Source organism: Schistocerca serialis, chromosome 3, assembly GCF_023864345.2.
Source record: "Schistocerca serialis cubense isolate TAMUIC-IGC-003099 chromosome 3, iqSchSeri2.2, whole genome shotgun sequence".
Lineage (NCBI taxonomy): Eukaryota > Metazoa > Arthropoda > Insecta > Orthoptera > Acrididae > Schistocerca > Schistocerca serialis.
In genome coordinates this window covers 621289775-621361863 of record NC_064640.1, presented here as the reverse complement: position 1 = coordinate 621361863, position 72089 = coordinate 621289775, and positions in this window count along the sequence as shown.

The window sequence follows — 72089 nt, the reverse complement described above, 5'->3', positions numbered from 1 at the left end:
GATGCCAAAATAGAATAGATGTCAAAAGGAATGCTGAAAATGTAGACTTGGACACTGATTGCCGCACTTGACTCGTAGCCTGCTCTCGGGGTCAGACTCAGTCAGTCGCTCAGCGACTTTGCCCAACGCAGGCACTACCCTTGTGTTTCTGCGTCTCTGATGACGTCCTTGTTGCCTTTTTAGGAAGTGTATCTGATTCGTGTTTCTAAAACTAAGAAGCAGATGATGGTCGAAAAAAAAGCCTAGGACGACAGTTACTACCTCTATTTCACGAAATTTCTTCTCCACTGGCGTTCGTGGCAGCAAGTAGCGAGCACTGAACAACAAACAACATTGCGAAAAGTTCCGCCTACAGTCCGTCAACGTACAATGGCACGTTTGTTACCGAATGGGTGACCTAGTGGCAGGCGCCAGCGCCTGTAACTTCGATAATCTGTAGCACCGTTAGACGACGTTACCGGGCAAGGGTTCCTATGGTCACTTTGTTCCTCAAGACACCCTCTACAACCCATCGAAGCTTGTCGCAACAGTTTTGGAACACCCTGTATAGACCATAATGCTTAATCTGTCAGTCCCTAGCACAGTGTATATGTACTCTAAGATTCACCATATCCAATCTGTAGCAGTTATTGATTAATAGCCAGAAATACTGTATATTGTGTTTACTTGAAAATGTTATAAATTGCACGAAAGATATCTAAATTCCCAATCTAACACTAGTGAAATCAGATTCGTAATTTAAGTTATTAATGGAGGTGCATTTTACAGTGTTACCAAGTCAGAAACTCATAAAAAGGCAGAAAATGCCATCTGCTAGTTTCTACAAATGCATGCTCACGTACGACTGTGGACTGTGATACCCTGTCGGACATCCCCAGACAAGAGGTGTAGCGAGCTTGCTGAAGCGTCTTTGCATTAGGAATGTCTGCTGCATACACCAATTGCTTTAGGCAACCCCACGTATAATAATACAAAGGACTGAGGCACGGGGAAAGCTCAGGCCATAGAATTAGTCCTCCTCAATCTCCAGTCTGTCATAGCAGGTATAACTAGTGCATCTCGAACTATGTGAATAGAATGTGCTGAAGGTCCGTCATGCCTAGACTACAAGCTTCCTCTTATTAACAGGGGAATATCCTATAGGATGACTGGCCGAGTGTTCTGAATAATGTTTTTGTAAGGTATGCTGAGAAAACATACGAGTATATAGGACTACAATTTCAGCTCACATAGCGTTAAACCACTTCTGGTGTCTTATCTGAATTGTACCAGGACGATTTTCATCTGGTATTCGAATATATACCAAACTGAATTTTAATTATTGGTTATGAAATAAATTTGTATCGTGTTACCTTGAAACTTACGTAAACTTCCATTAACAACTCAAAAACAAAGGATTGTAGGACATGTGTTTGTTTTGACCGTCTTTCTTGTTTCGGTGTGAGTAATGCTCCCACAAAGTTTGTAAATGTTTTCTGATACATCCCATGTATAGTTGAATGTGTGATGTTAAAGTTCATACGGTTTATACGATGGAATAGTGGAGTGCTATTGGCAAGCGGGGTGCACTCAGCCCTTGTGAGGCAAACTGAGGGGCTACTTGATTGAGAAGTAGGGGCTACGGTCTCGTAACTTACATGCAGGCGGGAGAGAAGTGTACTGATCTCATGCCCCTCCATATCCGTATCCAGTGACGTCTGTGGGCTGAGGATGACACGGCGGACGGTCGGTACAGTTGCGCCTTCATGGTCTGTTCTGGCGGAGTTTAGTTTAGTTTTTTGTATAAAATAGTGCACGGTGTCTCATCGAGTTGGAGCATATGAGGCTATTCATAAGTTATCGGTCCGTCGAATGAGAACGTCTAGGTCGGCGGCGCCTCGGTGCTGTTCGAGTTGATTAGACGATTTTCCGGTCTCTACTCTCTGTCATTGACACAGTTACAAAAACATGAGGTCAAACTCCGAGCAGTCACTTACATTGGTCACATAAACTTAATATACAGAACAAAATCCTCGCGATGGTAAGTTGGTTGAACAACCCTTTGTTGGCCTCCCCAGCTAATAACGTCATAAGGCTTTACTTAGTTGCTTGCATCAGGACTTGTTAGCATGAAACTGCCTACAACATTCTCACCATAGCTGTCGGTGTCGAGTATGTGTCAACTACTGAACAGAACTCTTCTAAGATGCAAGTTGATTTCGTTTTCGTAGAAAATTACCTGTTAGAAACTGTTATCTACTCATTTTGTGATAGAACCTCAAAGGCTGAGGTCGCAGTGATCCTGCAACGTGCTAGCATGTAACAGTTCTCGTGGTTACGATCATTTTCTTCTGAAAACGTAGTAACGTGCGACGCATAAGGCCTTCTGCGTTTAGTGAGAAATAACTCTGCTCGTCTCTCTTCAGCCACCAAACGCTTCTTGTGCTCCTATAGAACGGCAAGTCACGACTACACGTTTGGCCTATGATTGTGCATCACGTGCACGGCTGTTATCAATAAAATTGCAAGAACGACCTGACGTGATTTCATAACAAATCCGCTCAATAGTTAGTTACTGTAAAGAAATTTCTCGCAATTGTGAGGTGTTCTTGAGTACTTGTCAATAACATCGGCTTCGGTTCTGGACAAAGGCTGCCTCCCAAAGTGGGTATCGATGCGACGAGATTAATTACCCTCTCGTGTAATGCTCTCATCACGATACACTCTCGAAGGTTAATTGCATTTTTCATTTCGTAACTTTAATTCGACCGTTATGTACCATTTTATTTGACTGTCAGAAATCACAATTCTTGGTGTTACTTTAAGGGAAAAAACTGTGCTGCCGGTTCCTTCCTAGTTTCTAAGACAGCTCTTCATCCTCTGCGTTAGCTGATAGCAGTTTCTGTAAATGAAAGCACACTCCACTGCGAGCTGTAAGATTCGTTTTGGAAACAATCCCCTAGGCGATGGCTAAACCATTTCTCCGCAGTATCCTTTCCTTCCAGGACTATTAGTTCATTAAAGTCTTCAGGGGAGCTTCTGTGAAGTTAAGAAGGTAGGAGAGCAGTACTGGCAAAAGCAGAACAGTGAAGGAGAGATAGCTGAAAATGTCTGGAATAAGAAACAAAGGCATTTGCTGAGCTAGCATAGAAGAATTAAAGTACATTAAACGGATTCTGACGAAATAAAGAGAAAGATAGCTCAGTCGATAAGAGCATTGCCGGCGAAAGGTAAGATTTTGAGTTTGGGTCCACAACCTGCCCACCGTTTTACTCTGTTCTGTACACGTCTGATAATCTGCACCTTTCTCGTGCATTTGGTCGTGGTTTAACTCTCAAAACAGTTGTTGTTCAGCGGCAGTTGTCGTGGCTGAGACTGAATATCATCGCCTTAGTTTATCCGTGATAAAACGATCTTTTGTCTTATTCTCGTAATTTAGAATTGTGTTCTGTTGCATCTTACCTGTGAAGTACGATAGCGAGAAACATGCTTGTCGAACTTTAAAAACCAACACAGTTGTAGAAGAATCTAATATCTGTGTTCGTTCCTTGTCCAGGTCTGCAGGACACAAGAACAGAGTGATCCGAAGCAGTGAGTTGTTTTAAAGAGCCACATTATCACTCGAAATAATAACCTTAGCATCGTCAAAATTAGAGTAATAATAATAATGAGCTAACATATTATACTCTCTGTTGAGGATTCACTGCAACAGCATTTTTGCGACGAGTAAATATTGTACATCGGATCTTTTTTTTTTTTTTTTTTTACAACAAATAAAAATTTTTCTTTATTAAGTAACAAATTGGTGAGGAGCTTCAATAAGTAACGCAACTCATTTTTCCCTCGGCTAATTTCGCTTGAAAAATTGTGGAATTAGTTGTGGGACATGAAGAATATTCCCGCAGCCTTCAAAATGGCGTCTGCAACGGAGATGCGTTCCAAGCAGACAGCTGTCACTCAATTTCTTTTGACGGAAAACCAGAACATCGCAGATTTTCGTAGGCACTTGCAGTATGCCTGCGGAGACCTGAAAGTGAACAAAAGCACTTAGAGACGTTGGACGAGGTGTCTGTCATCATCACAACATAGTCGAGCAAAACTGACCAACCTCAGGCGTGCCGGCCGGCCGCACACAGCTGTGAAATTGTAGAACCGACTTCAGCATTTCGTCGCCACAAAGATGCAAACGAAATTCTCCTTCTCAATGACAGGACAAACTGTCACACAAGTCTGAGCACCCAAGAGGAGACCTCTAAACTTAATTAGACAGTTCTTTGTCATCCGCCCTACAGCACTAATTTCGCACAATCAGAGTTCCATCTGTTTGGCCCAATGAAGGATGTAATCGCGGGAAGCAGTACGTGGTTCAAATGGCTCTGAGCACTATGGGACTTAACTTCTGAGGTAATTGGCCCCGTAGAACTTAGAACTACTTAAACCGAACTAACCTAAGGACATCACACACATCCATGCCCGAGGCAGGATTCGAACCTGCGACCGTAGCGGTCTCGCGGTTCCAGACTGCAGCGCCTAGAACCGCACGGCCACTTCGGCCGCCCAAGTACGTGGATGATGGAGATGTTACTGATACAGCAAGATGTTGGCTCCGACGTCGACGAGAAGAGTGGACCACGCGGGCATACAGGGTTTCCCAGTAAGGTGGCGTAAGCTCGTCACACAGAATGGAGATTATGCTGGAAAATAGGGTTTTGCAGCCACAAGAGTGGGGAACAAGATGTTGTATAGGAATCCCGAAAAAACCAACCTGCTTTCAGAAAAAAAATGTATTGCTTTAATTATCGAGCCCCCCCCCCCCCCCCCCGCCCGTATATTTTATATTGACTCAAAGTCTTTTGTTTTGAAGTGTTTAAATTTTTTTTATGCTTCATTTCGTTCAGTCACTTTTGTCCTTAGGAATCGTTTTTTTAAAGCATTTTGTATCTCTCTGGTTGTGCGATTTCTCTTGCGATTTTATGGAAATCGTATAGGAAAATACGAATCTAAAGGGATAGTAAACGTCAATAAACCCCAAATACAACACACGTGGAGTATAGAAATACTGAAAATGTCTCCCAAGGTATGATTTAACTACTAAATCATATTGAAAAACGTAATAAAAATATGCATCTTCATGTTTTCGCTGCGCAAAGACTGTTCCATAAAATTTCGGGCGTGCAGCCGCATAACCTCAGCCTCTTCTTCTAATAATTTGGCTGAATACTGTCCAGCCATATTCAGAGTGAGCCGATATGACTATCGCTCCAGCACTTGCTCCCCCCTTTTACACCCGCGGACCGAACCACAGCGTATGCGGCCAAAGATACACAAGGCGCCAGAGACGTCGATAGGCGGCAAAGAGGTGTAACATATGCATGGAAATTAAATCTATGGCTACGCAGTCGATCCACACGGTGATATCGATGTGTCACGATGTGTCGCGACGTCTTTGAGATTTAATTACAGAAACTGCCGGATTCCATGATTTGTCCAAGGTGTAGCCGCTAGCTCTGTTAATTAAATTCGTCGCCAACCAAATTTCAATTGCTTCTTTCACTACTGAGTCCCATAAAGATGAAGTCGAAGCTAAAATTTCGTATTATCGTAAACTATAGTGTCAAGTGTCAATACAGTGCTCCGCCACCGCAGATCTATTAGGCTGTAAGAGACAGGTGTACCTGCGGAGATCTGTGCATCTCTCCTGGACTGTGCGTGTCGTCTGTCCGATGTATGAACGGCAGCACTCACAGGGGATCTTGTAAACCCTAGGCTTCCGAAGCGCCAAATCATCTTTGATTGTAAAAACGCTTAGCGTCGTTAGTAAGGTCTCCTGTGGGAAAATGCGCTCATCATATGCTTAACTCTGTGGATTTCACTGAAAAATTGAAATCACTCAAACTGAACAATTCTGATATGTTAGTTAGTTTCGATGTAGTGTCCTTGTTCACAAAGGTTCCTCTTTCGGAATCATTGTCTCTCATTGGAAAGACTTTAGACAAAAAGATTTCAGCTTTATTTGAACATGTTGTGATCTCGGCATATTTTTTATTCAGTAACGAATTTTATGAACAGCCGGCCGTAGTGGCCGAGCGGTTCTAGGCGCTACAGTCTGGAACCGCGCGACTGCTACGGTCGCCGAATCCTGCCTCGGGCATGGATGTGTGTGATGTCCTTAGGTTAGTTAGGTTTAAGTAGTTCTAAGTTCTAGGGGACTGATGACCTCAGAAGTTAAGTCCCATAGTGCTCAGAGCTATTTGAACCATTTTTTATGAACAGACTGACGGTGTCGGCACGGGTAGTCCTTTGTCGCCCTTGGTGGCCAACATTTTATGGAGAACTTCGAGGAGAAAGCGCTGGAATCTGCTAGCTTGAAACCCACAGTGTTTTGGAGGTATGTTGATGACACGTTCGTAGTATGACCCCATGGTGAAGACAAGCTAAAAGAATTTTTAAATCATCTGAATTCGAGCCACAGACAAATTCATTTCACGATGAAAATCGAAAAAGATGGATGCCTTCCATTTTTGGATGTGTTGGTACGGGGCAAAGATGATGGCACTTTGGGAGATGCAGTGTATCGAAAACCAATCCATACAGATTTACATTTACCTTCAAATAGCTGCCATCATCCTTCGCAGACGATGAGTGTATTCACTCTAGTAAATTCTAGTAAACAGAGCACACGTCAATGCTGACGAGAGCAGTCTGGACGACGAGCTTCTACACCTGAGAAGAATTTTTGAAGCCGACGGATACTCTCCACAGCAGGTACGTAAGGCACTACAAATGAAATGACCATTGGGTACAAGAAAAGCGGAAAAAGACACGGAAAGTTTTAAATCCATGCTTTCCTGCCATATGTGGGAAGCCGTTCGTCAAAACTAGGACGGATCCTCCGTAATCATAAAGTGAAAGTGATTTTTCGCCCTCCACCCAAGACTGCAGCACTCGTGGGTTCAGTTGAAGATGATCTGGTGCTTCGGAAGCTTTGGGTTTGTACGATCCCCTGTGAGTCCAGCAGACGACAAGTACAGTCAGGAGAGATGTACAGAGCTCCGCAGGTACACCCGTCTCTGTATTGACACTGGCCACTCTATGGTGTAAGATAATGTCGAAATTTTAGCGTCAACTTCATCTTTCTGGGACTCAGTAGTGAAAGAAGCAATTGAAATTCGATTGGTGACGAATTTAATTAATAGAGATAGCGGCTACAGCTTGGACAAATCATGGAATCCTGCAATTTCTGTAATTAAATCTCAAAGACGTCGCGACGCTGCCGCTCTCAGCGACACATGGATATCACCGTGTGGATCGACTGCACAGCCGTAGATTTAATTTCCATGCGTATGTTACACCTCTTTGCCGTCCGCCCTTGGTATCTGAGTGGTCAGTGCGACGAAATGTCATACCTAAAGGCCCGGGTTTGATGCCCGGCTGGGTCGGAGATTTTCCGCGCTCAGGGACTGACTCGGTGTTGTGTTGTCCTTATCATCATCCTTTCATCCCATCGATACACAAGTCGCCGAAGTGGCGTCAACTCGAAAGACTTGCACCAGGCGAACGGTCTACCCGACGGGAGGCCCTAGCCACGTGGCATTTCCATTTCCATTACCTCTTTGCCGCCTATCAACATCTCTGGCGCCTTGTGTATCTTTGGCCGCATACGCAGTGGTACGATCCTCGGGTTTCAAAGGACGGAGCAAGTTCTGGAGTGTTAGTCACCTCGGCTCACTCTGAAGATGGCTGGACAGTATTCAGCCGAAATATTAGAAGAAGAAGCTGAATTTATGCGGCTGCTCGTCCGAAATTTTATGGAATAAGGAAAATACATTTACAGAACTAACTGGGAGAACAAAATATACATAAGCTGGGTCTGTGTGATCAAAAGTATCCGGACACCTGTCTGAAAACGACATACAAGTTCGTGGCGCCCTCCATCGGAAATACTGGAATTCAATATGGTGTTGGCTCACCCTTAGCCTTGTTAACAGCTTCCACTCTCGCAGGCATACGTTCAATCAGGTGCTGGAAGGTTTCTTTCGGAATAGCACTGAGTGCTACACTGAGGAGAGGTATCGATGTCTGTCGGTGAGGCCTGGCACGAAGTCGGTGTTCCAAAACATCCCAATGGTGGTCAGGACTCTGTGCAGGCCAGTTCATTACAGGGATGTTATTGTCGTGTAACCACCCCGTCCCAGGCGGTGCACTATGAACAGGTGCTCGATCGTGTTGAAACATGCAGTCGCCATCCCAACACTGCTTTTCAACAGTGGGAAGCAAGAAGGTACTTAAAACAGCAATGTAGGCCTGTGTTGTGGCAGTGCCACGCAAAACAACAAGAGGTGCAAGCCCCATCCATGAAAAACACGACCACACCGTAACACCACAGCCTCCGAATTTTACTGTTGGCACTGCACACGCTGGCAGATAACGTTCACCGCGCATTCGCCATACCCACACCCTGCCATCGGATCGCCACGTCGTGTACCGTGATTCGTCACTCGACACAACGTTTTTCCTTTGTTCAATCGTCCAGTGTTTACGCTCCTTACACCAAGCAAGGCATCGTTTGTCATTTACCCGCGTGATGTGTGGCTTATGAGCAGCCAGTCGAACATGAAATCCAAGTTTTCTCACCTCCCGCCTAACTGTCATAGTACTTGCAGTGGGTCCTGATGCAGTTTGGAATTCCTGTGTGATGGTCTGGATAGATGTCTGCTTACCCATTACGACCCTCTTCAACTGTCGGCGGCCTCTGTCAGTCAACAGCCGAGGTCGGCCTGTATGCTTTTGTGCTGTACGTGTCCGTTCACTTTTCCACTTGTGGAAATGTCGCGTACACGCGTATGACACACGTGACACCCAATCACCTGACCACGTTCGAAGTCCGTGAGTTCCGCAGAGCGCCCCATTCTGCTCTCTCACGATGTCTAATGACTACTGAGGTCGCTGATGCGGAGTGACTGGCAGTAGGTGGCAGAGCAATGCACCGAATATGAAAAACGTATGGTTTTAACGGTGTCCGGATACCTTTGATCACATAGTGTAGACACACTGGAATGATTATTGAATGAATCAAATGTGGTAATGTGTGAGTTTGTTTATGAAATGCAAAGATAATCTCCGTGTATGGAGAATCAGTGCAGATTTTTTCTGACACTGGTGACTTTCAATCATAGTCCACTTAGTACGTAGTCAGAGAAAAATGGCGGTATGTAGCCTCCGGTACGCTCCCTAATTGCCATTTTCTAACAAGAGTTGCACGACGGGGCAGTATAATTGTTACATTATGTCCCTCAGATACTTATCCCCTAAAATTTATACAAAAGATTTTTGTGGTACCAAGGCTGTCATTCTTCTAAATATGACTAGTTATGCCGCCCCAGGATCTGGATTACATTTTATTAGGTACAGTATTGACCACTACGGTCCTAACAGCACGTCCCTTAAGCCTTTAAGTGACAAAATGCTTTATCTTGCGTAACAATGAAATATATGTCAGTAGGTGCTCTTTGGAAATAGTAGTCAACAATACTGATGTGGCCGAGCGGTTCTAGGCGCTACAGTCTGAAACCGCGCGACCGCTACGATCGCAGGTTCGAATCCCGCCTCGGGCATGGATGCGTGTGGCGTCCTTAGGTTAGTTAGGTTTACGTAGTTCTAAGTTCTAGGGGACTGATGACTTCAGAAGTTAAGTCCCATTCATTGTCTAATTCTGACAGTAAACACATGCCCTCAGGATTCCATGATTTGTCCAAGCTGAAGCCGCTATCTCTGTTAATTAAATTCGTAAAAGACAGAAATTCACAACCAACTTTATACCGTTGCATATAAATCCACATTTGCAGCCATTTCAATATAAGAGTCAGTTTTACGACTTTCCAGGACTGCTTCTTCAAGCACAGGCAAACAATCCTACCATACCTACAGCATCTGTACTAAATGTTTCATCAAATGATTCAGTTGACGCTGTGTTACCCAGACACCGTCATTTACCGTAGTAGTGTTGGAAAGTGTACAATTGTCGCTGCATCACTTCCATCAAAGTCTCCTCCAGATTCTGAATCTTCTGCGTACTCTTCTGTACTTAGGATCTCTGTAACCATAAAAACCAATCAAAAACGTGTGAATAAATTGTTTTCGTCATGTTGTATGTTTTCACAAATCATCCTACGTGAGCACTGTCAAAGGAAATAATTTATATTATCTCAGTGGACAACATTTCGAGGTAGTTTGTAAAACAGTGTTATCTGCAATGTTCATTCTTCATCAGAAGCAACATTTCAAACCATATAATCGGCAAAATTGTATGTAACTAGGAACTGAATTCACGACAATCTGTTTGCTTAATGTACGGCGAGGAAAAAAACTAGCTGTAATATGCTTATAAACAACTCCCGTATTGATTTCATACTTTATAATGTAGGAAATGTTAATGTGAATTGAACATACAATCCGTTACATGAGAAGAGTAAATCCTTAGGTGACAAATGCCAACCGAACCCAAAACCAGCTCTCAAGAAGCGTGCATCAAAGACCATATCATTACTCAATTGTTCACTGATATCTCAAGCCTACCAACTTATATACATAAAAATAGCATTCATACTCATCATAGAAACTATTGTGAATATATAAACATCAACACAATCATTTGCTTGTAATAAATAAAGTAATAAACAGCTTTTAAGACCTTTGGTATATATAATTACCAGTGTCACTTAAAGGGATCATTCCTTCGCTGTTTGTTGTCACGCCTGCTTGATAAGAACGCCACTTGCTCGAGTATTGGTCTTCTATGAGATTTCCATTACAGATGGACTTTACCTTTTTCCAAAACCCTGAAAACAAATCTAAATCTTCCATTCATCGTACATACTACGGATTTCATTCTTTTCTCCCACATTATATCGCTCCGTAGTTTAATCTTAGACGTTGAAACGATCCAGCGATTTCCGGCAGTTTACCACTTCGTTTGTAACACCATCGTGTTCGTTATTTTTTTCTATGTGCTTTATCTCGAACTTACATAAAGCGAAAGCTTGTTGCCATTCAATACTCTATATGGAAATAGTGTCGTGTTAGTTCTGTATGTCTCACGATCTTGTAGTGACGATACTTCCCTGTAAAGAACAACAACGTAAGCAAACAAACTCAGAGTTCTGCTAACACCTTCTGATAAATCGTTTACAAATACTGAAAACATTTGCCGTTTGTTACTTTTTTTCTAGGATCCTAATATATATTGATTTTATTTTTCTTAAATATTCGCTGATGTAAAGAACTTCCCTTTATTATTCACATTGTAATTATGAAAAGTTGATGTCATTGCACATGAGTGATTATCACATTGCTAGCAATGTTTATAAGTAAAGTTTAAGAGAGAAATTTTCACACATAGGAGTTTACAGAATCATTTAACGTTATTCATTCCACAGTCACAAAAACTGTCCAAAATCACAAGGAAAAAATAAACTAGGAACGCACGTAAAAGATAAGAACCGATCCAATGTCTTTCTATCAACACAACTCAAAGAACTTGACACCATTTCCACACTCTCAGATGCAGAACTAGTGTAAAAGTGAGAGTACCGCCTTTGTCACTAAGACAGGTAGTATAAATGGATGTCGAAGTGTTCTGGAAGAGCCCAGAAAGTTCTATAGATCAAATTACTGTCTAGGTAACTTCCGCTTTTTATCATTAACATAGTTTCAAATTAATAACTATAATTCATAAATGTAAATTATTTTAGATAATTGTGAAAATGACAAACATTGAGAGGGATTTCAAAATAAATTATTGACTTTAGGTTTCATTAAAAATTTGATCTGATATCGATTCTTAAATCTACAAAAATTTAAACAGTAACAAGTATCTTGAACAAAATCAAAATGGATTTGCAAAATAATAATAATAAGTAACAATATTGTTTCACACATTTTTACTATTACTTATTGGAATACTGATTTTATTGGTATAATATCGTAGTATAAGTAATTATCGACGAACACTGACGGAAAAAAATCGCAACACTAAACAATAGTTAATGTAGAGTAATGAAATTTTGGGAATACATTTGTCTAGGCAACATATTTACGTGATGGACATTGCAAGATCACAGGTTACTGTGAAATTCTTTTACATTAATAAGCGGTGTAAAGGCCATAATATTAAATGCAGTCATGCAAACATGCATGCATTATGCTGGCGCCAATTTGTGGGATGGAGTTCCATGTCTTTTGCACTTGGTCGGTCAATACATGGACAGTTAATGCTGGTTGTGGATGACGCTGGAGTTGTCGACCGATGATGTTCCATATGTGTTCGATTGGAGACAGATTTTTTGATCGTGCAGGCCAAGGCTACATGTCGGCACTCAGTAGAGCATGTTGTGTTACAACAGCGGTATGTGGGCGAGAGTTATCCTGCTGGAAAAAAAACCCCGCTGGAATTCTGTTCATGAATGGCAGCACAACGGGTTGAATCACCAGATCGATGTACAGATATGCAGTCAGGGTGCGTGGGATACCCACGAGAGTGCTCCTGCTGTCACACAAAAGCACCACAGACCATAACTCCAGGAGTAGGCCCAGTGTGTCTAGCATGCAGACAGGTTGGTTGCAGGCCCTAAACTGGCCTGCTTCTGATCAACAGACAGCCATTACTGGCACCGAAGCAGAGTCAAATCCCATCACAAAACACAACAGACCTTCACCCTTCCGTCCAGTGGTCTTCGCTTGACACCAGTGAAGTCGCAAAGCAAGGGAGTCTAGTTCGGAGCTGTCCTCGAAGTGCCGATTCGTAACAGTGCGTTGTGTCACTGTAAGTGCGTGGTTAGACACTGGACTCGCATTCGGGAGGACGACGGTTCAATCCCGCGTCCGGCCATCCTGATTTAGGTTTTTCGTGATTTCCCTAAATCACTCCAGGCAAATGCCACAATGATTCCTCTGAAAGGACACGGCCGACTTCCTTCCCTAATCCGATGAGACCGATGACCACGCTGTCTGGTCTCCTTCCCCAATACAACCAACCAACCACTGTAAGTGCCAACTGCTGCTCAGATTGCTGCTGCAGGTGCAGTACGATGCGACAAAGCCATATACGGAACACGATATTCTTCCTCTCGATAGTGCCACGTGGCCGTCCGGAGCCCGTTATTCTTGCGACCGTACATTCTCGTGACCGCCGTTCCTAGACGTCATGTAAAGTGACTACATTTCTGCAGAGTCTTTCTGCAGTATAGCAGAAGAAACATCCAGCTTTTCGTAGCCCAATTGCACGACTTCGTTCAAACTCAGTGGGATTTTGATAATGGCGTCTTTGTCGCCTTAAACACACTCTTGACTGACATCAACTCACCACGTCCAATCTCAAAGCTAACTAACGTTCATGACAATTACAGCGTGTATTTAAAGCGCTACTAGCGCCACTCTTACGCGAATGGTGCAAAATCTGAATGGACATCATCTTTCAAATATAGAAACACGCCTACCAACTTTCGTTTATGTGTATGCAGATCGTGGTCGTGCGGTAGCGTTCTCGCTTTCCGCGCCCGGGTTCCCGGGTTCGATTCCCGACGGGATCAGCGATTTTCTCTGCCTCGTGATGACTGGGTGTTATGTGAAGTCCTTAGGTTAGTTAGGTTTCAGTAGTTCTAAGTTCTAGGGGACTGATGACCATAGATGTTAAGTCCCATAGTGCTCAGAGCCATTTGAACCATTTCGTTTATGTCGGACAACTCCTAGATTTTTTTCCGTTAGTGTAGAAACGGAAAAGTATAAAAATATGTATAGGACAAAGCTTCGTTGAAGTAGAAAAACTTTATAAATGGCCAAAATCAAGAGAAAAATAATTTATAAATAAAAATAAGTTCGAGCACGGTCAGATACCAGGTGGTAAATTTGTGGAGATAGTGAATACTGCGTTTTATTCGTAACAAATTCTTCGATTCAATCACATATTTATGTCACTACATGAGACTGAATACTGGTTATCAGACGATAGCGTGGAGTAGCGACGCGTTCTTCTAGGATCTAGGAAGACGAAATATTCTTCTTGTTCTACATATACCATTTTCAAGACATTGAGTATGTAAAAAAAATTTGCACTGGTAGTTTTTTTCTGAACCCGTGCTGATTCCTCGAGAGACGCTTGTTTTTCTCGAGGAAGCCAAGTGTCCGGCAACATATTGCTTCTTCCCATATACCTCTCTCGAAATGACCATAACAGTAAAATTAGGGAAATTAGAATTAATATGGAGCTTTACCACAATCATTCTTCCCACGGGCCGTTCTCGATTTGGAGGATATCAGTAGTACCGTCGGCCACACACTGTAACGTGGAGTGAGGATTTTTTCGAGCATGAAATATGCTGTAGGATCCTGCAACAGACGGGTGTTACGATAAGCGTCTGTAATTCGGCGATTCAGTTCTTCTGCCTTTTTTACTTTTACAAACAGCAGTGATCTGCGATCTTCTACAGCTACGCAGGGCTGTTTGCTGTGCGCTAGAGTCTCGATAACTATGCGCAAAAAATGGATAATTCGGTAGAATATAAAATATAAAATATAATAGGCATTTTAAACTTTGGTGCCTAGAGTACTTGGAATAGTCTTAGTAATTTTCAGTTCTTGGGGTGCTTATCCCAATATAACGTACCTTTGCGTGGCTGTCAAATGGTGGCACGGTATCAGCACTCTCATGTTTGAATACATTTTTGTAGAGCAGAATTAATATTTTGGGTTTCTGTGTGTTGTCTGCAATTTCAACATCAAATTGGTCTATGAGGGACTGGATGGAAAAGAATCGCGATAGTGAAGCCAAAAAAGCTATGCATAGATTGTCGAGTCATTTATTATGCCCACCTCCTACTTGTGCCCTTTACGGTGTATAGGTAATGTGACGTGCACTGACGTAGTTGTAATGGAAAAGGATTGAAAGGATGTCATGAAAAGAGAAGGAACGCGATTTATACTAGTTATAAACAGATATCCTCATTGACTTTCGCGTCATAGGTGAAATTTTTGTGCCAAAAAGTTCGTGAATTATTTCCGTGACTTTTCAGAATAAAAAAATTCCTTCTGACTCAGCGTCCTGGTGCAAGTATTTCAATTGAAACCACTTCGGCGACTTGTGTTTCCCTAACGTACGTCAGTAATCGTATCGGGGAAACGGGATCTACTGCTTAACGTAGAGTCCGAACCTAGTCGTTCCTGACGAAACTTCACATTATACAGAAGTGAAGGCTACGTTACAAGTAAACTGAAATATTTCGTGATCCAACCAGGGTTTGATCCTGCGATATTATTGTCCTTAAACACGTACTCTACCATCAGAGAACCATGCCCGATGCCTTTGTGGCAAAATTGGACTGTTAACGGAAGAACAAAACTGGTGTCATGGAACTCTTAGGCTCCGTCCAACAATGATGCTCTACAGGATTACCGACCACCTAAAATATATCGAGAACTAGTAAATACATCGAAGTGCTTTTTTGCTAACTTACAGCCGAAATTTTCTGACGTTCGCATGTGATTTTTAACGTTTAAGCTGCCGAATTATGACATGGATTTTTTTTATTTTTGTAATGGAACTATGTAATGTTTTATGTGTAAAACGGCGGTGTATAATTGTGCCCTGGGCCGGGCTGAGAGGTTATTTTATTAGCTTTCACCTACCTCTGCTTATGCGCTTCCCACACCGAGACGGCCAACTGCTTGATTCAGACAGGAAATACGAGCAAAAATCTATGTGTACATCACGGATTCCTGTGTCGCTATTATAAAAAACATAGTGATTCTACGAGGTACTAGGAAATGTTACTTTTCCAAATAACCATAGTTAATTATTTAGTTCACTGTACATGCGTTATGACGTGCAATAAGTAGCCAAACAATACACCGCCAACAAGTTTGTGTAATGTTGTGTTCAAACTCAAAGCAGTTCCAAATAAATTGTTCCCTTGTATTAAAAACCTAAGTAAGTTTATTCACAAAATGGGTTCGTACGAGATGTCAGAATCTACATTGGTAACCCATATTTCTGATAACGTACACGAAATAGAGTTTTTATGGCCAAAAAGTTAAAGTTCACACGATGATCCATAATTTGGACTGCTCGCCTGCATGCGATGTAGAACTTATCTAAGCAGGGAAGGGAGCATTTTTCTCAATCACACGGTCTCTGTGACACGCCACAGGGAATTAACGTTCATAACTGAAAATAGAAAGTTTCATAAGTTAGTAACGAATAAAGTTCCGACAGTGTCAGTTCGCCTGTCCACGAGCCAAAATCACTTCTGATTCTCCCTGTAACACACCATTCTTCGTATATTAAATAACTGTGCTGTAATTCACAAACTAGATGGAAAAATGAGAAAGATGTCTTGCTGTTGCCGTGGTGTAACGACTACTCCATAACCTTCCTGCCTGCACATGTGTCTCTGACACTACAAAGCGTGGAGTGACCCTCTATTGCTATTGAATGGAACAGATATAGCCGATCAGCATGGGCATAGGTTCACTCAATTCACTCAAATTGAGAGACTCCCCCGCTCATTCTACATGCGTCCTTCAACTAAAATTTATGTTATTACGGAAAGCGATCTTTTTGAAAAACTATCGAACCATAATTAATAATATCATTATCTGTCTACGGTGCTAGGGAATTTCTTTTATTCTACGAAAGAAAGAAAAGAAGTTTAGCAGTTGAGTTGCTAAAGAATACACGTCTATTTTCACTCAGTTACTCATCCTTTACGAAACAATAAATGTAAATTTGTTTACACTAGAAATATTTTAACGTACTTGGTGGACGGAACATAACATTCCAAAAAAATTTCATCTTTACTAAAGAACTTCAGCTGAAATACAAAATACATTCTAAGACAAAACAAAAAAAGGATGCATCACGAAGAAACCATCCGAATGGGACGTGTCTGGAGATGCCCCGGACAACCCTGAGTAATGGTGTAGGGTGCCATTTCTTTTCATAGCAGGACCCCTTTGGTCGTCATCCGTAACACCTTACAGCACAACGGAACGTCGATGATATTCTACGCCCAGTTTTGTAGCCCTTCGTGGCAAGCCATCCTGGGCGTACGCCCGCATCTCGTGGTCGTGCGGTAGCGTTCTCGCTTCCCACGCCCGGGTTCCCGGGTTCGATTCCCGGCGGGGTCAGGGATTTTCTCTGCCTCGTGATGGCTGGGTGTTGTGTGCTGTCCTTAGGTTAGTTAGGTTTAAGTAGTTCTAAGTTCTAGGGGACTTATGACCACAGCAGTTGAGTCCCATAGTGCTCAGAGCCAGCCATCCTGGGCGTACATTTCAGTGCGTTAATGTCCGACCGCACATGGCGAGCGTTTCTACTGCGTTTTCGTGCTCGCCAAACCCTACCATGGCCATCGAGGTTGCCGCAACTCTCCCCAACTGATAACGCTTGGTGCATTATAGGGAGGGCCCTCCAACCATTTTGACTATCTAACGAGCCAGTTGGCCAGATTTTGGCGCTATATCCCTCAGGAGGGCATCCAACAACTCTCCAACCAACGCCGAGCCAAATAACTGTTTGCATAAGGGCCAGAGGTGGACCAACGCATTATTAACCTGCTCATTTTTGAACCTTTTCCTCTTGAATAAATCATTCAATTTTTCTGAAATTGTAATCATTTGTTTGTCTGTATATGTGTAGCTGTATCACATCTACCTTTTTGTGTCCCATTCGGATAATTCCTTCGTGGTGCGTCTTTGTTTCCTTGTTTCGAAAAATGTTCAAATGTGTGTGAAATCTTATGGGACTTAACTTCAAAGGCCATCAGTCCTTAAGCTTACACATTACTTAACCTAAAGTATCCCACGGACACACACACACACACACCCATGCCCGAGGGAGGACTCGAACCTCCGCCGGGACCAGCCGCACAGTCCATGACTGCACCGCCCTAGACCGTTGGGCTAATCCCGCGCGGCTTTACTTTTTTCGTCTTAGCGTGTATATTACAAATGAAAATCCAGTAACGTTATGCAGGGTACTCAGAAACAGTCTGAACAGCTTGTAAAGGTATTGCAGGGTAGGTTATGCTGAGAAATAATTTTTAAGAAAAAAATTCAACAGTTCAGAGTCAATTAGCCTTTGTGCGTGTAAATTCGAACGGCCCGCTAGATAAATTGGTGTCAGTTTTTTTCAAAGCGAAGACGGTAGTGCACGAGACTGCTCAGCCTTTGGCTCTGTTTCAATCCTAGCTACTGTCCCATGACGAATTTTCGTATCTCTCTCTTGCTCGGTTTGGGGAAACGAAACGAAGTACACGTTTGGCGGCAGCCTCTGGCGGGCCGATCGAATTTGCTCACGCAATGGCCAGACTGGCTAACTTCAATGCTAATTAACTCGAAAAAAAGCAACGTATCGAACATTTTTCTTAACAAGTATTTCTCAGCATACAGTACCCTGCAACATCCTTACAAGCTTTACAGTCTGTCTCTGACCACCTTGTATATAAACGTTTCTCAAAATATTCTTCCCATCTTGCTAAACTCACACCTGTTTCGAAACAGTAGAAACACTTTCAATATCAATTCACAACCAAATGCAACCCCAAATTCTAAGTCATTTATTTTAATGGCTGGTTCAAATGGCTCTGAGCACTATGGGACAACATCTATGGTCATCAGTCCCATAGAACTTAGAACTACTTAAACCTAACTAACCTAAGGACATCACACAACACCCAGTCATCACGAGGCAGAGAAAATCCCTGACCCCGCCGGGAATCGAACACGGGAACCCGGGCGTGGGAAGCGAGAACGCTACCGCACGACCACGAGCTGCGGACATTTATTTTAAGAGCGTACTATTTTTCTGTCATTATTATTATTATTATTATTATTATTTACTTTCGATATTCCATACAACCCACTTTATCTAAGGAAACTTTGGTTACTCCCGAAATGATACTTCACATAATATCGCCGAATTGTTTACTTGTGTTTGTACCAATAGTTTCCACTAAACTCCTTGTCACCACGCTACTTTCCATAATTCTTCTCAATACACATTATATTTCTCAATAAAACCGACATTATGGTCATTTACACAATCTGTCTTCATTACACAAGAATCGTACCAACTTCTTACTTCACAAAACAAAATATTTTCCGAATCAAAACTGGGAAAATTACTGCATTTTAAGACAAATTCTTTTGCATACGTAACCACCTTCTTCCCACCCCCCTCTCTGCAGGTAGACAGGATTTCTAAAGATAGGAGACAGGATTCAAAATGAATGAAGGGAAGATTGACAATAAAATGGCGGGCATCCCCTTCCGCTCCTCCTGAACCAATAAGATTCGAGCTCCATTTCCTCATTATCGTCCATTGTAACTAGTTCAGTTGTGTAACCCTCTCCGTTCGGGGTCTGTGCATCATGGGGAGAGGTTAAGATTTGTTATAAACTAATTATTATTAACTATAATTCTATAGTGCAAGAGTTTGGAAATAATAACAATGATACAGCAAATTAACAAATGGTTTCTTATTAACGACTTTTTTGCATGAAATTTTTACAATAATTTTTTGTTGTTTATTAACATTTTTTCTTTTATTTAAACACAGCATTTTGTTGACAAAGCTATTTATTTCTTATATACAATAATTTGCAAAGCTAATTTTTTGTTACATTTTTTGTGCTGATGTTTTTACATCGCCATTTTTTTTCTTCTATATATACATTAGTTTTAGTCACAAAGCAATTCTTTTTTATGGTCACTTATGACCACCAAGTCCAAAGCACAAGTGTGTGACCTGACCCCAAAATTGTAACTTGACACCAGAAGTAACCATGATTTAAAAGCGTTATCTGCACTCGTACTTACTTTGCATTTCTATCCCTTTTCATGCCCCTTATATACTCTACTAGGACCGGTAATAACACTAAATATCAATGCACACTGGTGCCGTTCTGCCTGTCACAAGGCTTTGCAACTCCAACCACTTACATACCCGCTAACGTTGTGCACGTGTACGACGTTACATTGGCATCCGACCATGTCTAGTGTGTGGTTAACTTTTTGTTAGCCAGTTTATAAGCTACACACACACACACACACACACACACACACACACACACACACACAACTAAATAAACAATCAAACTACAAACAGCCGCAACAATAGAAACATAAGATGAATGAATGAAAAATACTCTGCGACAGTTGGCAACACTACAAACAGTAAACACTCAAAATCAACACGCATTAAGCAGTGAAAGTGAGGTGTTTAGTCGAAATGTGTTGGAAAACGAAAAAAATCGTACATCTTGGTGTACGCAAACTAAGTATAACTCCAGGACGACTCGTATAGATTAATAAAATTACATATCTTAAGTAAAACCAAATAGTCATTTAACCTCACGAAATTTGGGCAGAAAAAGTTATTTCTCACTTAACAAGAGAATCACAAATAACTGTAATGAAGTAACATATCTATAATTATCATATACATAAAACAAAGATGTATAACAGGCCACCGAAGATCTTTTACAAATAAAAAGAAGGGGACGCGTATGGCACGAGGCAAATAGCCTCTCATTTAGTTGAATATGAGTACGTTCTCGCAAGTACCGTACCGAAAAATTATTTTAATAAGTGCGTGGTCATGAGAAAAAATTTACTTCAGATCACCTGCGACCAACAATACAACACAATCAAATGCACCCAGTTTCGTATTAGGATACCTGAGTTGGAGCGAACAACAATCTCTTTAAATAAAATCATATCAGTTTAACATGAGATTTTTTTTAAAAAATATATTGTTTCAACAACAGTCCAGTGGAAATCAGAGAGATTCACCTGGCTGACTAATTTACAAGAAGGAAGTTTCGAACTCACGTTATTGGCTGTCTTGCAATGATTTCCACGATAACCGCTTTTAAAAGCATACCTAGCCCTAGCTTCTTGTCGAATATTGCCTTGATGTCTTCAAAAAAAGTAGCGCGACAGCATTTAAATAACTTTCAATCCAATTACTGTTCAGAGTATTTAAACAATAATACATCGTCAGACTTTAGAACTCGACATTTAGAATGGTACTGTTTTGTTGACTTCTGAACGGAATCTACTGCTCTCATTCTTCACTTGGACTTCTAATTGTCCTTACAAAAGGCGTAAGCGTTACATAAATTAGTAAGCATTCCAGAACCTTCCTAGCACATCATAGATATTTTTCTTAGCCTAAACTCAGTCTAATTATTTACCTTATAACCAAAAGCAAATAATACGTGTTTCTATTCGTAATAAACCACCACCTTTCAGTATCGAAAGTTTGATCAGAATGTTCGTACCATTAATTAGTTACTAATTGATATTAGTGTTAACAATATACGTTAACATATATAAACAGCCGCAGAAGATAATCTCATCCAACCTGCTGGCTAGGTTTATTACACAGCGGTGTTACATTTTTTTCTCAGTACAGGCAGCTTACTTTTTGTAAGAGAATTTGTTACTATCAGCAGTGTTAAAAATTTTCAGTCATCATTGTAGAGGATTATTCATGTACTGGGCAGCCCCTGTCCCTTCCCAGATTATGAAATACTAGCATGTAATTTATAACATATTTCTGGCGATACAACGTTTACACGTTTTACCAGTAGCTACGAATGCTACTTTCTTTTCCTCAATCCTTCTAGATATCTCCATTTTCATTCAGGAATGTCTCTTTATTTTCACTGATCAGTATCCTTTAAGTTCTAGTTGTCTCTATTCAATAAAATCAATAACTGAATTTTGAACATGTAGTCTATTTCTAACTATTTCGGAACTTGTTTTATTTTTTGTTTGCCCATGATATTCTTGATGAATGTCTCCGGAAATTCGTCTTGGAGATTGTAATTTTTATTTTAGTTGCCATTTTGTAGTTCAGACATCGGATCCATTTGTAACAATTCTCCCAACTACTGTTTGAAACGTTTCAGTTAACTCTCGATTTCCATGCATTAGTAACGGATGCCCATTTAATACAGAATCTGAATTTATTCTTAATCTGATTTCATTATCTTGTTTCCCATCATTTGACATCTTTGCCGCTAGTTATTTATATTCTTCAGTAGCTGCTGTTGTTCCCATCCCTCCGTCCAGTGTTTACTGTGTTATTAGAGTTTCTTTTATAATGAGACAAGGATTATGTTGACGACTCAGTCATGACGACTTTCTATTTTCCGCATTATCAACTGTGAAATAGTTTTACGTATTGTGTTATTCTGATGCTGCTGTCTGTTTTAGCAAGTAATTGGGTACCCCACACGCCTTCAGTAATTGCCGAACTGTCCCAGCAGCTCGTATCTCAGCATTATCTACTTCTGCAAGTCATCCTCACTTCATATGGATCTCTGACAGCTTTTTCTTGCTTAATTTTACTCCGTTACTGACAAGCATCGTAAATCAACCGTTCGCCGCTAAGCGACAGTAACTCCAAAAATGTAACTTTTCAAGTTTATGGATTCCCGTACACTGTCTTTTCTGACTAATTATAAGTGTTCCTCTACTACATGTTACATCTTTCATTTAGCTTAATATACCTTTATTGTCTAATTTTATTTGTCAACAAGGTCACCATCCACCGCAATATGTCCGGCGAGTCAAACAGGTAATTTCCACCGTTACGTCAATGAATAGTACCGCATGAACTCTTCGTGTTTCTGCTACTGTCGTTTAAGTTTTACATTAGCTTCAACAGTGCACTAAACAGCAACTGTCCTCGAAGCACTGTAAGTAGATTGTGGAGTAAACAGTGTATCCCACATCTTCATAGAAGGATACAGGATTCCAAGCTTTGAGATAAGGAACAAACAGTCGGAAATTAATATTTCGGCTGGTACCAAGTCTCGAATGAGGGATGCGGGTATGTGTTTATGAATCGATCATTTATACATACATACACTCCTGGAAATTGAAATAAGAACACCGTGAATTCATTGTCCCAGGAAGGGGAAACTTTATTGACACATTCCTGGGGTCAGATACATCACATGATCACACTGACAGAACCACAGGCACATAGACACAGGCAACAGAGCATGCACAATGTCGGCACTAGTACAGTGTATATCCACCTTTCGCAGCAATGCAGGCTGCTATTCTCCCATGGAGACGATCGTAGAGGTGCTGGATGTAGTCCTGTGGAACGGCTTGCCATGCCATTTCCACCTGGCGCCTCAGTTGGACCAGCGTTCGTGCTGGACGTGCAGACCGCGTGAGACGACGCTTCATCCAGTCCCAAACATGCTCAATGGGGGACAGATCCGGAGATCTTGCTGGCCAGGGTAGTTGACTTACACCTTCTAGAGCACGTTGGGTGGCACGGGATACATGCGGACGTACATTGTCCTGTTGGAACAGCAAGTTCCCTTGCCGGTCTAGGAATGGTAGAACGATGGGTTCGATGACGGTTTGGATGTACCGTGCACTATTCAGTGTCCCCTCGACGATCACCAGTGGTGTACGGCCAGTGTAGGAGATCGCTCCCCACCCCATGATGCCGGGTGTTGGCCCTGTGTGCCTCGGTCGTATGCAGTCCTGATTGTGGCGCTCACCTGCACGGCGCCAAACACGCATACGACCATCATTGGCACCAAGGCAGAAGCGACTCTCATCGCTGAAGACGACACGTCTCCATTCGTCCCTCCATTCACGCCTGTCGCGACACCACTGGAGGCGGGCTGCACGATGTTGGGGCGTGAGCGGAAGACGGCCTAACGGTGTGCGGGACCGTAGCCCAGCTTCATGGAGACGGTTGCGAATGGTCCTCGCCGATACCCCAGGAGCAACAGTGTCCCTAATTTGCTGGGAAGTGGCGGTGCGGTCCCCTACGGCACTGCGTAGGATCCTACGGTCTTGGCGTGCATCCGTGCGTCGCTGCGGTCCGGTCCCAGGTCGACGGGCACGTGCACCTTCCGCCGACCACTGGCGACAACATCGATGTACTGTGGAGACCTCACGCCCCACGTGTTGAGCAATTCGGCGGTACGTCCACCCGGCCTCCCGCATGCCCACTATACGCCCTCGCTCAAAGTCCGTCAACTGCACATACGGTTCACGTCCACGTTGTCGCGGCATGCTACCAGTGTTAAAGACTGCGATGGAGCTCCGTATGCCACGGCAAACTGGCTGACACTGAGGGCGGCGGTGCACAAATGCTGCGCAGCTAGCGCCATTCGACGGCCAACACCGCGGTTCCTGGTGTGTCCGCTGTGCCGTGCGTGTGATCCTTGCTTGTGCAGCCCTCTCGCAGTGTCCGGAGCAAGTATGGTGGGTCTGACACACCGGTGTCAATGTGTTCTTTTTTCCATTTCCAGGAGTGTATTATTTAAAGTTCTCCGCCGCGTTTTGTATCTGTATGTGAAGGCTAAGCTGAGGGAGTACTGTAGAGATCCTGATACGGTTTTTACTAATAGATTGACGACTCACAAGTAAGGTTTGTTTATACAGGGTGATATAGAACGACTTTTTAAAAATTTGGGAGATAGTAGACGATGAAATTAAATATTTTCATATAAGGAAACTGTAGCCGGAAAGGTAAAATAAATTTTATAATGCCTTGTTCCACATCATTACCATTTAGCGTGCAAATTATTCATGGAACATGAAATTACTAAACTACAACACTATGCACTGTCTATGCATTCGGTAGGCTAAATGAAACATCAGAATACTATAATTTGGAAACGTTTATAAACAGCGTAGTAAAAAGAGATACTATAAGCCAAATTTGTGACTTCACTACTATAAAGTGAGTGTTGACACAGTGACAAAGCCTTTCCTGGAAATTGTCCATAGTTCTTCGTGCAATTTTCGGTGGAATGGCAGCCTCTTCCTGGGTGATTGCCTTCTTAAGTGCTTGCAGGGTTGTGGGCCGATGTTTAAACACTTGAGTCATTAAGTTTTCGCAAAGGAAAAGTATTAAAAGTTGATGAATCGGGTTACTTTTGGGCCAGGTGGTGTGTCCTTGCGGAGAGAGAAGACGTCTAGTAAACAACTCTCTCAAAATTTCTGGAGAATACTGAGATGTGTGAACTGTGGTTCCGTCTTATTCGAATCAAACTTCTCACCCAACAAACGTGTTTAACTTCGGTCGGAGGAAGGTCTCTATCCTGAGATAGTAGTGATTAGAATTAACCGTTATCATTACGCCATATTCTGCGAAAAAATACGGCCCCAAGCACAAAATTCAGCAACGGCGCTTCAAATTATCGCACTACGGACGAGAAATGGTCGCAGGGTTTTCTGCTGCCCAGTAGCGGAAATTTTGTTCGTTTACAGGTCCTGACGAGTGGAAGTGGGCCTCATCAGAAGAAATCATAACAGCTCAAGGGGGAATGCTCTGAAGAATTTCCTTACACACAGCTCTACGAGTTTCAAAATCTCTCTCACTTAATTCTTGGATAACCATCATTTGTTTAGTATGGGTGCATGTGAAGACCTCTGTGCAGGATTTTTCTTACACTCCTATCAGACAATCACAGGGCAGCCGCACGTTTACGCGCTGAACACTCGGGATATTGCTGGACGGACGCTCTCACAGGCACCATGTTTCTCAGCGTTGTTACTGTCCGAAGTCGGCCAGTAGATTTTCTTTTCAATGCAAAACCTGATGCTCTAATGTCTGACACGCAAAATCGAATAGTTTTTCTATCAGGAACAGAATCATGTCGGTCAAGTTCGAACCAAAAGCGAAATGCTCGCCGTGTACAAATATACTCCTCCACAACAAAAGCACGATGCTCGCCTAGCCAAACCATTGCGCCTGTTGAACACAGCAGGTATACCGTTATCGAGTGATATCCCTCCACATCAGTATCCCCACCACACCTCCCACAGAGTCCTCTTCAAATATGGGAGGTCTTTTTGCCGGATCCTGTATATGTGCCATATTTAATTGGCGCTGGGTGTGAAATCATGAGGTAATGATGGGAGATACGAGCTGGTTAGTTCCATAGAGTAGCGAAGCTTGACGAGAATCTACACATACCTATCTATAAATGTTATACCTTAATGTCAACTGCAGCGATTTTCTTCGCGATTTTCTTTGCGATTTTCTTTCTGTATGTAGAGGCTAATCTCAGGAACTAATGTAGGGATTTTGATACCGTTTTCACTGATAGATAGATTGATTCACGAGGAAGGTTTGTGTGTATAATTTACTACCACTACGCCACTTTGAAGGCATTACGTGAGAAAAAAGCAAACAATAATCTGTCTTCTGTGGCGTGTCCATGTTGGAGTTTTACACGGTTTACAATTTTTGATTGATTGTTGAAGATGTTCGGAGCATTACACGTTAGGCGAACAGGAATGAAGGTAATGCGTGCTGTAACAGGATGTGCGGTAGCATCTCAAAAGTCCAACAAAGATGTAGAGAAATTTTTGCAACAGTCATCGTCCTAGCTGGAAGAAATTTATTGCCTTGGACAGAAACTTGTGACAACCTGGATCGTTCAAGCAGCAGAGAACTGGTCAGCATTCACGGCAAAGAACTGATTAAGCAGTATAATTAGAGGAGATGGTGTTAGAAAGTGCGAGACAGGATTCAGTTATAAGCAGAGGTCTGTATTCCCACGAAATGCACACTTTGATTGGGTCCGAGACTTCCTTGCAGACAAAACACAACACGTCGTTCTTAACGGAACAAAATGGATGATGTACGCGTAAAAGTAATTTCCGGGGTACCCCAAGGAAGTGTGATATGAGCGTTAATGTTTACTATTTATATAAATGATCTAGTATAAAGCGTCGGATGCTCTTTAAGACTGTTCGCAGATGATGCAGTTGTCACTAAAAAAGTAGCCATCCCAGAAGACAGTATCGATTTGTAGAATGCTTTGCAGAGGACTTATGAATGTTGCAGGCTCTGGCAGTTGATCCTGAACGCAAATAAATGTACCATATCGTGTATACATAAGAAAATAAAACTACTACCGCAAAACCACACTATCGATGATAAACTACTGGGAACAGCATCTGTCGTAAAATATATAGGAGTAACTATCCAGAGCGACCTGAAGTGGAATGGCCACATAAAACAAACAGCAGGAAAATCAGATGTCAGACTGAGACTCATAGGAAGAATGTTAAGAAAATGTAACTCTTTACGAAGGAAGTGCCTTGTAAGGCGCTTGTTCGACCGATTCTTGAGTATTGTTCATCGATATGGGATCCTTACCAGGTAGAACTGATAGAAGAGATAGGATCCAGCGAAGAGCAGCGCCTCATGATGTTGTTTAATCGGCGCGAGAACTTTACCATGAAGCTCAGCAAACTCCACTGGCAGACGGTACAAGAGAGGCGTCGTGCATCACGAAGAGGTTTACTATAGAAATTTCGAGAGAGTACTTTCCAGGCAGAGTCGAACAACATGTTAATTCCTCTTACATACATCTCGCGTAATTATGAAAATTCGGCAAATTAGGACCAGTACAGATTTTTACAATCATTCTGCCCTGCGCTTTCGTGAGTGGAACAGGGTTGTGGACATCCGTTAGTGGTACCAGAAATATACTTTACCACAACCCATTAGGTCGTTGCGGAGTATGACGTAGATAACAATGCAGTGCGGAAGGTATTAGTGGAGCAGTAGTTACACTCGGATCATAAACAATGTGTCCACTCCTACCGGAGGTTCGAGTCCTTCCTCGGGCATGCGTGTGTGTGTTGTTCTTAGCATAAGTTAGTTTAAGTTAGTTTAATTAGTGTGTAAGTGTGGGAACCGATGACCTCAATAGTTTGGTCCCTTAAGAATTCACACAAACATTGTGAGCAAGTAATGGGGCCAAACGCTTTGGAACTGAGAGTTCTTTCTTGTCAATGCATTATCTGTTGTTATTGTAATGCATGTACTAAGGCAGGCAGGCATCACTTTGAACAGTAGCTATGAGGTTAAGTAGTTGCCATGAAGTATAAGTTTAAAAATTGTTTTTAAATAACCAGTCATATGTTTTGTGAAACGATTTGTCTAAAAGCAATAAATAAAGTAGATTAGACAAAATTTAAGGCGTAATTGAATGACGCTCGAAATCAAGTACAGCAAATGAGCTGCTGATTGAAAATATGAAGTTCATTGTTTAAATTAGAATCTTAGAATTTGAAAGAGTACTCGAGGATATTTGTCTGGTAGATTATGTACCTTGCTGTTGTGTGCCCTTGACATATTTCTAGCATCTATGGCTGAAGGTGCACAAATTCTCAAGCGGCACATCATTTTATCTACATGATTTCGAGCATCATTCATAGGCGCGTCAAATGGTTCTCTGAACTATTTTATTTCTTAATTTTAGACGAATCATTTCACAAGATATTGATCGTTTTTTCCCAAAATAAATTATTTTCAGTTTTTGCAGAAATATAAGAATGAAAAGATAGAATTTTTGGCACCTAACTTGTCTTCCTGGTGTCTGCTGTTCTTGAAATGTTCTAAATTTTGTACCTGATTCGAAGGAAGCTATTTTAAAAATCAAATTTTGACAGTTAAATATCACACCTATGCCACTTTTTACGCAAAATTAAAATTTTCTTAATTATCCTGATTATGTTCAAGCAATTAAATCTATTTTTGCAAAACTAGACCTCAGGCTTGTCAGTGTGATACGGCATTTGCCCTTTTTCCCACTCTTCGTTATGCTATGAAAAGTCGTACAAAAATTTTCCCTCAAATCACTAAATAAGTGTTTGTTAATTGCACTGATTACTGCCCAGTAATCAAATCTTTTTTGCAAAACTAGAGCTTACTCTGGTCAATTTGATACCTTATTTGTCCATTTTTCCTATGAAAATTCGGACATAACTCCACTGTGTAGTTTCCAGGGAATCTTGTTTTCGCTCCGCTCAAACATTCGCCAAAAGTTAAATATTCATTTTCAGTTGTTAGTTTTCATATCAAAGAACTCCGATTTGGATCATCTTTCAGCTGGGTCATTTAGCCTCAAAAGTTTAGAAACGTCTTGTATTTGTAGCTGTAGCTGTATTTGGAGCATATGGATGCACCTGGAGACAAACTCGTATTGCTGGTCAGAGGCCTCAACCGTGCTGAGGGCATCTTCGTAAGACGACAAACATTCGTCTCCTATGAAGCTAATATATAACAGCATCACACATCGCTTAATGTTTTTTGCTGCTTCTGGGCATACTTATATCAAACGCCGACATTCCTTGTGCTGCACCAAGTTCCCACAATTATTTCTAACGTTTGAAATAAATTCTTTCCTTATTTAGGAGCGTGATTTCGCATTTTTATTCATGCCACCCATCCTTTGGGTACGAGTCTTCAATACTCTACACGGGACTTTGAGGTCTCACTCTTTTCTGTGATTTCTTCTTGACTTATGAACACCTGTATGTGTATCTAAAATACTGATTTTATGCCAGGATACTGTGACACTACCAGAAATGTATAAATATTTACAAGAGTTTGTGCATCGTGATACCATCAGATCAAAAAAATATTAGCAGGATAAGCATTATAAAATCTTCTACAGGTAACAGAGCACTTAAGAGTAATCAGTAATTAAGAACTTATATGATATCGTGGCATTCTTTGTTTGCAAGGTCAGCCGTTAATGATAACGTAATATTGAAGTAGCTTCATCACTTTCGTGCGCCGTACTTCGAACTTTTATAGAAAGCCTTCAAATTATCAAGTTCCTGTGGTCATTCTAACGACAGTTCATTGCGTCAGTTCTTAAGAACAGCAGCAGAGCTAGGTCATCCGAGACGAAAAACGAGCCCGCTAACTACTCTATAAGACCGATTCTTTTATTCTTAGCCGACCGAAGTGGCCGAGCGGTTAAAGGCGCTACAGTCTGGAACCGCACGACCGCTACGGTCGCAGGCTCGAATCGTGCCTCGGGCATGGATGTGTGTGATGTCCTTAGGTTAGTTAGGTTTAAGTAGTTCTAAGTTCTAGGGGACTTATGACCACAGCAGTTGAGTCCCATAGTGCTCAGAGCTATTTGAACCATTTTTTTTTTTATTCTTAACTGTCGAAGAATGTGGGTCATCAGGAACCCATTTCTACCTAGACTGAGCGGGTAAAAACGCATTGTAACGGCTTCAGGAGTCTATGATTGGCTCGTATCGCTTTGCTGTCACCTCTACAGGGTTCAGTGCTTGTACGGGGCAGCTAACATCTTCACTGGACCAAGTAACAGTGGCAGCGTTTAGGGTGGCCCGATGAGTCCCGGTTTCAATTGTATAGAGCTGATGGTCGCCTGAGAGTGTGGTGCATGCCCCCGCGTTGCGTGGCTCAGTTATGACATAAGCTGTGTTCTCGCGGTCCCAGTTATCCGTCATTGTACGCCTCCAGGATCTAATGACAGGTGCACGTTATGTGGGCATTCTTGCAGACCATTTCCATCCATTTTGGTCATTAGAGTACTCTGATGGAAATGCCGTGTTTCAACACGACAACTGACATACCACTGCTCTTTGATTTCGAGCGGAAGGATTAATGGATACTGCTGTGTTTTTCTCGGCGCGCTGTACGAGATTGGAATAATAGAGACTTATTGTGAAGTTGGTTCGATGGCCCCTCTGCCAAACACTTAAATGTGATTTTCAGAGTATCCATGTAGACGTAGAATTCGCGACTACCACTTAACAGCCTATCTCAAACCAGTCGAGCTTTTACGCGGTGCCGTCAATACCCGCGTACGATCAATTGATCCTGCACCAGCTACACTAGAATATTGGTGGGTAGCTCTGCAAGATGCATCGATGAATATCCATCAACAGTGATTTCAGTACCTCGCATGCCTTGATGTGTTATTGCAGTTTTGAAGATTCGTGGAGGAGCGACTCTAACATCACGTTCTTTGGCCACATTACGTTCTAACAATAGTGAAATACGGAGTCTTTCGAATAAGGCTCACTTACTTCCATCCGCACAGCATTCCGAACTATCACATTCGTTGTCAAATATAACGTACGTAAGACCCCTATACGGCAGTGCATTGTTGCGGCAAAGATAGTGGTTTGATTGGTTGCTTGGTTTATTTGGAAGAGGGGACCAAACAGTGAGGTCATCGATCCCATCGGATTAGGGAAGGATGGGGAAGGAAGTCGGTCGTGCCCTTTCAAAGGAACCATCCAGCCATTTGCCTGAAGCGATTAAAGGAAATTGCGGAAAACCTAAATCAAGATGGCCTGACGCGGGTTTGAACCGTCGTCCTGGCGAATGCGAATCCAGTGCGTTAACCACTGCGCCGCCTCGCTTCGTAGAGGGGGGAAGGGGGTTTGAAATTCCAAACTTTCTGTCCTAGGTACCAGATCCTGCGTCTTGCTTTTTACACTGTGATTTTATCTACTTGTGTAGGTGGAGGCGGAGGCCCTTGCTTTATGTAATTATGTACGCTCGTGAGTCACCGAGTTACAGACGCTTACATAGCGCTGTTTCGCCCTTATGACGGCGGCAGCGCGGCATGATATGGACTCCGCCGAACAACGTAGCGGGTTGGGGAGCCATTCTAATCCGTGACCGCTCAACCGCCATCCATAGCTCTCATACGTTGGTGGGGAGTGGACTCAGGACGCCACAGTTGTGCTTAATAGGCTTTTGGTCATATCACCTGAGGTACACCTTGCTGAATGATGTCGCACCTGTTCTCAGCATCAGTCCCTCATATACATTGGGAGTGCTGAAACTATCCAGACGCAGTACGTGTGCTCATGCTGATCTGTGTGTCCTGTGAGGCGCAGTGCGACGAGATACGCACGTGGGTATTCCCTTCTTTATCACATTTCCAGGTATTTCCGAATGGTCTGACTGCTCATTAGTTGTTGTTCAGCATTGAATTCACGAATGATATGCTGCGCTGTGGGCCGTGTATCAACCAATACGACACGCGATAGTCTATTGGACTCAGGACGCCACAGTTGTGCTTAATAGGCTTTTGGTCATATCACCTGAGGTACACCTTGCTGAATGGTGTCCCACCTGTTCTCAGCATCAGTCCCTCATATACATTGGGAGTGCTGAAACTATCCAGACGCAGTACGTGTGCTCATGCTGATCTGTGTGTCCTGTGAGGCGCAGTGCGACGAGATACGCACGTGGGTATTCCCTTCTTTATCACATTTCCAGGTATTTCCGAATGGTCTGACTGCTCATTAGTTGTTGTTCAGCATTGAATTCACGAATGATATGCTGCGCTGTGGGCCGTGTATCAACCAATACGACACGCGATAGTCTATTGCAACTCACTGTTGCCCACGAATCGTTAATCTTCATGTATGTCTAAACACTAACGACCATATAACGGTCACTTGAGGTACTTCAGGCATTACTTTCACGTCTGTCGATTTTGGTCCGTTAAGTGCGACGTGTTAAGATCTTTCTTGAAGCAAGTCCTGAATCCAATTACAAATCAGGTCCGGTTCGAGTATTTTGATCACTGTGTCGAACGCCTTCCGGAAGTCAAGGAATACATCAACCTGATCGTTGTTGTCTAAGGTGATCGGAATTTCATGGGCGAACAAAGCGAGCTGATTTTCGCAAGACCTCTGTCAGCGGAATCCAAGTTCATTTTATTAAATGCTATTTTCCCTTTCAAAAACCTGTATAATGCGCGAGCCTAAAGCATGTTTCTCATCTCTACAATAGACTGACGTCAGGGATATAGGGCTATAATTATCTCCATCTGTGCAACGACCCCCTTGAAAAGAGCAATGACACTTGTTTCTTCTAGTCGCTACGTATCCTAGTTTGCTCCAGCTAACTGCGGTAAATTACAGAAGTGGAGCAGGTTTTTTGGCGTAATCTTTATAGAATGTCACATATTTACTGCCTAGTCGCCAAACAGGTCATCAGAGATGAAACACTAAATCGGACTGGGCTGGGACGGAAGGAAACTGGCGGAATCCAGCTCAAAAGAACCATACCGGCAATCTCATTAGTTTATTTAGGAGAACTTCGTGAATATTAGACCCATGGTTACGTAAATGAAAACATCTTTTCTTCAGATTTCGTGACACGAGATGAAGAGTCAACTTATCTTTATGATCCAGGAATGAAAAGTATGTCCACGAGATAGAGCCACATTTCTTCTGCGGGGCTTAAGAAACTTTAGCACACAGTGATCGACACGTTTCTCATTATTACTTCTCCTTTTATTTTCGACGAAGGAAACATTAATAAGCAGGCATGGACTAATTCTGTGCACCATTACGTAAGCTAAGTAGTTTTGAATAGGGACTTCAGCCTTTCATTAACCAGCCAGACAAGATTAAAAATTCACAATTCCGTCTCTTACTGATCACTGGCCTGTTCCGACATGATTGGATTATAAGATTTGCAGGATCTTACTATTGGGAGGGGGGGGATATCGGGAGGAGCAGAAACATACAACGCTAAGTGTCCTCTCTGATGTCCAACAGCCTTTTTGCTAGGCACTCACAACTCTCACAACAGCTTTGGCTAATTTATAGTGCCCACGAAAAATCTGCTGTCGTAAAATCTTATGCGCTTGCACTAAAAGACAAAGTCCATGTACAAAATTTTAAACTACCGCTACCACTTCATGTTCTACAACACATTAATCATGGCTCGTCCTCTTAGCTATTGTGGACTCCAGATCCGGTGTCCGGTATTCGGAGGATATGATTTTGTCCGATTTTAGCTGATGGTTCGGTCTTTCCATAATCCTTCTAAAGTGGTTAACATTGGGCCTACTATAGTGGCTTATGGGCGAGTGACTTTCTAATGCAGGCAAGTGTTTTCTAGAATCTGTTGCAATAAACTTTTGAAAGGCATTAACAGAAACCAGGAATTTGCAGATGGGCATTAATAGTGCGAGCACGAACCGGTGAGTCAAACTGCCTGCATTTTGAGCATGACTGCAGAAAGACCTGGATGTAAAACAGTTAAGTGGAGTAGTTTGGAGCTCGTAAAATCAAGGAGTGAGTTAGCAGCTCCCAAATGTATAGGAAGCAAGTCGTGGACTGTGTGGGGTGGAGGTGATTTCAGAAGTGCTGTTTCTATGAAGCTGGGAGTGAGTAATCCAGAGCGACTGAAACAGTTATGCTGGTGGTAAAGAAAGTCTACAAGTATTCTAAATTGTCCTCCCATGTCTGTGTGTGTGTGTGTGTGTGCATATGTGTGTCTGTGGGCGGGGGGGGGGGGGGGCTAGTGTTGCGATTTCATGAGCGAGACCATACTCACTGGCAAGAGTCTGTGTGTGTGTGAATTCCTAAGCGACCAAACTGCTGAGGTCATCGGTCCCTAGACTTTCACACTACTTAAACTAACTTATGCTAAGAACAACACACACCCATGCCCGAGGGAGGACTCCAACCTCCGGTGGGAGGGTCAGCACAATCCGTGACATGGCGCCTCTAACCGCGCGGCCGCTCCGCGCGGCGGCAAGAGTGTAGTTGAAGCCGATAAATTACATGTGTTCCCGCGGAGACTCAAAGTTTGGTGTTTTTGTGTGATTTATTTCCCTTTTGACTTCAAATTGTAAGCCAGATTTGTTTTTAGAAAGGATTATCCGCAGGAGTTGCTAAAAGTCAGCTTGAGGCCGCATGAGCTGAAACTGTTATAAAACTTTTGCTTGTCTGAAGGACATTGCATTGAACCATACAGACATTGTAAAATACAGGTAATGTCAACCTGTATTCCATGCCACAGCAGCCAAAACGACGAGTATAACAATGTCCTCTATTTTGCAGGTATCACTAGAAACTTGAGTATAGTTTACGAAAATTAAAATGATAGACAGCAGCTCTTTCGGTCATTACGCCTTCCAGAATTCGTGAAACGCCTTATTTCACTGCAGTCTCGGATCTCATCCCTCTAACCTCAAAGCCAGGTTTCTTCTTCTATCTTGGCATCATACTCTAAAAGCAAACAAAACTTATTCAAATGCCTCATACTACCAGACTTTGGTGTGGCCTATACTAAACGATTGAAATTGCACATTAAAACACGATAGAAACAAAAACAGCCTTCAACGAGCAGAATTTCATTATTACGAAACAATCTACATTAGAACTCTTAAATATTAATACTAGTATGGTAATGTTACTTCTTACCTTTAAAAGTGTCATCGGCCTTGCCGCAGTGGTCACGTTAAGCACTGTCGGGCTTGTATAGCACTTTGATGGGTGACCGTCTGGATCTGCCGAGTGCTGTTGGCGGCAGGGTGCGTTCAGTCCTTATGAGGCCAATTGAGAAGCTACTGGATTGAGAAGTGGCGGCTCCGGTCACGAAAACTCTTACGGCTGCGACAGCGGTGTGCCGAGCACATGCCCCTCCATATCCTCATCCAGTGACGCCTTTCGGCTGAGAATGACACAGTGGTTGGTCGGTACGGTTGCGCCTTCCGAGGCCTGTTCGGACGGAGTTTGAGTTTGTTTCTAACTGTATAAGTCGGTAATGAAAATTACACCGTTCACAATCTTCGACACTCAAAAACAAATAAAATTTACTTGTGACACAAACCCAACAGCCAAATTACTTAAGTTCTGCCAAATGGCGGAGTGATGTCTGCGCTTTATTCCGAGCACTGCATGCGTCTGCTGTTTTGCAGGAAACCCGAGAGACACCAACCGGCCTATATTATCTGGCGGCCGATATTAACCGGCCGTTCCCCTATGTTTTCCAGTCTAATCGGCAGATGTGAGTGTCTTTCTGAAAGCAGCTGGATTGCTACAGGGCATTTATTAGCGGTATACGAGCAGTCATAATTTTAACTCTGTCTCCTATGTCAAGCGTACCTGGCATACCGTAAATGTTTATAGCGTAGAAGTGCAGGGGATTAATCCGGAGCCGCTACCGACCCTTTCCGAGTGAATATGCAGACCAATACATCGCTTAATATGTTTCTTGCGCCGCACATCGCTCCTAAATGCTTGGTTTTTAGCCACAGCTGCTACGGTCGCAGGTTCGAATCCTGCCTCGGGCATGGATGTGTGTGATGTCCTTAGGTTAGTTAGGTTTAAGTAGTTCTAAGTTCTAGGGGACTGATGACCACAGTAGTTAAGTCCCATAGTGCTCAGAGCCATTTGAACCATTTAGCCACAGCGGCGAGTGAGACTTTGTGCGGGGCAATGGAAGCTTCGACAACAGGCGAAAAGCACGTTTCAGTCCGATGCACCACGGACGTGCCTCCTGGCCTCAGTGATGTTGCGAGGATTACCCCTCGCTTTCGCGATTCCAGAGTAACTTCCGACATTTTGTTAAACATTTAGGCTTCTTGGTCATGCAGCGCTGTAGCTAGAATGTTAGTCTAATCAACACTGCTTTACATAATTTCCTCGCTATCATTTTTCTGGTGTTTCCCAGTTCATTTTTGCTCACTGGTTCACTCCCCTCTACAGATAATAGCAGCACATCAGTCATCACATTTTGATATGTCCCGTTCAGGTACTATCCATGATGCCGTCCTCCACCCATGCCCTCTAGCTTGATATAACGGGCATGGTTGTATACTTCTTTGTCTTCAGTGACCCACAGAGATAAGCTCAAATGGTTCAGATGGCTCTGAGCACTATGGGACTTAACATCTGAGGTCATCAGTCCTCTAGAACTTAGAACTACTTAAACCTAACTAACCTAAGGACATCACACACATCCATGCCCGAGGCAGGATTCTAACCTGCGACCGTAGCGGTCGCGCGGTTCCAGTCTGAAGCGCCTAGAACCGCTCGGCCACTCCGGCCGGCTACAGAGCTAAGCTGGTGCATTCTGAGTATGATAAGATATTGTCCTCTTTCTTAAGAAGTATTAAACATTAATTAATAGTCTTAAAATGGATTCTTTCGTTAATGTAAATTACTGTGTTAAAGGGCTGACCACACCTCGTACGAAAATTTCTTCGAAATTAATTTACGTCTTCCTTGATGGAAGCCGGCCTGGGTGGCCGAGAGGTTCTAGGCGCTACAGTTTGGAACCGTACTACCGCTACGGTCGCAGGTTCGAATCCTGCCTCGGGCATGGATGTGTGTGATGTCCTTAGGTTAGTTAGGTTTAAGTAGTTCTAAGTTCTAGAGGACTGATGACCTCAGAGGTTCAGTCCCATAGTGCGCAGAGCCATTTGAACCATTTTGAACCTTGATGTAAAATGAAGTCTAATTTCTGCTAATATACAGGATGTTCCGAAACTATTCGTTCAGAATAACACAGGAGGTAGAGAGACTCACAACAAATACATTTAGTTATAGCATATATAGTCCCTGACTGCAATTTCTGATGCTAGGGGCTATTAACACAGAAGGTAGTTTAGCATGCCAATTACAGCAGTGGCATCACACGAACTACACCAATGCGTGATCATTGGACTGTATGCACGCAGTAAATCGCCGGATCATTGAGTGTCGTGTCCGTTCGAAGATTCCTGACATGTCCACAATGGTACCAGCAGCGACGGAAATCTTAGCAATGAAGTCTTCTATTTCCACAACGGTTTCATACACCAGCTACTTCATATGCTCCCAGAGGAAGAAAGCCAGACACATGAGGTCAGGAGACTTGGGTGGCCAGGCCAAAGGGCCATCCCTGCCGATCTATCGTTTCCCGAAGGTGGCTCTCGGGTGATTCCTCATAACATTGCTGAAATGGGCTGGCTCCCTATCGTGCTGGACGTACATCCTTTGTCTAGCTTCAGAAGTACGTCCTCCAGCACTTCTGACAACACATGTTCCACGGTGATGCGATACCTCAGCCCGTTTAGACGGAATAGAAAATGCCGGCTCATATATTAACACCGAATCGCTGCTGAGGAGCACCAAGTTGAGTACCTAGTGGATTCGCATGTGCCCAAACATGCGAACTGTGGATATTGCTATATCTACAGCTGTATGTGAAGTAAGATTTTGTGCCATGAATTTAACACTGACTGACAGAGAAATTACTTTTCATCTAAATAAAAGGACTTCCACTGCATTTCTTCGATGCAGAAAAATTTGCAGCAAGACGGATCAAGTCTCAGCACCATAGCGCCCTTGACAAACCAATTGGCGAACCCTCGAATCTTCAGGAGCAGCCCCATTCATCTCGTGTGTTGAACTAATATCTAAAAGTCTGTGTATTAACTGTGCAAACAGTATCTTTATAAAACCAAGAATTAAATTAAAGTTAACAGCCCTCAAGAGTAAACAAAGCCTCGTCGGTGTACAAGACCGGCCGGAAATAAGGGGAGTAGGACAGTCTGTTGTAAAACCCATTGTGCGAACTGCGCGTGTTGGGGAAAATATTCAGATGCTAGTGCTGCTACGCGCTAAAAATGGAAAGGATGAAGCCGTTGGTCATGTCCCACATGTTCCACACAAGGCAGTGCCTGATGCCAAGGACGTGTGCTGTACGTCGTATACTTGTAGATGGAGTATCTTCACTCGCAGAATCTCTTCTCCCATTTTGGGATTTCACACTTTCGATTCCGACCTGTTTCAAAATACTTCGATGGAAAGTACCTGTTTCACGTATCGGGCGATCCAGACGTCCGAATGCTTGATGTTGTGGAACCCGTCGGTTGCGAAAGCGCTGTCGGTGCTCTCTCACAGCAGCTTGTCCATTTTCATTCACAGGCTCGTACACGAGGTGCATGTCAGCCATTTCAACACACTTAAAATGCTCTACGTTCAGTGTTGTTGTCGCAAGGCGGTAACGATTGTGACTGAATCGGTGTGCTAGAAGCAGGCCTCAGAGCCAATCATCTGTACACGGAGCAGTTTTGAATGTCAGTATACATTCCTAGTCAGTGATACCGACAAAACAGCATACGTCAGCACAACTGCCAAAATTTTTCATAACATAACAAGCTGACCTCAAAGACCATATGTTCCTTATCGAAATATATTTGTTTTGATGCTCACTACCTCCTGTATTAATTTGAATGAACAACTTTGGAACAACCTGTACAGCAGGACCGTTTAATCTGCCTAGTTGAGAAGCGACTGTCCTTTTCTAAATTTCAAATAAGTTGTCGTCGTCGTTGTGCAAGAATTGCTTTTTCAGTTTCACTAAAACAATTACACACCACATCGATAAAAATTGATAAACCAAAGATACTCTTTAACAGCTCTGGTCTGTGACTTCGATACATATCACTTTAAAGAGTTTTATTCTTAAACGTCTGTTATTATCACCGATGAGATTGTAAGAGTTGTTACTCTTTAAAATTTCTATGTCCGCTTTCCTGCAACACACCTCTAATCTGAAACTGTTAATAAGTAAGCTTCACAGATTCTATAGCTGGAAGTGTAGTCCGCGTAGTCGAATTGTTCTGTGATTACATTTAAAGGAGCACCAGCATCAAATTTACACTCAAGCAATAAAATGAAACAATTTCGCCGTATTGCTCAAAATCTGTCACTTTAAAAGTAGTTAAGCTTTTCCTAACTTTCCAAAACTTGAATTCTGACGCTTCTACACAAAGCGATAACACTTTCAACCAACACACATCAAAAAAAGTTTTGCATCACCCCGGTTGCCAGAACTCCTGAAGGCAGACGTTGACTGAGGATATTATTTCACAGACACAGACCCTTTGACTGTTCAGAAATGTCACTAAGCCCGCCCAAAGATGTAAAAACCATGCATGAGTAGCGCCTATTAGACGGACGGGGTCCGACAGCCGTGCAGTTCAAGTCATTCCACCAGACGGCTCGTGTTGTCTGTAGTTCAACCATGCCTAGGCGGTCAATACCGCGGTTCGATAGCGCCCGCATTGTTACTTTGTGCCAGGAAGGGCTCTCAGCAAGGGAAGTGTCCAGAGGTCCCGGAGTGAATCAAAGCGCTGTTGTTCGGACATGCAGGAGATACAAAGGGGCAGGAACTGTCGATGATATGCCTCACTCAGGCCACCCAAGGACTACTACTGCAGTGGATGACCGCTACCTACGGAGGAACCCAGACATCAACGCCACCATGTTGAATAATGCTTTTCGTGCAGCCACAGGACGTACGGGACGTCGTGAGGCGACTCAAACTTTGCGCAATAGGCTGCATGATGCGCAACTTCACTTCCGACGTCCGTGGCGAAGTCCATCTTTGCAACCACGACACCATACAGCGTGGTACAGATGGGCCCGACAACATGCCGAATGGACCGCTCAGGATTGGCATCACGTTCTCTTCACCGGTGAGTGTCGCATATGCCTTTAACCAGACAATCGTCGGAGTCGTGTTTGAAGGTAACCCGGCCCGACTGAACGCCTTAGCCACACTGTCCAGCGAGTGCAGCGTATTGGAGGTTCCCTGCTGGTTTGGGGTGGCTTTATGTGGGGGCCGACGTACGCCGCTGGTGGTCATGGAAGGCACCGTATCGGCTGTACGATACGTGAATGCCATCCTCCGACCGATAGTGCAACATTTTCGACAGTATATTGGCTAGGCATTCGTCTTCACGGACGCCAATTCGCGCCCCCATCGTGCACATCTTGTGAATGACTTCCTTCAGGAAAACGACATCGCTCGACTAGAGTGGCCAACATGTTCTCCAGACATAAACCCTATTGAACACGCCTGGGATAGATTGAAAAGGGCTGTTTATAGACGACGTGACCCACCAACCACTCTGAGGGATCGCCGTTCAGGAGTGGGACAATCTGGACCAACAGTGCCTTGATGAACTTTTGGATAGTATGCCACGATGAATGCAGGCATGCATCAATGCAGGAAGACGTGCTACTGGGTATTAGAGATACCGGTGTGTACAGCAACCTAGACCACCACCTCTGAACGTCTCGCTGTATGGTGGTACAACATCCAATGTGTACTTTTCATTAGCAATAAAAAGTGCGGAAATGATGTTTATGTTGATCTCTATTCCAATTTTCTGCACAGGTTCCGGAACTCTCGGAACTGAGGTGATGCAAAACTTTTTGATGTGTGTACGTTCATCTGTGCTTCATAATTTAAAATTTACCGTCTCACTAATGATTTCAGAGCAGTGATTATTGCTCAGCAAGAGGTTAAGATAGAAGGCGTACCCTTTCGTCACTGCATCAGTCATTGATTTTTAAACGTTATCTCGAAGCAAGTCCAATTTCATTAACTTCTGTATAGTTCATTGGTACAATTACTACGCCACTCAATAGTCGTCATTAACACATTTAAATAATACTCTTTTTAATTTTAAGATGTTGACGTGATGTACAATGGTCACACAAACTCGACACCTTCTTGTGAACTGATACAGTTTCATAAATTCATTTTAAACATCAACTTTACACTAATACACAGAGGAGATTCCGACAATGATGACCCAATGCTCTCGACGTTGCAGATGTCGGTGTTCTTGTGATTAGTGACCGCCACTGATAAATTGCTACGTTAGAGGAACACCGATGAATCACCTGACAGAATCTCCTTCGTACGGCACGAAACAGACAGAAATAAAACAACATTTTAGCACATCCCTCATAAGAAAAAATTATGTAATTAAATGATATACTTCTATGGCCTAGCTGATGACGCTCAAGCGGAAAATAAGAAATAAGAAATTTGACGTGTTAACGATCAGAATAGTTCCCATGACGTCACAGGAGGCACACTGAAGAACACGGGCCTAAAAGCGTTCCCGAATGCCACTCTGTTTATTTATTTATTTCATCTAGCAAGAAAAGAGCCTTCACTTTTTCTCTTACTTCTAATCTGCCACCCTTTCTAAACTAACATTACAAAATGTGTAATACAAAATTATAATTGTGATAATAATAATAATAATAATAATAATAAAGAAATCAAATAAGTAACCGCTTTAGTTGTAAAGTCGTATCTCGGCTTCACGTGCGACTGTCACCCGCCCACAGCCTGGCGTTCAGTGTGCTGCCACCAACCCCTCACGGTTTTTGTACACCTGAAGATGATCTTATAATCACCCGAAGCCGGTCGTGATTTTAAACTAATAAAATTATTTACATCTGAAACGATTACTTATCCGATTCTACCATGCAGCTCAGTTTTGGATGTCCTTTTAACCAAATCTTATTCAATAATAACAATAGTAATGACGATGAATGACGTAACTATTAAAGAACTCATACTATACGATCATTACATAATATAATGATAATAATAATAATAATAATAATAACAATGACAATAGATATAGTAAGTAGGCTAAGACAAATCTGTTAAATAATTAGCTGTCTACGGTTTTTTGGACCTATATAAATATCTTCTAACCGTATAGAAGTAATCAAACATCGAAAAGAAGTCCACTGGTCTGGAGAAGAGCAAAGGATAATAGAATAGGGAGACTTTGAAAAAGACACAGGTTACTAGGTAGATTTTATGGCTGAAGCAGAGAAGGAGACGGAGAAAGATTTAGTGTTATGCATAGACAGAGCCAAAATGTTGGACATGTCACTCCTTGTAGTGCAGTTATGGAACAGTGATAGGTATGAGTTATGCAAGGATGATGATTAACGTCCCGTCGAAGCTATGCGAGAACCTAACGAGGAAGTCAGTGACTAAGAAGCCGTTGAAGAAAACAGAGTGTGTAAAAATCAGTCGTCTATCCTATCACAAACACCTTTGCGCAGGAAAAATTGACGCCATCAAATATCCGAATATTACACATATATATTACGCAAGCAATCGTGGCTCGCTCTAGTCGGTGCCGTTTTGAGCTTTATCTCGGTAGTTAAGAATCAAGACTGGACTCGTTTTCTGTTTTATTTTTATGTGCTCTGATTTGGGAAGAATCCCCGCACCTCCATGAGGCTACCAACAAAAGGAATATCTCCATCTCCGCTCCGAACGCCTTCCGAAAATTCCGCTGATGCTCGCCCTCATATAAGAACTAATGCGGTCTGTCTCGCTGCAATTTAGCTCATATTTCAGAAACTGTCTGCCTTGAAATTCAGATCGACCAATTACTGTTCCAGCAACCCATCCAACTGAACTCGTTTGTTGAGGGAACATGGTCCGAAACACCACGCCATCCTTACCTGGATTTCTTGTTATTTCCCTAAATCTGTTCAGGTAAACTTCCCAAAAATATCACGACCAAACGTTTTAACTCGTGTTGTTTTTGTCTTATGTCTTTAACGATACCGACTTCGACGATACTCTTTACTCTTGCCGTCCTCCCCTTGCGCTCGTTCTTAAATAACAACAGGTAGAACACAACTTGGGAAGCATCTCAGCTCTAAGCATGAAATCAATGGAAATGACAAAGTAGCGGATCTGTTTCAAGACTCGCTGCATCACTGGTTTTCCTTGCAAACTACTATCCACGATTTCCTTGTGAAATGCTGTCAACAAAGTGTGTATCTTTACCAACTTTTTTTTATCAGTTCAAGATAACCGCAGACGCCTATTCATAAACGGCATTTAAAAATCCCCCTTAGATGCACTTCTTTTTTTTTATACGACAACAGGTTTCGGATCTACCATGTTTCGGACCAACAAGTCTATTTTCAAGTACAACCTAAAGAAAATACACAAGTGAAATGTAGCAAAATTTTGGTATCTGTGTCTTGCCGTATGTTTAAAAGACCCGTTGTCAACCAGCAGAAGTTTCTTTTGGACTAATTTTTATCTTTCCGATGGCTGACAGCACTTTTAGCTCTGATATGTCGATTTCACGAGTGTTTCTTTACAAAACACATGAAGGTTGAATCAGTTTCTTGAATATACCAACATACTTTTATAAAATATGTCATTTTGTTTGCTGATATGAATTATGGGGTGTTCGTATTTATTTCCGTATGCCAGTTCATTTTAATGTATTTCCTATAACTAACTGGTATTTATTATTGGACATACCTCAGTTGTGCTGTTGTGTTTCATTTTGAACCAAGTATGTTGATGTTATTTCTAGATAGCTGGATGGTTCAATGAACTTATTTCTGCTAAATTTCGCTTACGTATTTTCTTTAGATGTCCCACGAAAATCGACTTGTCGGTCTGAAACCGATCATGGTACAACAAAAGCGTGCAACTGAGACGGTATTTTAAATTCTATTACTATGAACCGTTAACTGTGTAACAGTGACAATGCATTTAACGGCAGCTGTCGCGTGTGTGTATGCAGAATGACGTAAGCTCATTATCAAAACGACGTCATTTGTGTGTGGCCTACGTGAGAAATGGACTTGTTTGCGCTGTGTTAATCACTTTACTTGAACGCTGCTGAGTGTAAACGAACTCTGTAAGCAGATTGATCTCTCTCAAATAACACAGTCAAACAACGATGTGTGATAGGTCCAATGAATAACGAAGAACAAAAAGCACGATAAAAGCTGTACCGTAGATATAATAAAGATAAACAAAAATAATTTACAATGGATGCCACGCGTAATAAACTACTTTTGCGGTTGACTAGTACTTCGACGCGCTGTCAGCGATTTAAGCTACATTCGCTGCCAGTCAGTTGAGTAACTCTCTGGTTCTATCAGGTCCGTACATAGGATTATTTTTCGGGGGGGGGGGGGGAGGGGGGGGGGGAGGGGGGAGTCGGCGGGTGGATGGGAAAGCTAATTTAACCTAGTATGACTTTTTATATCAAAACATAAATACAGATTCGATTAAACCTTTTAACAGATCAGACAGCCGAACAAGTATTGATTTGCTGTTTTCATTCTCCGTAAATGATCCATATACGTGGTAACAGCTCAAATTTCCGTAAAACTGCTAGATAAATACCTGTATTTATTTAATCTGCAGTAGTACGCAGTAAGACAGCAAATAGCTTGAAAAATTCAATGAAACTCACAGAAGGTTAGGAAGTGAAGTCAAGTCGCCGAGGGGATCGAGCGAAAATGTCAATTATGACGTCAGGGTTCAAATTAACATGTCGGTTAATGGACAGGTGTGTCAGTCCATTCACCTCTATTCTTTCATTGTCGAGCGCAAATAAGTTTTCAGTCGACGCGGGCAGTTAAAACTTTGCTTACAACTTCAGGTTGACACAGAATTGCCAGGAAATATTTGAAGCCGTGTTCCAATTTTTGGGAAGAATGGATATAAAGAATTGAATGATTCGCATTACTTGCAATAATTCAGTGATTAGAGAGGCTATGGTAATCATGTTTCTATCCGTAGCGCAGCTGAAGTAAGGATGCAATGCGCTGGCTTACCAAATTGCCGTCTTCACGTTATACTGAACAAACTGAAAATTTACTTCCAGTAGCTGAGTCGAAAGCTGACTCTAAGTTTATTGATGAAAAATTCCTAGTTAAGTGACTCTGAGCTAGTGTCCTCACATTTTTATGTGCTTGGAGGTGCCTACTTTGATATGATTGCACAGAAGCTTGAAAATCACTGTCGCTTTGATATGTCTGTTCCACTCCACGTGACCCTTTCTGCTAAAATCATTCGCTATTTTTCTTTCTACGTGAAAGGCATCTATTTACTTTATACAAGTTTTCGAACAGAGATACTGGTCTACTCTGTTCTGTTCCGAATCAGCCTAGACGCAGCCATGTTGCACCTAAATTTTTCCTTGTTTGGCTAGGCATGGCACTGAGACTGGAGCTAAAGGAACATAATTAGCTCAAATATGTCCTTGGGTGATCTACTTTCAGCCACATGGAAATATTTATAAAAATACACTACTCCGTCTTCAGGCCACAAGTGGCCCATCGGGACCATTCGACCGCCGTGTCATCCTCAGGTGAGGATGGGGATAGGAGGGGCGTGTGGTCAGCACACCGCTCTCCCGGTCGTTATGATGGTTTTCTGTGACCGGAGCCGCTACTATTCGGTCGATTAGCTCCTCAATTGGCATCACGAGGCTGAGTGCACCCCGAAAAATGGCAACAGCGCATGGTGGCCGGATGGTCACCCATCCAAGTGCTAGCCACTCCCGACAGCGCTTAACTTCGGTGATCTGACGGGAAACGGTGTATCGACTGCGGCAAGGCCGTTGCCCTATACAAATACAGATTTTGTAATTTATTGAAACTGTTGACCACCTGCTCTGTTTTACAAGAGTTGGAGCGTCATATTGTTCCGTGAATCTTCCACCTCTGTTTTTCATCAACTTCTTTAGACCTGAAACTCCTTTCATTTGACTTCCAGTTATAATCAAGAACGAATAATACCAAGAATGCATTTTGGTACTAGAAAATTTCCATTATATCTAGCATCAGCCCAAACATTTTTTCTGAGGGGGGAGGGGGAGGTCGACACAGGCCCCTGACCCCCCCCCCCCCCCCCCCCCCGCCACAGCCCTGCCCGCTCCCCTCCCCACTGCGTGCGGGCCTGTGTTCTACTGCTTGGACAGAGTGAGATGGGGTAGTTGTTAAGGTAAAATGGACTTTTCTTCGGGAGGAACGGCTATTAAATCTTCGTTCTGTTCTCAAGATTTTAGTTTCCCGCGATTTTGCTAATTCGAAATGAAGCGCATGTTGAGTGAGTGGCTCTCGGAATTGTACAGAAAATTATTTATAAAGGAACGAAAACTCTTTATTAATGTTCTGTGGCCCATAATAATAGCTATAAATGTGGAACACAGCCTTCAGCAGCTTCTTGTTTGCAGGGCATACCGAGCATGCCATTAATATTCGGTCAAGCTCTGTTTTTTAATAATTTTCGGTATCAGTTATGTGATAACTTATCAAACGTACACAAAATGCTCTGGATCGGTAAAGAGAGAGAGAGAGCGCTATGAAATAAAAAAAGCAGCAATGAATCCCTGTAAAATATTTATAAAAGTACTTTTGAAAATAATAAAGTGAACCGAGGCAAAAGTCTCTACTGTATTCCGTAAAGGACCTCGTTAACAAAGGGCCAAGGTAGTGGAATGGTGTATTTTATGGTGGGAGAAAATTAAACGTCCTTTCCTCAGACGTGATAACTATGATTTGACGGAAGCGACATGGCGACTTGTAGGCTACTTATTAGAAACATACTGTAAAACACGGCAGGAGGGAGGGGGAGTTTTATTGTATAGGACTTTATATCGTCATCTTGTGTGGAATAACCCTTCAGTGGCAGCACCTTAAACACATAGGTATATCTCAACATCGTAAAGTAAAATTTCCACAGGAATGCCGAAAATTTGGGGATTAGAGTTATATTCAGATGTTTTAAGACAATGATCCGAAGCACGCGCCATACCTTGTAAAAGAATGGCTCATTTAAAGCTATAAGATTGATATTCAGGCACTACCTCAATCACCTGACATTAACCCGGTGGGAGAATTTCTGAGGCGAACGGGATAGAGAGGTCAGGAAAACAAGAATCAGCTCGAAACAAGACGCGAAAAGGAAGCTAAATGAAAGAAAAGGAACTAACTGGCCCCGAGTACATAGTAAAAGACAAAGGTAACATGCAAGATCTTTAACTTTTCTTGTTCTGTCGTCCTCGGTTGCGAATAATAATATGTTGATAATTATCAGTTTAACTCCGTTTAATTACAAGAGAATAAAACTATTTTTTTTTCACACGCGTTTCGCATTTATTATTTGTAAGGCATCATGAATGACAAATTTGATAGGTGGTGCTCTAAACGTATTCTTGTTTCGGCTTAAGAGCTGGTCTTCTGCTTACTGGCTGTTCATTTCCTAGTATAGTGCAGACGAAACTTAGAATTGTAGTAGGCAGATAAACAGCTCTAAAACCGGAACAAGAACACATGTACAACAGCATCTAAGAAATTTGCCACTTACGATGCCTGTCAAATAATAATGGGAAAAAGGGGTATAGCATGACAAATTCGTTTGTCCAGTTGTAAATAGCAGTACCCAAGGTGATAATTATCAATATAATATGTAAGGTCATTTTGATGCATTTATAAAGTAGAAGTGATATTCAGCTGCCACCAATGCGATCTAGTGTAGCAAAAGCGAAGAGAAGACGAGAGAAATTATGGCTTATACGGAGTCATACAGACAGCCGATTTTTGCCGTTTGCCATGGAATAGGAATGGAACTAGCAGTGGTACAAGCTACCCTCCGACATGCTTCGTGTTGTGGCTAGCAGAGTATAAACTGAGCTCTAACATTATTTGTGTTTTCAAAGACAGACGTGTTCTGACCTAATATCAAAGACACTATACTGCTAAACTGTGAAATGTTATTTAAGATAATATTGTCTTATTGCATTACTTAAGAAATTACATACCATAGTTTACATTTATTAAGAGAAGGCAGTTTTGATTTATTGAAATTTTCTGTGTTTGTTAAATGTATATGTGAAAATAAAACACATGCTACTAGAAACAGTGAAGTAACTGTATATTTATGATACCCACTCTGTGTAAAAACAGCAGCTAATAAATCAATGAAAACTACACTAAACAAATAAAGGCGAATTCCGAGATGGTTTCCGTGAAAAGGACGAGACGGATTTCTTCTGCTTCCCAGTCCCGTCCAAGCCGAACTTGTGCTCGGGAAGTAATGACCTTCTCTTGGAGCGCACATTAATACTTAACGCGCGGCTGGCGCAATATCACGGTGCTTGCGGGAAATGGGAAGTGCGGCGGACGTAATATTACGACACGCCAGATATGATGCTTTTTCGCAGTGTCAAACGTATATTTACGGCTCCTGTAATTGTGTGTCAAGCTGCAGGCTTCGTAGTCAGATGGTAGTAGCGGTATCATTGGAAAAATACGTCGTTTTTGAAACCTTAAGTAGACGTTAGCTGACGTACAAGTTCTCTCTGTGCGTTTTGTGTGCTTTTGTGTTAATTTTGTGTTTAAAATGTGCAGTGAAGAGGAGAAACGTCCGGAGCAAATGATTTACAAAGGTCCTGAAGAGTCCGCAGATGATAACGAAATATTTGATGACTGTTCTGATTACACTTTTATCGTATTATTTTCGCAGATTGTGTTGTTATGAAGGATTTCCCTGCGGGTAAATCAGGAAATCAATCCCAGCATATGATTCCAGTGAGTATAATGCTGGATTGTGTGTCCCTCCATGTTTCAGTTTGTATCACACTCTATTCCACTGCTAACGCTAAATTTTGCTTTGTTCTTGCGTTGTGTATGTTCCTTTTTCAGTCAAATAGGCTGTAAAACAAATTTAAACAGAAAGATCACATGTTTGTTTACCACGGTATGTATTTGAAAACCAGAACTCCTTTTCAAGTGTCCGCAGCTCGTGGCCTAGTGGCTAGTGTTGTTGTTTCTAGATCACGGGGTCGCGGGTTCGAGTCTCGGCCGGGTAGTGGATTTTTCTCCACTCGGTGACTGAGTTTATGTGTTGTTCTCATCATTTCATCATCATTCAAGACAAGTGGCGTGACTGGACTGTGAAAAGATTAGAAAATTGTACGGGTGTTAATAACCACGCAGACGAGCGCCCTACAGAACAAATATCATGATACATTTCAGTTTTTTCTGCTATAATTACTATGAAATTGAGATTTCATCTGTGGATTCAGATTCAGCACTAGTAACGCCAAAATAAGCATATTTAAAGTAGAAAGTACAATAAACCTATGAATGTTTTGAAAATCCAACTACATATTTGTCCACACGATTTATTACTACCACATATTTTGCCCAATTCACAGGTAATGGCAGGTACATACAAGACCAGCACCTTGAGTGTTAACTTTCCAGCAATCCTATCACTGGAACAACACCACAGAAATACAAAATAACACTTCAAAATACAAGCAACTTCACCTTTAGTAGACAGGTTATTATCTTAACTAATACTTAATCGATAAGCACGTTCTTGTTACCTAACAGCTGTGGAATAATCATCTTTGTCAGTTTCTATTAGCTGCAAAAATTTGTGATCCGGCGTCTCGGTTCTGTCAATCGCACAATTCTACAATTTTATTACCACTGTTGTTTGAAACATGTATATGCACTGAGTTTATCAGCAATTTTAAACTTTCTTACAAAAACTTAAACGAGTGGGATAACGTAACAGAATTAAAACTGCATAGAGTGCCTGACTTGAAACAGAAAATGCCCTGAATTATACATAACATGTACCAGCACGTAATAACTTTGCCGAATAATTTGTATTGCATATTACTGTGAACAATTGAAAGATAATTTCACAATAAAATATAAGAGATGGAGAAAACATTTCCAATCGGATTACTACCTCTCCCCTCCCCCGGACACATTAAGCTCCTCCGTTCGTTGAAAATGTTGTGTCGTGATGTGGGTTTCTTTCTAAATATTTCTTTTCTTTGTAGGATATTCGTAATAATTTCCTTATCTCAGCGGACAGACACAGATGACTAATAATGGTTTTATATTAACTTGGAAACGCTTTCCTGATGTTCTGTAAAAAGAGTTCCATTTTAATATTATTGTCATGAACCGTCAAGCACCGACGGAAAATTCAATTTACGTTAAGAATGTATTTCTGAAAAACTGCCTAAGGTTCTCTATAATATGGCACAATATGAGATAGCGTCACCTCCTAGCACAAATACATATTGTCACTTGATGTCATAAAAAAATGTGAATGTCCCATATATTAAATGGAAGAATAGTGATTTTAAGAAGGTATTAATTTCATTTTTCATATTTTAAATACCTACTAATTTACACAACCTGTAAAATCTAATACCGATTCAGATAGACTCAAGTACACGCATCCCACTTTCTTTAGAATGATACAAAGATTAACATTTTATTTATATTTTATTTCGTACTACACTGATAATATTATCCTGAAATCTCCCCCAAACGTGTTTAATGAATTTTCGCCTCAAATTCTGTCACATGTTTCTTTCTGTCGTCAACGTATCGATACTAGTGTCATGTCTTTCAATCTGTATCTGACGCCTAATGGAAATAATGTAGATATTCACTTTATAGCGTCTCGTTGTGCCTTTATTGCTTGTTGAACACGTGCTGTTAATTTTAGACTAAACTGTCAAGTGCCCAAATACTAATGGCGACCCACTTTCAAGAAACATTAGCAATTTTTTTGAGAAACACGCACGACAGTTATAAGTAAAACAACGCCGCATTTGACGTTAGACGAAATATTCAAGTTTTAGTCAACAAATAGGATACTTTTATTGTAACTACATGGGCCTAAGGTAAAATTTACTTAATCTTGAGTTTCTGCTCCTATTCATTTCTGTTTCAAAAATATCTCTCAAGTTAATATTCTTTTTGCACTGTAGGAGTACGTGGCACTGTGAAGATTTCACATCTGATTATTAAATGTGATGCAGCCATCTCATGATAAACAAAATGTCCACTTGTAAGAAACAAATAAGTGATTTAAAAATATGGATCAATTCAGTTTTGACTGGTGGCTGTTAGAAAACGTAATATAAGATAGTTGTAATTTCCTTACACCTAGACGAAACGTGGCCAAAAACCACCAAGCTCTGTTTGACTCAATGCCCAGACGTATTAAGGCCGTTATTACGGCCAGAGGTGGTCGTTCTGAGTACTGCTTTCTCAGGATCTATGCACCCAAACTGCGTGAAAATGTAATCACATGTCAGTTATAGTATAATATATTTGTCCAATGAATACCCGTTTATCATCTGCATTTATTCTTGGTGTAGCCAAAAACAAAGACCAACGGGTTTTTCCAGCTTCATCAGTCACCTAGATACGGGGATCGTTTGATAAATATAGCTCTAGTATTTTTTACAGCTGTTAGTATACAGTATATACGAAAGCGTCCTGTAGGGTTCTTAAAATCTGATGTTTCTTCTGTACGTGGGGGAAGTTGCCAACAATACCGACAGATGTCAGAGCCTTAGTGGACCATCAAAGCCGGCCGCTGTGGCCGAGCGGTTCTAGGTGCATCAGTGTAGCAATTTTAATGGCGACACTGATGGGGATGGGCACCAATTTGAGGTTATTTGCTGATGATACCGTGGTATGCGATAGGGCGTCGAAGTTGAGTGGCTGTAGGAAGATACAAGGCGATGACGAATACACGCTTCCAATGTGCGTTCACAGCGATGCCGCCAAACACAGATGCGACCATCGTGATGCTGTTAACAGAACCTGGAGTCATCCGAAAAAATGACGTTTTGCCATTCGTGCACCCAGGTTCGTCGTTGAGTACACCATCGCAGGCGCTCCTGTCTGTGATGCAGCGTCAAGGGTAACCGCAGTCATGGTCTCCCAGCTGATAGTCCATGTTGCTGCAAACGTCGTCGAACTGTTCGTGCAAACGTCCCCATTTGTTGACTCAGGGATCGAGACGTGGCTGCACGATCCGTAACAGCCATGCGGATAAGATGCCCGTCATCTCGACCGCTAGTGATCCAGCACGGCGTTCCGTATTACCCTCCTGAACCCACCGACTCCATATTCTGCTAACAGTCATTGGATCTCGACCAACGCCAGCAGCAATGTCGCGATACGATAAACCGCAATCGCGATAGGCTACAATCCGACCTTTATCGAAGTCAGAAACGTGATGGTACGCATTTCTCCTCCTTACACGACACATCACAACAACGTTTCACCAGGCAACGCCGGTCAACTGCTGTTTGTGTATGAGAAATCGGTTGGAAACTTTCCTCATGTCAGCACGTTGTAGGTGTCGCCACCGGCGCCAACCTTGTGTGAATGCTCTGAAAAGCTATTCATTTGCATATAACAGCATCTTCTTCCTGTCGGTCAAATTTCGCGTCTGTAGCACGCTATCTTCGTGGTGTAGCAATTGTAATGGCCAGTAGTGTATGTACATAGAGAAGAACAGCGGTCCTATCACACTTCCCTGGGGAACTCCTGACTGAATTCATGGTTGCGGCAAACTATAGCGTGCACTGTATGGTAATGACGCAGCTGACACGAGGATTTTTGAGCGATGGACAAAGAGAGTGAAAGCGTTAGGAAGTGCAGAACTGAGCTCTATGGTCGGCCACGTTCAGGACCTACTGTCACAGCCACTGTTCCCGACATAGGGAATTATGCGGGTGCCAGTGTGCGTGCAGACCGGCGCATTACAACTCTACAGTCGGATCTACAGCTATCAGCAACCATTGGAAGTACGTGTACAATGGCTGGGACTCTTAGATATTCAAAGGTGTACTCAAGATGGGTTGTAGTAGTGCTCACAGCAGACCACAAGTTTCAAAGAAAAGCCATTTCAACTGAACTTTTGTAGCAGTTTCATCCAACGGAGAGGCCATTCATTCACGGAGAATTGCAGGTGACGAAACGTGGGTGCATCGCTTTCACCCGGAAATAGAGAGTCGATCACTGGAATAGCACCACCTGCTGTCACAAAAAACAGGAAATTCAAGATTCAAGGCAGCTCCCTCTTTTGACAAAGTAATGATGACAGTCTTTTGGGATGGTGATAGTCATTCTCGTGATTGTGATGCTAAAAGAGACAATCATCAATATAGAGGCGTGTGTGTGACGACTGTCAACAAACTCAAATATCATTTAAGACGTATTAGACCCCCCCTCCCCCCCCCCCTAAAAATAAAGTTCTGCTCCAACACGACAATGCACTCCTACACATATGTCTAAGAACCCGGAAAGACATTGCGAAATTTTGTTAGACATCATGGTCTCTTTCACCCCGTAGCTCAGAGCTGGCATCCTCGGACTTCCTATATTTGGACCACTTACGGGTTTTCTACGTGGAGCAAAATTTGATGATGATAAGAGCGTAATTCATGCAGTCAAAACATGGCTACAAGCACAGGACAAGACCTTTTGCCAACAGGGAATACATACTGTTACAAAACGCTTTTGTAAAGGCATAAAGTGTGATGAAGACTATGTAGAAAACACTACATGTATAAAAAATATTAAAAGATATTTTCACAAAATTCTATCTAATAAGATTAAGTATGTTCTGAGAAAATATTGTGGAATATTATTTACTGAACGACACTGGTACACATAATAACATTTTTAATCGAACTATGGTATTTATATGCGTCAGAATAAAACCTCGTTTGCATCTCAGACAAGAAAGTGCGGTGAAACAATACAATGAATACAATGAATATGGTGATGTTTTTGTGTCGCCGAGGTAAACGATACGTGATGTTCACAGCAATCTTGACCGAGAGCGAAGTAAAATTTCGATACAGTTGATAGAACAGCACAAAAATGCCCATATTTAATGTACTTTTATATCCCTCCATCCCACCCCCACGAATCATACCGTAAGTGCAACCATAACAAAGTTGCCTCTGTGCAGAGAGCAGAACAACGTATTGTTCCTGAAGAGGGCAACAGTATTTTCAGCAGTTGCAGGGGCAACAGTCTGGATGACTGATCTGGACTTATATCATTGGACATGACCTCGCTATATTTGTACTGCGAACCAAAGGAAGCGCCGTGGCAGGAGAAACAGGAGTTAGGGTCTGGTGATTACAGAGTCAGCAACACAAAATTAATGACGGGTAATGCAGCAGCGAATTAGGAAAAACGAAACCGTTTGAGCTGAAATTAACAGCATAGTGGAAATATTATCGTAGGCAAGACAGACACCAAGCTAACGCCAAACACAATAGTAAATAGCCCTACTAGCTCCGCAAATGATGAAAAAATTCAAAGACTGTGTGAATTGATCATTAAAGAACACAAAAATTTACTTGTGTTGATGGACTGGAGTTCGACTGCAGAAAAAGGAAACGAAGAAAAATTAGTAAGAGGACATAGACGGAGGAAACTGGATAAAATAGGAAGTCTCTTGCTATACTTGTTTACGGAGTATAATTTAATCGTTGCTAAAACTTGGCTTAAAAATTATCGAAGAAGGCTATATACGGTGGAAAAATCTGGAGACACCGGAAGATTTCGGACAGATTGTATAATGATAAGACTGAGATTTCGCACCTAGATTATAAACTGCAAAGCGTTTTGAGGGGAAGATGTGGGCAGGCCGTAATTTATTGGTTATGAGTTGCAGATTAAAACTGAATCAATTTCAGATATTTAGAAAATTAAGGATATGTAATCTCGATAAGATAAAAGAAACAGAGGTTTCTAGAATTTCAAAAGGAGCATTAGACAACGATTGACTACCACAATGGATAGGAATAAAACAGCAGACAAATGTGTACCTTCAAGAGAAGAAATAATGAAGACAACAGGGGATGAAATAGGCAAAAAGTACGGCTTAGTAGAAATCCTTTAAACACACACGAGACATTGAATTTAACTAACGAAAAGAGAGTACAAAAGTAAAGCAAATGAAGAAAGTGGAGGTGGAACCAGACGTCTTAGAAATGTAACTGACCGAAAGTGCTAAATGGCAAAGCAGGAATACCAGCAGCTGTATAATGGAAGGACGACAGTGAAAATTTGTGTCTGACTGTGACTCGAACCCGGATTTCCAGCTTATCGCTAGCGGTCGCCTTAACATTAGGCTATCTGATCGTAACTCAGAGCCGGAATAAAACTGCCATATGTCGTCAACAATGTGTCTCTAATTAGCACTCGTACATCCGTTACGTGTATTCCCGTATAAGGGAGGCATTTTAATTGAAAGTCGCTTGCCTGGTGTCGGTGAATAAATACGATATTGCAATACCTGTGCTGTTCAGAAGTACTATGCAATGTTCCTTCAGACGTGGGTCCTACTTATGAACAACACAAGCACTGCAATATCGTAAATTAGGAATCACTTGAAGCTGCAGAAGCATGCGTGATTGTAGGAAAGACACATGTCCCCTGTAGGAAAATTAAAGACCTCTGCTGAAAAGCGAAGCTTCTGCATTAATATTAACATCTCAGATAGCTAGCCAGTGTTAAGCAAAGCTGGGAAGGCTGTAATTCTGTAGTGTGGAAAAAATATACAGGGTGTTACAAAAAGGTACGGCCAAACTTTCAGGAAACATTCCTCACACACAAAGAAAGAAAATATATTATGTGGACATGTGTCCGTAAACGCTTACTTTCCATGTTAGAGCTCATTTTATTACTTCTCTTCAAATCACATTAATCATGGACTGGAAACACACAGCAATAGAACGTACCAGCGTGGCTTCAAACACTTTGTTACAGCAAATGTTCAAAATGTCCTCCGTTAGCGAGGATACATGCATCACCCTCCGTCGCATGGAATCCCTGATGCGCTAATGCAGCCCTGGAGAATGGCGTATTGTATCACAGCCGTCCACAATACGAGCACGAAGAGAGTCTACATTTGGTACCGGGGTTGCGTAGACAAGAGCTTTCAAATGCCCTCATAAATGAAAGTCAAGAGGGTTGAGGTCAGGAGAGCGTGGAGGCCATGGAATTGGTCCGCCTCTACCAATCCATCGCCGAATCTGTTGTTGAGAAGCGTACGAACACTTCGACTGAAATGTGCAGGAGCTCCATCGTGCATGAACCACATGTTGTCTCGTACTTGTAAAGGCACATGTTCTAGCAGCACAGGTAGAGTATCCCGTATGAAATCATGATAACTTGCTCCATTGAGCGTAGGTGAAAGAACATACTGACGAAACTAAAATGAGCTCTAACATGGAAATTAAGCGTTTCCGGACACATGTCCACATAACATCTTTTCTTTATTCGTGTGTGAGGAATGTTTCCTGAAAGTTTGGCTGTACCTTTTTGTAACACCCTGTATACTGTAGGTGGGCTATGCAAAAGGAAGATCTCCGGGACAACATAACGAAGTGGAAACACCATTTGGACGAGTGTGTCAGTAGAGGAAGGTAACGGTTCGAAGGATCCAAGGATTAATTAACTGTGGGTTGAATAAAAACAATTAAAAAGGCATGTTAATGCCCTGACCATGCTTTGCACAGCGTTCGCCTCACCAAGACGCATTGCTAATTATTCTCTATACGTCAGTCTTGACATGGAAGTTGGAAACTTCTTAATATACTAAACGTAGAATAATGTCGTGCTCACTTGATGAATGAGAGAGCTGGGCAGATAGGTGGAGAAAATATTTTAAGTTATGTGCTCTCGCCTTTCCTATAGACGATGACTCTCAACGATGTCACTCAACTTTGAGGTGATTGTTTCTGTCCAGGTGTCGGAAATAATTTGACCAGCGATGGAATGGAAAGTGACAGAGTACAATTTCTGATCTCTTTGCGGCCTCAGACCTCAACGCACACCCTAATGAAGTGGCGCAATGGTTAAGACATTGCACTCATATTCAGGGCGGCGACGGGTCAAATCCCCGTTGAACCATCTGAGTTCAGATTTTCCGTGGTTTCCCTAAATCTCTGCTGGGATAGTCCCTTTTAAAAGTATGTAGCCGATGTCCTCAGATCCTATCGTATGCTCTGTCTCTAATAATCTCATGGCAGACGGGATGTTGAACCCTTCTTCCTTTCTGTAGTGCTCATGGAATGAGGAAATATGACTCTTCATAGGGAACTATTCATCGCATAAGAACATGACAGGAGGATCCATGGATGTTAGAATGTACGGGTTGGAACAAAACGGTACTGAACGTTACTTCGTTTTCGTTTCATGGTGAAACATTGTTTCTTCTGTTTCATACGGACTAGTGTTTCTTCCCTACTCCCCTTGAACCTAAGTCTTCACACGTTGATAGATATGCTGATGGTATAAACCTTGATTTGAACTATACATCATTACGTGATTTTGTTTTGGATGAATAACAAAAAATTGGCGCACATATTACTCGAAATTTTTATCATTTAATGGTTCCCCTTCCGATTCTACGTGCATTCAAATATGCATTCTGCACTGCATACGAAAACTGTTACATTAATGTGGCATTGTGAAGCACGAAATGAATTTAATTGGACTCGGATTTTTCTTGGATCTCCCAAGAAAAAGGATAGAAAATGTTGTGGCGTAGCAAGACAGCCACGCCACGGAAGTAGCCGAAAGGCACGCGTTTAGTTCACCACAGAAAATATATAAAAAAACACTTTGTTCGCTCTTACACATTCGTGGTGTAGAGGTACTTGATTCTAATATAGTGTTATACATTTATTGTTTAAAATAATAGATTATAATGGAAAACTTTCCTTTCCTTCTCTTGTAAAACTTCCGTTTCTTTTTCTTTCGGGTAGCGCGGGATGGCACAGTGGTCAGCGCACTGGACTCGCATTCGGGAGGGCAACGGTTCATGACCGCGTCTGGCCATCCTGATTCAGGTTTCCCGTAATTTTCCTAAATCGCTCCAGGCAAATGCCGGGATGATCCCTTAGAAAGAAAACAGCCGATTTCCTTCCCCATCCTTTCATTTCAAGCTTGTACTCCTTCTCTAACGACTTCGATGTCGACGAGAAGTTAAACCCAACTCCTCCTTTCTTACTCTTCCCCTTTCTTTCCATTCCAAGTCAGACTTTGGTAGAAATCCATATTGCCAGTAGCAGTGAGTATGAAGACTAACTCAAGAAAAACAAGTACGTGTGGTAATTTAATCCCTTCACTAACTGTTACATCATTGACTCTACATGTCTTCAGAAATATATTTTATATACTGAATGAAGACATATGTTCATTAATAGCCTCATTGTTTTGCAGGCCTCAATTGCTGGTTATCATAGATACTGAACTCCTGATATAAAATTACACTACCTGGCAATAAAAGTTAAGCACCCAGGTGAGGAGATGGAAATGAAATGATTTTACGAAGTTTAAAAAAGGTTTTAATAAAATCTTTTAATAGCCAAGATCGCAAGTAATATTAAATGAGCTTCACCTGATTACACAGGCATCACAAGATCTGGAACAAAAACAGAAAATTCCACTAAGGTTGAGTAGCAGAAAGGGATTACATGAACCGCCATAATACAAGCATAAGGCCAATTAGTTACCGATTATATAACACGTGTGTATGCTCATAAAATGAGGCTAAGATGCAACGTCTGCATCACAGTGGACGCTCGTGTAAGAGACGCATCTCAATAAAACAATGGAATATACTACTGAGATAAAATATTAGGAATTCAAAACCTAAGAAATAAGCAGAGACGTCAATACAAAATAAAACAAAAAAATTCAATAATCCAAGCAAAAATATGCAGAGTACAAACCCACCTTAACAGTCTGCAGTTTTGCTTGCAATATGGCTAGACCAGTAACTTCTCAACTAAACCATATTATGTAGAGCAATTCTAGCATGTCTAATAGTACTTGGCCCATTCAGAATTGTGAAAAGACTGATCGACTGTGTGTGCAATGAAAAGGCAACATGCCGATAGCTGGCGTACCGGTCACGTAGTTGCAATAAATAACAACATATATACCTAATAAAATAAAGCAAATAAACAATGCATAAAAGAGTTAACTAAATAATATCTAACTGACATCATAACAGAATATAAAAGTTAAGAAAAATATACGCATATAAGGTGAATACGTAAAAGATTATTTTGACCATCGATATGTGATACAATTACATGAAAGTAGTAACACCGCTGTGCTCTCCAAAACAGTGGAAGGATGGGACCTCTCCCCAGGTCCGATGATGGTCATCCGATCCGCGGGTCATCAGCAGTCCCCGTTCTATTCAGTGCCTCTAAGAACTAAGATAAGTTACTCGAGCTACCCATCTGTATCCTAGAAAAACGTGAAGGGAATGCAGTAGTTGAGAAGGGAGTGAGACGAGACTGTAGCTTGTTATACAGTCTATTCAATACGTAAACTCAGAAAGCGGCAAAGAAAACCAAGATGAAATTTCGATATGGAATTAAAATTCAGAGTGAAGAAACAAAAACCAACGTTTTCCGATGACACTGAACTGCAGTCTTGGTTTTTTTTACAAGTCATAGATTATATTGTGCCCTGCTGATAGTGAATGACTGAATAAAATTTAGTCCAGTCAGTTCTGATCAGAGTGCAAGATAGTGTGATTTAATCGCAATGTTCAAATCCTAAAAATAAATAAAAAAATGGTTCAAATGGCGCTGAACACTATGGAACTTAACTTCTGAGGTCATCAGTCCCCTAGAACTTAGAACTAATTAAACCTAACTAACCTAAGGACATCACACACATCCAAGCCCGAGGCAGGATTCGAACCTGCGACCGTAGCGGTCGCGCGGTTCCAGACTGTAGCGCCTAGAACCGCTCGGCCACCATGGCCGGCTCAAATCCTAAACAAGACAGAAAGAAAAGAACTAACTGACGTTGTTTAAAGCAACACTAATACCCAACTATACATATCATGCATGGAACAGAAGATTAACAGAAATTTCAAAAACGCACATGCTTCCTAATGTTGTCAATACGGACTTTCACCAACTCACTTGGTTCAATAACTGAAGGTAGAAAAGTAAATTAAGCTGTTGTGCAAGGTGGCTGTGTCTTTTTTTAACTGAATTATTTATAAGTAGCACTTTATGGCCCTCCATGCCATATCCAGTGACGCCAGTGGAAGAGGATGGATGACACGGCTGTCAGTCGGAGCAGATTGGCCCGTCTAGAGACAGAAGACGGGACTTTACGTTCACCTGACTTTCTCACTTTATGATTACAACAACTCAAAGCAATGTATACGAAGAAAGTGAACAAGTACTTACTAACGACTTAGAATATCTTGACCCGTATTATAAAAAGTGGAGAGTTTGCTCGAACCCTAACAAATCATAAGGCAGCAAATAAATAACCGAATGTAACCTTCCGAAAAAAAGAAGTACGGCATTGTCGACAACCCAAATATTTGGTTATGACTGTCGAGAGATTCCTGAGATTCAGGCAACGCCTGTATCTAACAGGATAAAAGTTAAAAACAAGAAATAATAAATTAAGAAATATGGCTGTTGCTAGCTGAGCATCTAATGTAAACGCCATGAGAACTACGACGCAAGCACTTGTGTATACTGTCGCCATTTAGTGTTCTCCTGTTGGACTAGAAGTAGCCATGTCAGTAAAATAGAATAACGACGCAATGAGAATCGTGGCAAGAACTTTTAAATCCACGTCAATACGACGACTGTCAATACTCACCAATACTCCCCCATCGATTCTCCGACGACTAAAAACAATAACAAATGGTTGGCTCTGAGCACTATGGGGCTTAACTGCTGTGGTCACCAGTCCCCTAGAACTTAGAACTACTTAAACCTAACTAACCTAAGGACAACACACACACCCATGCCCGAGGCACGATTCGAACCTGCGACCGTAGCGGTCGCGCGGTTCCATACTGTAGCGCCTAGAACCGCTCGGCCACTCTGGCCGGCAAACAATAACATACAGATATACGAAACACTAGAGACCCAGAAACGTACCAATTCATGAAGTATTAAACAGTTTTCCGCGCACTCGACTAAAATCTAGAGTACCAATATGGGTAAACAATTGTCATCTCCCACAGAGAGCTATAATCTGAGAGAAGAATGGGGAAATCAGTGGACGTCCTTCCACGATCGTCAAGAATTAGGTAAAACAAATGTTATCATCCAACCAACGGTGGAGAAGCAACCAAGAAAAATATAGAGTTCGCTCAAGTGTTTCAGAACTGGTCCGAAAGTGACCGACGCAACATTACCTAAGTGAGGAACGAGATCGATGATGACCATTGTAGCAGCAAAACTTCGTAACACACACTGGACCACATTTTACACGATTGCCTAAACAGAAAATTCGTAGATACCTGGAAAAATATTGGCAACTCAACGCCTGCAGCAATCAACAGTCTGGAATCTTTGGATATCCCGCTATGATGAGAAACGGCTAGCGCAACATCTTTTAGCTACTGCCAGTCCCTCAGCTTTCTTAATTAGGCTTTTACTCTTTCATATTATCTTATCTTTTCTTGTATCAGTTTAATGTATTTAATTTGATTGTCACTTCCCCAGCTTTCCACAGTATATTACACTTTTATTCTTTCATATTATCTTGTATCAATTTAATGTATGTAAACTACAATTCTGTAAGCCATACGCTAAATATATAAAACTACAACAAATTAATTTTTTATAGCTGAAATCCGTGACAGCTGAATTTGATAATCAGCTTCGTCGAAGTACTGAACAGTTTCAGATCATAATGGTTGCAGAGAAACTGGTCCTTTGCAGGTGTTGTCTGTTGCGTCGTGACATCACTAAATTCACTGGTATTCTAGAAGACATCCGGCACTGTACAAAGCGCTTGCAGATGGCCGGCTTCTCTGCAGTCACCATGATTTACAGATTTGGATGAAACCGGTAATCTGTGTAAAAATGCCCAATAGACAAAAATAAAAGAGATTTCAGGTTAATAATTTCAACGTTATTCAAGCAGTCATTAATTTCGTAGGATGGCAGAAATTGGTACTACATAACATTTAAAAAGCAATGATTACCCAATATACTAATTAAAAAAGGTTTCAAAACCAGAAACAATTAGCAAGCAGGCATCTATTTAAGGATGACGATAAACTGAATATTCATGGTTAAGCTTTTCCAAATCCATATTCAACATGAAACTGATTCTAAGTCAGTGGTTCAGATTCCACTGTTCAGACAGCTCATTAGAAAAAGTGCAGTAGCTTATCAGGGCCTTCACCTTGTAGTTGTTGTGAACTGTTAAGACGCTGAATTCCTTCATTGATATTATCAAGGCAGGTACGTTACAGATAGGTAATTCTTCTTCCAGTTGATGAAAATAGTATCCCCTCACAACCTCGATGTAGTCAATCCTCTACCTACCTTAAGAGCGATGGGCACTTGTTCATCTACGCAACTGTGAAACACATCTCTTCTACTACAAACCCTTTGCTATTACGAACTACCTAGAGAATGTAGTAAACAAATGAGAACACTTTATTCTGTCACTGTGACACAGCAGTTTCTAATTAGATCTGGACGGTTGCTTCCATTTGCCGGATCATAACAGATCGTGTCTGCCCTTTCCAGTGTGCAATAATAGGCTTCTATTATGCTGATAAGTACAAAAATAAAAGTACAATGTAAAAGCATTTCACAAACTTATCAAAACACAAATTGTTTCTATTAAAACTAACACATGCCCTACACTTATCCAGAACTGTGAATACGGTTTACAGTAACAACACAAACAGACATTTGCAGCATGCTGTGCCCATGGACAGTAACAGTGGGATGTGTCCTCATTTGTAAACTGCATTCTGTAGGACTTTCGTAACAGCAAAGAACTTACAATAAAAGACATTTGTTTCACAGAAGCGAAGATGAAAAAGTGTTCATAGCTCTTAAGATATTCATTTTAGAGCCTACGTTGACTGGACATTTTTTTCCTTGTTTTGGTCCACACTACTTCCCCGCAAAATATGGCATAGTTTCTTTTTAGCACCCTGTATACTCGACCGCAGCTATCAGCGGACTGCTACAATATCAAGCGCACACTGGCACGCTTTTATTGGCAAATAATGGTTGACCTAGAGGCTAGCAATGGTGAAATCTGAACCCTTATGAAAAATACATCAGGCTTCGTTTTATTCGGATTAATGCGGACTAGAGACTGCCCAAATAGTTCAAAATACACATTTTTTACCAGATACTAAAATGCGAAAATAGTTTGTTGACGCCGACCTACATAGGGAGAAACGATCACCATGATAAAATAAGGGAAATCAGAGCTTGCACGGAAAGGTATAGATGTTCTTTCTTTCCGCGCGCTATACGAGATTGGAATAATAGAGAACTGTGAAGATGGTTCGATGAACCCTCTGCCAGGCACTTAAATGTGATTTGCAGAGGATGCATGTAGATGTATATGCAGAAACTACTATTTACCGTATTTATGAAACATGCTAAATGTCACACTTGAAACTATACTACATTACTTACACGTTACTGGCCGAAAATTGACAATTTATTGACAAAATTACATTTTAAACACACTTTATGATTTCAGTCCACTTTCTGAAAATAATCGTAATATTTCCTCATATGCCAACAATAAATATACTTCGTCAAGCAACTAGGTGTCGAAAACGCGTATTGAGTGAGTTCTATGCATGTATAAGTACAGTGTTCACGCTTCTGCCAAGTTCTGTGTTCCCCATAGTTTAAAATGGAATGTGTTGCCCGAACAACTGCCTCAAAATGGCTCTGAGCACTATGGGACTTAACTTCTGAGGTCATCAGTCCCCCAGAACTACTTAAACCTAACTTACCTAAGGACATCACACACATCCATGCCTGAGGCAGGATTCGAACCTGCGACCGTAGCGGTCGCGCGGTTCCAGACTGTTGCACCTAGAACCGCTCGGCCACCCCGGCCGGCTCAAATCCTAAACAAGACAGATAAAAAAGAACTAACTGACGTTGTTTAAAGCAACACTAATACCCAACTATACATATCATGCATGGAACAGAAGATTAACAGAAATTTCAAAAACGCACATGCTTCCTAATGTTGTCAATACGGACTTTCACCAATTCACTTGGTTCAATAACTGAAGGTAGAAAAGTAAATTAAGCTGTTGTGCAAGGTGGCTGTGTCTTTTTTTTAACTGAATTATTTATAAGTAGTACTTTATGGCCCTCCATGCCATATCCAGTGACGCCAGTGGAAGAGGATGACACGGCTGTCAGTCAGAGCAGATTGGCCCGGCTAGAGACAGAAGACGGGACTTTACGTTCACCTGACTTTCTCACTTTATGATTACAACAACTCAAAGCAATGTATACGAAGAAAGTGAACAAGTACTTACTAACGACTTAGAATATCTTGACCCGTATTATAAAAAGTGGAGAGTTTGCTCGAACCCTAACAAAACATAAAGCAGCAAATAAATAACCGAATGTAACCTTCCGAAACAAAGAAGTACGGCATTGTCGACAACCCAAATATTTGGTTATGACTGTCGAGAGATTCCTGAGATTTAGGCAACACCTGTATCTAACAGGATAAAAGTTAAAAACAAGAAATAATAAATTAAGAAATATGGCTGTTGCTAGCTGAGCATCTAATGTAAACGCCATGAGAACTACGGCGCAAGCACTTGTGTATACTGTCGCCATTTAGTGTTCTCCTGTTGGACTAGAAGTAGCCATGTCAGTAAAACAGAATAACGACGCAATGAGAATCGTGACAAGAACTTTTAAATCCACGTCAATACGACGACTGTCAATACTCACCAATACTCCCCCATCGATTCTCCGACGACGAAAAACAATAACAAATGGTTGGCTCTGAGCACTATGGGGCTTAACTGCTGTGGTCACCAGTCCCCTCGAACTTAGAACTACTTAAACCTAACTAACCTAAGGACAACACACACACCCATGCCCGAGGCACGATTCGAACCTGCGACTGTAGCGGTCGCGCGGTTCCCGATTGTATCGTCTAGAGCCGCTCGGCCACTCCGGCCGAACAACTGCCGAAAACTCTTTGTCCTACCAGCGTCCAGGTCCTGGGATCAGATGATTATCTATCTCGGTTTGAGTCTGCACGCTGGTTTCTGCAACAGGTTAACTATGACGCTCAGCTTCCTGAAGTTCTTGTGTGTATTGATGAGGAGCGATTTAATCGGGAAGACATGTACAATTGTCATAACTCGCATGTATGGATGGATGAAAACCCACATACAACAGTTATGTGACATCATCAGACAGCTTACATTAAACACGTGGGCCGGTAACGTGCGCTACTACTTTTTTAGTCCCTACAAGTTGCCTCCTCGACTCAGGTGAAAAATGTAGAGACTGTTCTTGCGAGAAAACATGGCCACTTTATTGGAGGAGGTACCCCTACGTATCAGAGGGAGGATGTGGTTCCACAATGATGTAGTCCGGCGCATTTTCCAGAACCACTATGTACAACATTAACCATTCTATAGGCAATCGGTGTATAGGCAGAACCCACATTTTCCATCGCACGTGGGACACTCTGCAACATGGATACCGGCTCTTCTCTAAAGTTAATTTTGATCATTTTGAACCTTGATCAGAACAATAAAGGATTGAGACACATTTAACATTGCCTTGTGTATTGTGTATTAAGCCAGGGACCTAGAAACGACGGAGAGGCTTCGTCCCGCCGTAGCCCTCAGTGGTTCACAACCCCACAACAGGCCGCAGCAGTCCACCCACCCCACTGCCGCCCCACACCGAACCCAGGCTATTGTGCGTATCGGCCGCCAGTGGACCCCTCCACGGAACGGCTCATACCAGACGAGTGTAACCCCAAGTGTTTGCGTGGTAGAGCAATTATGGTGTACGCGTACGTGGAGACTGTTTGCGCAACATTGTCTTACTCTCAATCACACCAGTGAGCTCCTGTATACTTCTGCTCCCCTAATATACATTTCCGTCACCTTTTTACTTAAACCCTTATGTTCCTCGGTGGTGAGTATAAACAACACGAAGTTTTCAGCAATTTATTTTTTCACAACGTGTTAGACTGGACCTGGAAAGAAATGTACGATATTGCAGTGCCTTTGTTATTCTGATTACGATTCATGTCCAAAGGAACTTTGAATCGTATTAAGAATAACACAGGCACTGAAATATCGTATTTCTCTGCCGATACGGAGCAAGCGACTTTCAAGTGCAACGTCTGACCTGTACGGGAATGTACATACATTATGGATGTACGAGCGCAGGTCGTAGACGCATGGTTGACGATATATGGAAGATTTTGTCTGACCGTGAGTCGTGCACGGATAGCCAAATGATGACGGAATGGTAGCTAGCTTGTCCTCTGGAAAATAAAAAAAAAAAAACCACGAGCAAATACATTAGAGATGAACTTGAACGGCTGTCATGGGACATCCGCCCGAATAAATACAACGAGCAATAGCGAACAAAATGAGATTAAAAAAATGGTAAGGAGACCGCTCGCGGTAAGCGAGCAATACGGGTTCGAGGCCCGGTTCGGCACAAATTTGCATTGCCGTCATTCCATTCTACAGCTGATACTAGTCCTTATTCGCAACTGCGCATCATTTGATGCAGGAAGAAATAGGTTAACGATTTTTAACGCTATATATATATATATATATATATATATATATATATATATATATATGTGTGTGTGTGTGTGTGTGTGTGTGTGTGTGTGTGTGCGTGTGTGTGCCATAAGACTTATTTTGAGTATGATTTACAAATCATCGAACTTACTTTCAAACACAGGAACGGGGAGTTGCGAAACATTGCTGTAGGTGTACAGAGCTCACTACCTTCGGTGAAGAATCGCCGCAAGTGCAATTCGATGTCGGGCCTGAATTTGGTTCGTATGCAAACACTGAGTGTAGTAATTTAACTGATATTAATTAGCAGTGTAATGCCACTGGATACGAAGGGTTAAAGTTTCGAGATAAGTGTTGCAGAACTGTGTGAACCTTGGGCGAGTAAGAGGCCGTTAAGATAACCACGGGACTAATATGCGCAGCAAATTTGTAGCACGCGTTGGGAAAGAACAAAGGCTGCGCTTATGCGGAAGGTTGACGCTGTCACGTTTCCACCTACCTGCAGTCACCTGTAGCTCACCTCCAGTCAGTTAAACAAAGCAGACTTTGCAAAGAGGATCTAATCCGCTGGTCGGAACTTTGGACGCTACTGATACAGATGTACTCTGATATTTGTTGATCGTTTCAATTTTCCTTCGCACGACATAGGTTGGAACAAAATTATACACATGGTAGAGGATCCTAGACTCAGTAATTTGATAGATGGCATAAAGGTTTGGGATTAAATATTTAGTTTCTCTATTTACATAAATGACTTACTGCTTCTAGCAACAACTTAAGTTCGTAGCAACTGTTCATAGCAATATCCTGCTACACCATACGAGAGCATGTCTGCAATATCCTATAACCAGTAACGCTCATCTTCGATAATCAACCATTAACTGCAAGCACTGCTAAACTACATAGTGAACATTTCATAGACTATTGTGTAATTTTTCTTCTAGTTCGCGCTACAAACATCGATGAGGCAGCCAGTTGTTCGTTTTGAAGCACAAGCTTTTTACAAACACGCAATTCACAGCAATGCTGATTCAAGACGTGGAACCTGCTGAATAAAATTTTACCGGTCATTGCGCCCTTGTCTCTAAATACCCGTTTTAGGACGTACTAGAGTCTGCATAATTTTTGCCCTAAGAGTCTGAGATACCCAGCATACTCCTCAAAGGATGGCGTTGCTATCAGCGAAATGTGATTTAAATGTTGCGCAATAGAATACGCCAAATCTGAACTTTGTCTGCGCAGCAGATTTGTTTCCAAAGCGTTTTAAACTATTCGTGTTATTGTTTTCTCGTATTGTTTACCGCCAATCGAAATTCGTACAGAAATGAGGAATGTTTCTGATAGAGTTGCGAAATGTGTAGCTGAACGTAACGTGATTATACTCCTCAGCAAGGCCGTCCAGAAGCTTAAACAAGAGACGAACACATCGAGACAGTGGATAACATGATATTGGGTGGTCAACGACTAAGTGTGTGTAAAATCATTAACGTTATGCGAAAATGCGAAGACAAAGTATGATACGTTTCACATGAACATTTAACAGTGGCTTTTATTAGAAAGTATCTGTGCCGTTATTTAAACTTATTTTATGTAAGAGACGTGAGTTCCAGTTCAAAAGAAATCTTAGCGTGACAGAAATTGTAGCTGGAATAGAACACAAAAAGAAAATACAGCAGAGTTTGGGAGGGGGTCATACACAGCGAGATTACAGAGTTAATGCAACCACTGATAAACACAAAGTTTTAGAAACGCACTTCATTGTCATGTATAAAATCAAAAGCAGCTTTATATACACTGCCTGACAAAACAACTGAAGTACCCACAAGGGAAGAAGGTAACGAAATGAGACTACACGGTTGGAGAGGATATGCGATGTTGTTTCAATGATTAAAAAATCGAGTCAGTTTTACAAAGAACGTGGCAGTATGAGATGACTTATCAGTAGGATGCTGCCTTTCCTCTGGCGTGGATGTAAACCCTGATTCGATTAGGAAGGTTTTCATAAAGCTGTTGTTTCTCTCCCGAGTTATGACGGGCCGCAAATGTTGTATATGGTCCTTGATATCCTGGATGCACTGGGCACTGGGCACTGAGTACCGGGCACTGTGACGGAGTTCACGTCCGAGATGATTCCACAAATACTCTACCGGCAAAAGATCTGGCAATCTTGCTAGCCGGAGGAGCACATTATCATCATAGAGATAGCTCATACGGACATGGGCTACGTATGAACGAGCATGGTTCTGTTGGAACATGGCACCACGATACTGTCGTATGAGAGGTAACACATGCAAGATGTCAGTGATGTGCCGTTGTCCCGTCAGAGTTCCCTCCATCACTTCTAGGCGTGATCTGAAGTCATACGCAATGACTCCCCATGCCATGACGGCAGGATTAGCACCGTCGTGCCTCACCAAAATTTTGACAGAATGACACATCTTCCCAGGTCGCCGTCGCACTCGCTGACGATGATCATCCGGGGGTAGTGCAGAATCGCGAATTATCGCTGAAAACAATGAAACGCCATTCATCAGCAATTCATGCTTCCTGGTCACGGCACTATTCCAAACACAGCCGTCTATGTCATTCCGTAATCAGGCTCCTGCTAGGCTCCGATTAATGATGAGGGATGAGACAGAATATGGCAGGAGGCCATTATTTGTTTTCGGATTACAGGTGCTGACGTGAAAGAGTTACGACGTGCTTGTTGCACAGTACGGCGATCCTCCTTCATGGTGGTCAGACGTAGTCGACTGGAATCCTCAGGAGGAGGTTACTTAAAATCATGTGCACATGCAGTCCAACATCGGACCACTGTCACATCCGATTGCCCCATAAACCTGGACATTGGACGATTCCACGAGCTGGTGAAATGGAGACTCATAATGAGTACCCTTCCTAACTGTCAGGTGCTGATAACGCTGTCTCACACGAGTCTGGGGCTTCTGTCTCCTTCACAGTGATCACATAACATCTGACGCTGTTCAAGCCCATTATACGCCCCATCCGATCCGGTAAGAACACTGAACACGAAAGATATTATGAACTATGGTAGCCGTTGTAGTCATGGTAGTGAATTGGAACTCTAATCACTTACATACCTGCGGATCTTGTGCACATGTACAAAGTTACATTGACTTTCGACCATGTCTTCTGGATCTTATTTCTCATACGTTATCCAAGACCAGTGTCTGGCTCCGCCGGCCAAGACAATGTGTTCTTGCCTTCCTATAGTGATACCTCCAGAGGAAAAAAGTCACGTAGATCACGAGAGTTTCGGAGCAGGACGCAAATTAAAATTCGTGCAAGACTAGAATAATGTATACGCAGCACACCAATGAATAGCATATATTAACAGTGCATTCACAGAAGCAGTTGATTTTTTTTAAATTTAGATCAGTAGAGAACTCGATGTGCAGGAAAGGAAATAAACATTAGAGTAGAAGTATCCTCGAGCCCTTTTGCCGTGCGAAAGAGAGTTTTCAATTCCTAGGTTTCTATGAATGTGGAAAGGGAAGTTTATAATCAGTGTATATTTTCAGTTTTGATTTACAGCAGTGAAATGTGGACTTTTAATACCAAGATGAATAAAAATTGAGAGAGCAATGGAAAAATGTACATTAGGAGTTTCTATGAGAGGCAGGGAACAAAGAAGTGGATCGGACAACAAACTTTAGTGGAATATTTAATTGTGACAGTTAATGCAACTGGGCATAGAATGTAGCCAGACGAATGATGGTAGGTGGTGGAGAGAAGTTCTTTGCTAAATTTCAGGAGACAAGAGAAAAATCAAGACGACGACCAAATGAATGATGGATAGAAGACGCAAGAGTATATAGAATAGTAACATTGATATACAGTGCAAGGAAACGTCTAGGGAAACCCATTATCCAGCAGCTGGCTGATTATGATGAATTCACAACCGGAAGAAAAGGAAGTTAAGTATGGCACATTCCCATTGACGTCCAAGACTACATCGATGTATATAACCCACAAGTTACTGTACGGTGTATGACGGAGACTACTTCGTACCAATCTTGACCACGTTCTGCCCTATTTCATATGCGTATTGAGTGAAGGTAAAATGACTGTCTATAGGCCATTGTACTCACCCTAATCTCTTATTTTATTTCCATTCAGCCTACCCCAGATATACAGGGTGTAACATAATTAATAGCGAAAACGAGCACAGATACTACAGTGTTTGGACAAAAATGTGGAAACACCGACTGAATGCATGCTAGAACATAAATACAGATTCTAGCCAAGCCTGCATTCAGTTCTGTTGTATTTGACTACTAACGGGACCCGTGCAATGTCCTCAATAAGTTGCAAATGTTAGTCGTGGTTAGCACAGCGTTCTGTGTTGTTGTGAGTGCATAATGTCAGAGCTAAGTGAATTCTAACGTGGTTAAATTGTTGGTACTCGTATGGCGACAGCTTCCATAACCAAGGGAGGCAAAGTATTTGGTGTTTCAAGAGGCAACGTATCGAATGTTTGTACCATATACAGGGAAAGCAGAAAATCACCATCTGCTAGATTGGCTGGGATTCACGGGGTTAAAGGCATCTGACTACGACGTCATCAATCCCTCCATCCTATATTCGTCAGGCCGAGAAGAGTCCTTAGAGAGGAAGTACGCCGAAGACAAATCCTGATGAACCTGTAACCGAGGATAAAGAGAAAGAAGAGACAGAAGCAAGTAGAAGTGAGAGAGGGGTAATAGGGTGAAGGTGAGTGAGTTACTCAGCCCAGAAAGCAGCTGGAGTCCGTCCGAGATGTATTATGCCACGGGAGACACTCCCTCTGGATCCGACCAGTGTTTCATCATTCTCCATTGCCACAAGAAAACTAACAACGGAGACAAGTTGATAAAAATCTCAAGTAAGAGAACAATGACGACGAGACTGTAAACTAATGTCAAATCAAAAAGAATAAGAAGAATTAAAAAGATGGTAAGGATAGTAACCAGGCCAGACCAGATCACAGAGTAATGGCAGCCTTGGCACGCCTTGGGTCGTAGCAGGCGACAGGACACCCCTGTAGTCCCTCAAGTGGCCAACGAGGCTGTAATTTTCTCTCCTATCTACGTAATTCTGTAGCTCTCAATTCGTTCGAGCAATCAATCATTCATGATAGGAAACACAGTCATAGCTCAGTCACTCAAAATGATTCTGAAATTTTACTTGTTAGAATGAAATCAGGCGATGATTCTTCTTCTCTGCAGGCTCGTGCTTTGCGGCAGTCTGCTAATCTGTACAAATAAAATGCCTCGTAATTTTGGGAGCGTTGTAAAATCAGTCGGGAAACCTCAGATCAAGCGGATATTTGGCTTTGATGAAGTTTAACCTTCCGAAGAAGTAATGAAGCTCTTGGATTATTAAATGTAGGTTCGTATCCAGTCTTTCGGAAGTTCCCTTCTGATTAACAACT